Genomic DNA, 72,089 nt, shown 5'->3' on the forward strand with positions numbered 1-72,089 from the left:
CTCAGTGAAAAGCCGTCACATGAGTTTTCCTATGTTTGCATAGAGGGGAACTAAAAGGGGAGGAAACCATCCCACTCTGCCATATCGAGTATTTGTCAGGGGTAAGATCAGGTGACCGACTGTTATCTAGCGCTGTGCACAGTTCTATGTAGTCACGTTGACTGCCATCTTTTATCATCCCTGATCATGTGGTAGAATGTTACCGACAGTGCACGAGTTTTAGTCAAATCCATGGGCAAATTTTATGAAATGGAAAAGACTCATGCGCTGCAATTTAATTCTTTACCTGAACTTAACAAAAACAACAACAACAACAACAACAACAACAACAAAAGTGTTTCAATTGTATGCAACTTTGAAGCTTCATTCCTTGCATTAAATGATGATACTCAAAGACCAGTAAGTAATATTCTCTATTTCGGCTTCGTTGTGCACTGACTGGCTTGGCAAGAACACAAAGTGGCGCTACGTTCACCTGTCAGATCTGCGTGAATCCAACGACCAGTGATTTTATGACACCTTTTTTTTTTTTTTGTTTTTTTTTTTTGGTAGTTTCATCGATCTGCACCTACGTTTAGGTAACTCAGAGTTCATTGTGCTCGCAATCAAAGGGCATTACACATTACACTTGAGAACGTCTTTGTCATTAACTCTTCATTTTTCTTTTCTGATAACCTTGCTCTACATAGCTTTCTTTTGGGTTTCCTCTTCTGCTGGTCTTTATTTTATCGTCATTTTCGTTTGAACCCCTGACCTGTCAGGTCACTCCAGTATTGTTTCGAGATGAAGTTGCTACAGGTCATCGTTTTAGCCATGTGCGTGTTTGGCAGCATGGCCGTCAGCCTCTTCACTCAGGACTTCGACCTCGAGTTCGACCAGTGGAAAGCCCTCTACGGTAAGACCTACGCCAGTGTTGAAGAGGAGACAATGAAGCGGTTGACATGGCAACAGAACGTCAAGATGATCGTCAAACACAATCTCGAGCATCAGAGAGGCCTTCACACGTATCGCCTTGGAATGAACGAGTTCGGAGATATGGTAATTCATTTTGATTAAAAATTGCATGAATGTATAACTATAAAAGTATTGTATGCACATGTAATAATATTTTATACGTGTCTTTAAAACAGAGAGGTGGATATTAATACCTCATAACCGTAATGCACCTGTAAATGATAATTCTCCTTCTTCCATCCCATATTTTGTTTTCACATTTGGACATTTGAGGAAGAGCTGAGTGTCCAGTATCACACAGTATTCTTCTCTTAAAATGTCTGATACAGACTAGTGAAGAGTTTGCAGCATCCTTTGGTAATCTCAAGACCGCCTACAATCGAAGTGGGACTGGACCAACCTCCCGCGCAAGAGGTCAGGCGACTTTGCCCAAGTCTGTCGACTGGCGTAAACGGGGCTACGTAACGGCGGTGAAGAACGAGGTGAATAATGCATTTCAGTGCACAAACGAAGGGTATTTCTACGCCCACCGAGCTCTAGAATCTTAATAGACTTCTTGCAACATCCACCAAGCTCCCATAGACAAAATGTCAAATATGAATGCGATAAGCACCTTGCACATTTCTAAAGCTCGTCTTTTGCTGAGTCAGAATGCGTATTATTCAATGTCTTAAAATAAAAATTAACAACCATTAACTATTCCAAATAAAATGTAGATGTGGTTTTGGCATTTCGGCCTATGAAGTATTTTGCTCACTGATTCGAGAGATGTACAGAAATCATCAGATGATGAATTTGTCAGTGTGTCTAATATAATACTTTACATGTTGGATATTGAGAAATGTGATGCACATATTACAATTAATTTTTTTTTTTTTTTGTTCCTTTCAGTTACAATGTGGTGCCAGTTGGGCTTTCAGCGCCACGGGTTCGCTGGAGGGACAACATTTCGCCAAGACAGGCAAGCTTGTCGGTCTTAGCGCCCAGAACCTACTGGACTGCTCGCAGGCAGAGGGAAATTACGGGTGCAGTGGTGGTTTCATGGACGCCGCCTTCCAGTATGTGATCGATAATCACGGTATCGACACAGAAGCCAGCTATCCGTACGTTGCAAAGGTCAGCAGTCCAATGACACATTTTGAGCCTTTTCAGGCTGATCACGTGCTTATGGTTGGAGGGTGTAACTCCTAATCCTCCTCCTCCTTCTCTATATTCTATACGCTTTTCTTTATATTTTTTCTCCCAGCCAGGTGCCAGCAAACAGTGGTTTTCACCTTCCTCATTATAGCTGTTTTTCTTCATACTGAAGGAATTTATTATCTCTTGTAAGCTCATGCTCTCATATAAGCACTGCTCTTCATCATGACCAGTATGCATTTTGATGAAATGTCATTAAGTCTCTATAACACATCTTTGATCGCGTGCGTTTATATCGATTGCCTTTTATTTTAATGCATACGCTCGTTCAAATAAAACAAGTCCAAAAGTGAGCTTTTCTCTGTAACTGTACGTTAATATCCACTAAAGATAAACATCTAAATTGTCATGAAAACAGCATATTTTTATCGTGCTTTGTTATATAATGATTGCTTTTATAAATGCATATGGTCGTAAGAATAAATCGAGACCAAAATGAACTCTTCTCTTCAAATTGGTTTACATATGAGGTAAATAATAATATATACTCTTTAGTTCAATTCAGTTCAATTCAATGCAATTCAATTCAATTCAATATGTAGTCTTCATATTAAAGAACAACATAGAAATACGCAGCATATCTCAAACAAACATTTTCCAGTCTTTTCTCTCTCTGGCAAAATTGAAACGAAACGTGAAAGTAAGCTTGTTGTAATATTTAATGTAATGATCTATTTCGAGTGGGAAAAAAGATGTGCCGGCTGGCATTATATGAAAAGTGCACTCTCAAACATAAAGACAGTTCCTTTTGTGACGTCACACCCACAGGATGAGAGTTGCAGATTCCAAGCATCATCGGTGGGCGCCACGTGCACCGGTTACGAAGACATCCCGTCTGGGGACGAGGAGGCGCTCACGAAGGCCATCGCTGGCGTTGGCCCTATTTCTGTGGCTATCGACGCCAGCCAGGCTTCTATGCAGTTCTATGAATCTGGTAAGAACGAATGAAACAAGGCAAGAGCCAAAATGTGTCCCGCCCATTTGTGTAGAAGAAAGTAATGTTTTTTTTTTTAACTCCCAGAATTCCATTGACCCCTCCTATGACCTTTGATCTTGTGGTGACCTTCAACTCCCCAAGGACCATTTACAAGCCAAGTTAGATCAAAAGCTATGAGCCATAATCGAAACGCGCTGTAAAGAAATTAACCTTGGGCCCTTAAAGTTCTTTGACTCCTGTCTGTGACCTTTGACATTGCGATGACCTTCAACTCCCAAGGGACATTTACCATCCAAGTTTGATCACAAACGGACATAGGGATCAAAAGTTATGAGCCATAATCGAAATATCCGTGAAAACTTAGCATTGGGCCCCAAAAGTTCGTTGATGCATGTCTGTGACCTTTGACCTTGTAATGACCTTCAAATCTTCAATGGACATCTACCATCCAAGTTTGATCACAAACGGACATATAATGTACAGCAAAAGTTATGAACCATAATTGAAACATGCTGTAAAAACTTATCGTTGGGCCCTAAAAGTTCGTGGACTCATGTCTGTGACCTTTGACCTTGCGATGACCTTCAACTCCCAAGGGCATCTACCATCCAAGTTTGATTACAAACGGACGTATACTGTACATCAAAAGTTATGAGCCATAATCGAAACGTACCATGAAATTTGAACTATAGGCCCTGAAGTTCATTGACCCCTGCCTGTGACCTTTTGCCTTGAGATGACATTTCATGTTTGGTAAAATGTGTAACTTTGTATAACCAAGGAGCTACTACAGACATGGAGTTCCATCCAGCCAACCTTCTTTGAACTAGCTTCGATGCCGCTCCGACGAACGCGCGTATACGCAGCGGGAGCCGAGCGTGATTTACGACATCTGTGTCCACGTCCGTGGCATAATCGCCCGGGTTTGGCGTTTCTATCGCACGCTTTGGTGGTTTCCGCACTGCGTTGTGACAAACATTACGGAGCGATCGCGTTTTCATCAGGGAAAACCCACTTGTAATCCGTAATTCGAAAATGTGTGTTTGAAGGGGGAAGTGCGGAATTGGTTGATATTTGTGCGGTTTCTGGGAGACACTGCATAATGCATGCGATCGATCGCGTTCGAACTGCTTGATTTTGCTTGTTCAATTCGTTGTGTACCGTCCAAACATTTGTTCGATATGGCGGGTTTTGACGATATTGCGGACAGTGAATTGTGTGACCTGAAATCGAACAGTTGGAATTGGTTCCCGATGATTCTGAGATTGATTCAAACAGTATGTCGATTTTCATTGTATTTTTGGCCTCCCCAAATCGGTCTTTATACACCAATTCTACACTACAGTACATCACTACAGGTACCCACCTGCATGTTTTCGTGTCCGTAGTTGTGAAAATATGAGGGAAAGCAAGGAGCTACTACAGTACTATTACTAAAAAAAACTAGCTCCTAGGGGAAAGGAACAGACCATGGCATGGGATGGAAAGGCAAAGGAGAAAGCCGAAACGGCTTAAATTTACTGATTTAAGTTTCAACTCTAAGACTAAGATCTAGATCTAGTTAAGAGATTCATTGGTGACTTGGCTTGGGAAAACATGACAAAATGAGATTCTACTGTATTACCTGAAATGTTCGCGATTTTATTTTCGCGAATTTCGTGAGTTAAGACATGACTGAGTATCACATATTTATTTTATCAAGCTTCTTACTCTAAATTTTGATCTATAGTAAACTAAGTAACAATTTAGTTTTATTCATATTCTTAGACTTAAGTTAAATCTTAAGACTAAAGTTAATTAATCGTGATGAACGGATAATCGTATTCGTAATCAAGTCTGAGTCTGGGCAGAGATCAAAACTTTGTCATGAATTGACGACTAACACAAATATGAACAAATGGGACTGTACGAAGACGTGAGCAGACGACAGTGTCGCCCACCGTCAGCTCACTTCCAATGCATTTTAATATGTGTTGGCATCTGTTGGTACTCTTATGCTCGGTTGCATTCGAAAGGTTGAAGTATCCTCTTTCGAACAAAATTTCTTTAAAAGTTCCCACAAAAGTCATGTTTCATGCCGAGGAATTTAAAAAGCGAAGGTAATATGGATCGTATTCGTAATAAAGTCTGAGTTTGGGCAGAGATCAAAACTTTGTCATGAATTGACGACTAACACAAATATGAACAAATGGGACTGTATGAAGACGTGAGCAGACGACAGTGTCGCCCACCGTCAGCTCACTTCCAATGCATTTTAATATGTGTTGGCACCTGTTGGCACTCTCATGCTCGGTTGCATTCGAAAGGTTGAAGTATCCTCTTTCGAACAAAATTACTTTAAAAGTTCCCACAAAAGTCATGTTTCATGTAGAGGAATTTAAAAAGTGAAGGTAATATGGCATGTTTTTATACATATTTCATCATAACTCACCCATCTCAGGTCCAAATTTCGCGAAATAACTACTACCAGATTCGAAATTTCGTTGTGGATTCGATGATTTCGATTGCGCATACTAAAATGGCTGACTTATGGACTGCGCATGCACAAAAGAGACGTGTGTTTGTTTCGACAATTTCCACTCTCCTCCACTAACGGACAGAGCTGCGGCATCGAACTTGATCTTGAAAGCGCGCTGCAGCTGTCACCGGGGATAAGATTTTGGTGATAACGTCGCTGCGGCACTTTGAAGTTAAGCGCGTTGCGTAAAGAGTTCGGTCGTAAATTACTCTGTTGGGACTCCATGTCTGTAGTAGCTCCTTGGTATAACTACTCTTCCCTCAAAGTTTGATTGAAATTGAAGTCCTCAGCAGAGAGTTATTCAAGTTTTTTGTAGCGTTACGGACGGACGACGAACGGACAGACGCCGCAGGCGAGCCCTTTGTGTTCCCTTTCCCCGGTGGGTTTGACAAAAATCGGTGCTGATCGCATTGATGGAAGAATACCCCTGGGCCACGGGTGACGCCCGGTTCGGACGATTACAGAAATAGATCGATAAAAGCAACAACAACAACAACATCTCAAGAAAAACTTAGTCACACGACAAATTGATGTAATGACAAATTGATATAACGACATTTTAAAGATATATTACATGATTTGTGTCCATACATAATACGCACATAATTATGATGGTTAAAAAAGTATATCATTTTTTCTGTATGAAAATTTATCTACACAAAATTTTTTCCCATAAAATAACAAATCTTCACATACGCACTTGCACCCTAACTCACCGTTGCATTGATGCATTTTGTAGCTATAGTAAACCCTATTCGGTTACACATTTTGATATGCATTAAATGATTTGTAGAGAAATATAAGCCATATGGTTTTCCAGAGGCAGCTATCAAATTCAAGCTTAGCTTAAGATGACAGTCTCCTGCATTTTGCCTGTATTAACTCGATTGATTAATCAATAATTTTCCATTTGTTTTTGTATGATTATAATTCACCTATACAATATTTCATTATTGATACATTATGATTGTATTTCTATTCATCTTGTGTTGGATAAGATGTATAGTATTGGAAAATTGTTTGTTATGCTGTATATACTTTGTGAAAAATGCAGAAATAAATCAAATAACGTCAAATCAAATTATGGAATATATATATATATATATGTAGGTGTTGTGACATTGTAATATTGCCTGGTTAAATTGTTTAAAGCGTATATATAGTGAATTATGTCATATATTCCGAAAAGGAGGAACAGTAAGAGGAATATTGATGTCAAAGCTACGCACCGATTTCCTTTCTCATATGTCATATATACGTAAATATATATATATATATATATATATATATACATATATATGTATGTATGTGTGTGTGTGTGTGTGTGTGCGCGTGCGTGTGTGTATGTATGTAAATAATTATAGTCAATTTTCGTCTTCAGGTGTCTACAACGAGCCTAACTGTAGCTCTACCTCTGTGGATCATGCCGTCCTGGTTGTGGGCTACAATAGCACCGCTCAGGGCGAGGAATACTACATTATCAGGAACTGGTGGGTAACTACTAGGTGCAGAGTAAAATGTCACAGTTTGTAACATTTTCTGTCCTTGGTGTGCAGAACCAATAGCCATCTACGGAGCCCAAGGACTATGCAGGGCACCAATTACTATATGGTTTATTTGCATAATCCCCTTCTAAAGTGTAATGTACTCCCCCCCCCCCCCCACCTTCCCCTTTATTGATTACTGATGTTGCAATAATTAATCAATTTACTTTTTTTTATTTTTTTTTTTATTCAAGTTCCATATTCCACATTCCATATTCAGGCTTCATATTCCATTTGATTTCGGAGTAAAATATGTATAACACAACATTCAATTTTAGACATAATTTCACAAATGTATAAGGACATGTAATAAAATGATGTGTAAATATGAGGAACCTACTAAAAAGCAATGCTTGTAGGATGTAGGTTCCAAAGAAACAATATAAGCGTTTAGTACAATATGCTAAATTACGAAAGATGACGAAACACAAGCGAAAATCGGTATGTCGAGATAATAATAAACTCTACACAATGTACAAAATAGTTTATGATGGTCAAGGTAAAACTCAGGGATTCAATGCTCCATAAAATTGCACTATTGGTCAAAGAAATGTGGTCAAATGAAGTCAAATGAAGACACCCGAGCGAGGCATCATTGAGAATAAGAACAGATATATCAAAATGGTCACAGCAAGTAACTATACATAAGATTTTAAAAAATTGGCTTTTAGATTTTCCTTAAAGGAACTTAGAGAACTTGATTGCAGCCGAACAGAATCTAACTCATTCCAGAAAGAAGGACCGGTAGAAGTAATTGTCTTAAGGGCTAGAACTGTACGAACGGGAGAAAAGTGATATGATCCACTTTGTCTTGTAGGGTAATTATGAATTTCACTGTTTTTAACAAACATTGAGGAAAATAAACTAGGAAGATCGCCAATGCTCAACTTATACATAAAAATTCCAACGTGATACAAATACAAATCAGAAACTTTTAGTAATTTACTGGAAACAAACAATTCATCTGTATGATCCAAAAAATGTGCACGATTTATAATCCGCAAGGCCTTTTTCTGAATAAAAAATAACGAATCGATTTTAGTCTTAGAGCAATTACCCCAGGCCAATATTCCGTAATTTAAGTAAGGTAATAATAGAGTTGAATAGAGGGAATGCAATATTGGCTTGGGGAAGAGGTACTTCAATTTGTGAATAACTCCAACGTTTTCACACAACAACTTACATAAATAATCAACATGAACCTTCCAAGAAAGATTACTATCAATATAAATACCTAAGAATTTTGTTGAATCTATTTGATTTAACTGCAAACCATTCACTAATACTGAACCTGGAAGAAACTTTATTGTATTACTAAAAACCATATAATTAGTCTTGTTTATATTGAGCGATAATTTATTCGCCTGTATCCATTCAAATACCAGTTGTAGTTCGTTATTCACAGAATCAAGCAACACATAAGGATCTGAGTGAGAATAAAAAAGACTTGTGTCATCCGCAAACAGAAGAAAAGACAGCAGAGAGGATGAGTTGCGGAAGTCATTAATATAAAGAATAAATAGGTCCTAAGAGGGAGCCCTGTGGAACGCCACAGCAAATCGAACCTATTTCTGAGTCGTGGTTATTCACAGTAACAAACTGAGTTCTTTCGGTAAGATAACTTCTGAACCACTCCAAGGCCTTTCCACGAATGCCGTAGTGATTTAATTTGAACAAAAGTATTTCGTGGTCTATTGTGTCAAAGGCCTTGGAGTAGTCCAGAAACAAGCCGACTGTATGCGACTTTGAGTCTATAGCTTTCGCAACTTTCTCTACAAATAATAATATAGCATGAGTGGTTGCATGTTTTTTCCGGAATCCGAATTGATTATCAGCTAAAATATCACATTCATTTAAGAATTTAAGTAAACGATTATAAACCACCTTCTCAAGTATTTTAGAAAAAGAAGACAGTAATGATATTGGTCGATAATTTCACAACTCATCCTCTCTACCCTTCTTATAGATTGGTAAAACTTTGGCAATTTTCATTTGAGCGGGCACAATGCCAGTAAGTAAAGACAAATTCAAAATGTGGACTAATGGTGAAAGAGTTTCATTTATAATACATTTTATGAGATGATTAGAAAATCCATCGTGACCTGCACTCTTCTTGGGGGAAAGAGAATTGATAATATCTAAGACCTCTGCTTCAAATACAGGGAGAAAAAATAAAGACTGAGGATTGGAATTTAGTAGGTATGAGTGGAAAGGTCTGTGTGCAGACGAAATGTTGCGTGCCAAATTTGGACCAATGTTAACAAAAAAAGAATTAAATGCTTCCGCAATTTCTCCATCATCTGTTATATTATTGCCTTCATAGACAATCTTATCAATTACACTTTTATTTTCATGTTTATGAATTACATTATTAATTATACACCAAGTAGATTTTACATCTGACTTTCAGGTATACTGTGCATATTATGTTATTGATTATGTTTATGTTGGTGATTATGTGATTATTGAGAAAATCAAAAGAAAAGAAATAACTGAACTGAACGTCATACTCCTTTCCACTCATTTTAGATGACAGATGTTAAAGCCTTTATCTCTTTCTCTCTCTCTCTCAAAAAAAAATGATTGATTGTAATTTATTCAATAATGGAAAACATACGTGTTGTCAGAACATGAAACTTAAAAAGGTCGTGTGTTAAATTACTCGAACGTAATAAGTTGGTATGTTTCACCTTGACAGCGATTCTGTGAAGGCCATGAGTTACTGAATTGGAGCTTTTCATGTGTATTTGACCAATAAATGAATTGAACCGTTGGTCATTTATCATGTTGATTGTGACTTTTGACTTCACAATTTTGAATTGATTAGGAAGAATTGAACTTCAAAAATTAGTGGCATTGAATGTGCTGTGTAAAATATGTGCAAATATTACTTCCAGTTTGTATGAAGATTATATATCCAATAAATACAATACCTCAGCACAAGAATTTGAATATAATTTCGACTCAAATGATCCAGTTCAGAGTCCAGCATGTGTTTATTTGACTGAAAATCAATATAAGAATCGTATTATGAATACAGTCAATGAAACATTGTTGTTAACTCACTTTAACATACGCAGTATCAACAGAAACTTTGACAAGTTGCGTTTACTCCTAGAAAACCCAGATCAAAAATCTTGCTCCATCATATGGCTAACAGAAACATGGTTGAACTCCAATATCAGTCATTTGTTTTCTTTACCCGGATTAGAATTTGTATTTAGAAATAGAAACAACAAAGTCGGTGGTGGAGTTGGTTTGTGCATCTTGAAAAAAATTTAATATATTATACATGAGGAGATCAGTGTTATGAACGATAAACTCCAATCCCTTTTTATTGAATTGATAAATCCACATGGAAAAAAACATTGTGATTGGCGTAATTTACAGACCCCCTCGGTCGAATTTGAATGATTTTCTGACATATATGCAGGATTTAGTACAAAATCCCATTATACTTAACAAAGATACATTTTTAATGGGCGATTTTAATATTGATCTCATGAAATGTAATTCCCGAAACAACCCACAAAAATTTATAGAAACATTAATGTCTGCTTCGTTTTTTACCATTAATTTCCAAGCCTACCCGTGTCGCCAGTCAATCGGCTACCCTCATAGACAACATTTTTTCTAACGTTCTTCCACTTCCTGAGTCTGGTATCGTCCTCTCAGACACCACTGACCATTATCCTATATTTGCCCAGGTTCCAGTTAAACTGACTAAACAAAATAACTATCACAAGCGACGTAAGATTACTGCAGATAAGCTTACAAATCTCCAAAACAGCCTCAAAGAAATCGACTGGTCCTTTGTATACAACACCACCGATGTCAATTTGTCTTATGACTACTTCATATCTACTATTACCTCCGAAATCGATAACTAATTCCGCAGCGTAACATAAAAGATAGATATAAGCAAATTTCAAAACTCCCGTGGATAACCCAGTCCATATTACGATCTATAAATAGAAAAAATTATTTATTTTATAAATACAGATGCAATCCTACTGAAAAAAATAAGAAAAAATATGTTTCATATAAAAACGCACTCACCACATTATTACGTACGCGGAAGAAAAACTTTTATGTAAATCAGATAAATAAATATTAAAATGATATTAAAAACACATGGAAAATATTAAAAGATGCTATGAATACACCTAGCAATTCATCCAATATTACTGAAGTTCGATGGGGCGATGCCTCCAGCAACACTCCCGCTGGCATGGCTGAAATTTTGAATGACTTCTTCTCTTCAATTGGACAAAATCTTTCTCAAAATATTCCTCTTTCTAGTAAAACTTTTACTAATTTTTTAGATACACCTAACTCCAAAACTATATTTTTTGACCCTACATATAAAGAAGAAATAGTAAGGATTGTTGCCAATTTGAAAGAAGGAAAAAGTCCTGGCCACGACGGAATCGATAACCACCTGATAAAAAACATAATTCCTCAAATAGTGGATCCCTTAGTACATATTATCAATTCATCGCTTACAACTGGCCATGTGCCAAATAGCATGAAAATTGCGAAAGTAATTCCTATTTTCAAGAAAGGGGAGAAGGATGATGTCAACAATTATAGACCTATATCTTTATTATCTTCTATCTCCAAGATTCTTTAAAAAATAGTTTACATTCGGACAGTACGTTTTCTTAAAACCTGTGACATATTTTCAAATTTTCAATTTGGATTCAGGGAAAACCACAGCACAACACACGCATTACTCGCCCTCATCGACAAAGTCACACACGCACTTGACACATTTTCACACACGATAGGTATCTTCTTGGACTTCTCCAAGGCCTTTGACACGATTAACCATGGAATACTTCTCGCAAAATTATCCCATTATGGCATACGTGGAAAGGCCTTGGAGTGGTTCACGAGTTACCTATCAAATAGATCCCAATTTGTACATGTCAATGGCTTTGATTCTCAAAATAAAACGGTAACATGTGGTGTCCCACAAGGGAGCTTACTAGGCCCGTTGTTATTCATTATTTATATCAATGATTTTAATAGATCCTCGGAGAAACTATCATTCATATTATTCGCGGATGACTCTAACCTTTTCTTTTCCCATCCCGACCCAAATATCTTAGCAAGAACAGTAAACGAAGAACTGAAAAAGGTTATACAATGGATATACGCAAATAAATTGTCACTTAATATTCAAAAAACAAAATTTATGCTTTTTAGTAACTCTTTAGATAGCCTCCCGGGCAATATATCATTTGATACTACTCCCCTAGAAGAAGTTTCTACTTTTAAATTTCTTGGTGTTTGCGTTGATAACAAGCTTTCATGGAGGAATCATATTGATAGCATATGTAAAACTATTTCACGAAACATTGGCGTAATGAACAGATTAAAATATTATCTTCCTTCATGTGCATTATTAACTCTTTACTCTAGTTTGATACTACCGTATCTAAACTACGGGATTCTTGATTGGGGTAATACATATCAGATATTACTTGATAAACTTTTTTTGTTCCAAAAGAAAGCGCTCAGAACTGTTTTTAACCTAACTACGCGAGAACATACAGATCCTTTGTTTTTTTACCATAAAATACTAAAAGTAAAAGATTTGTTGCGTTGTGTTTCAACTTGGTCAATTCATGTTTAATTATAACAGCAACATTTTACCCAAAATATTTCACGACTCTTTTCATCGAAACAGTCATGTACATAACTATCCTACGCGACGATCCAACGAATTCCATCTTCCATTCATGAGAACCGTACATGCCCAAAATACATTTCTGTATACCGGACCCAGACTTTGGAATAATCTAGATAATAGCTTAAAAGACCTACCCTCATTCCTCACATTTAAATACAAATTCAGAAAACATTTGTTATCTACTTATAATTCTAGATAATCTGAATTAATTGTTTTAATTTATGCTTGAGGTTTCACCTGTCCTGATGTCGCAGCACTTGGCGTGTTCTGTATGAAGACCTCTCTTCTCTCTTTATTCTTCTTTCCTCTTCCTTGCTGTCTTTTGTTCCTCGTAGACTTGTATTGTCACCGTCTTCTCTCTTCTCGGTACTGTCTCGCGTCGTATATGTGTGTGGGTAACTGAATGTCTGTACGAGTGTGTCGTCCTTCTTATATTTTCCCGGTACACCAGTTCAATGAACACCGTCTGGGCATTAGCATTGATACTTATTTCCTATTATTGTCGAAGCCAGCGTATAGCTATATTTTTACAAACGACTTAAGTAATCTATATTCAATATAAATGCTGTAAGAAAATAATAAAACAAACTTGAATAATATATTGCTTACTCATCAATTATCTAGGGATCCACGTCCTACAAGCCTAGCTTTTTTGTGGATCGTTATTTTCCAAAATTGAAGTTATTTTCTGAAAACTCGCGAAGTATACATGTATACGCATCGTTCCTTCTGATTATTGTACATATGTTGATGTATATAATTTATTTCGTATATTACATGAACCTTTTGTAAAAGTGTAGACAATATCATTTTATGATATGTATACTTTGTATTACGTTTTGATTTTCGTTGATTGGAAATAAACCATGATTGAACTTGAACTTGAACTAAAAATCATTTTTGTTTTTACAACAAGAACAGATTCTAATTGTTTTATGATATGATATATGAAATAGATGGATTGATGGCTACAGTCCATGTATTTTACAATGCAATCAGCATCTTCTGATTATTTCGTAGCGTCAGAAGCACGGAGAATCTGCTTATTTTTTCTTCTTTTTTGTGAAAACACAAAAAAAAATCGTGATGTTCACCTCCACTGCTTCGGGTGTTACGTGTCAAATTCATTTCAGTTTATTTAATTTCAGCACCGAACCTGCTTCAGGCAATGTTTTTTTTTTTCTGATAAAAGCATAAACATCATTATGTATTACACGTATGTACATTTACAACAGCCAAATGTGTGATTTTGGGATAATGGTGTCTTTTCATAAGCATCTTTCGTAACTCATATGTCTGTATTATGTCACCATTGTAATGTATTTTCATTTTATGTCAGCAAACTTCTAAAAAGACATTGTCATTTATCAATGAAATCACGATACCATTAACACTCTGATATTTAGAAGTTCTGTTTTTGCTTTTGCTTTTTTATACAGCTGGGGCACAAACTGGGGAATAAATGGCTACGTTTGGATGTCAAGAAACAAGAACAACCAGTGCGGCATTGCTACTATGGCCAGCTATCCCTTGGTGTGAGGACTCGAGGACTCCTGACTGTAGAAGTCCTAAGACGCCATGCATCAACCGGTGGGTGCATCTATTAATCACCATGCATCGCTTTCAATGAAAATAAAATGAACCAACAATTTTGTATATTAGAACCAAAGGTCAACAACCTAATAGAATTATTTCCAAGCGTTTCCATTGAAATTCATGTAGAAGTTTGAAATCGAGTCATTCTCATAAGGTAAAGTGATTTTTAGACTCAATTCAAATTTGTTCTATATCATTTCATATCTTTTCTTCAAATGAATTTGAAAAAAAGTTGCATCAATTCGTCATAAATATTAATCTGTGACAGGCTGTCGTACATTAACACTAGTTTGCCAAAAGTGAAGTTGTGTGCAATATATAGCAATGGAACGGTCAATATTTTCTTTGATGTACACTCGCAGAAAAGACTACGTCAAAACGACTTGTACAAGAATACAATGTACTAATAAAAAAAATAGAAACACTCTAAATTTAGGGGGAATACCCCAACACAACAGTGTACCCTCAGAAAGTATTCGAGAAAGGTAGAAATTATTCAAATCTGATGCAAACAGCAACAGCCATTTTTCGTTCTTTTGCGTCGAACGAAAGAGACCTATACATGATATCTATTAAGAGAGAGACAGAGAGAGGGGGATCATTGTAGAAAAAAAGCAAAAGCAAAAGCAAAAGCCAATAAAAAAGAGAAAAAAGAATCGTTTCTGCTTTGTATACTGTATCAAGTATTTTGGATTATTTGGGACCAAATAAGGAGAAGGGTGACTCACGCGCCATTTTCTAGGTGTCTTGTTGATGACAAGAAATAGGAAAGGATATAGGGTGACTCGTTAAAGCTTGCCAAGGCGGAAAGGCAAGTGTGAACTAGCATGTACACTGTAGTTTATTACCTGTTACTATATACATGATAATGTTACCGTATAGGATATGAGTAAATGGGTTCCGTGATATCCATCTCAAATAAGAGCCGGAACCAGTATAAGAATGTCGTAGCGATCTTAGATTTTGTATTATTTCTTATTTTTTGCTATGATGACATGTGTGCTGATGTTAGAATCTATGATATTGAATCAAGTTATGGCATTGATTAGAGAAAAGTCAGTATCAAGAATTTGGGTAACGACAATACAGTTATAAAAAGTGAGGGCGATCTTCTGTCTTAAAAAAATAACAACAAAACAAAACTTGAATCAATTTACTACATTTCTTTGGAATACACAAAGAATATTTTGCCAGAGACTATTTTCACCTTTTTGGTCATGCTTTTGCTATGGATGAGAACTATCCAATAAATAATGGTTTAAATGAAATGATACTTTGTGTATGCGTGTGTGTGTGTGTCTGTGTCTGTGTCTGTGTGTGTATGTGTGTGTGCGTGTGTGCGTGTGTGTGTTTGTAAAAAAGTCCACCTGCCACCAATAAAGGAAGCACCGTTTGTAAATACTTCTGAGACATCTCCACGGGACGGACGACTTACAGTACCCTCCGATGGACAAGGCCTTGAGAATAAATTGTCTTGCAATCCGCTATCTGTACCTCCACAGCGCACCCGAACCAGAAACCTCGCGTTTAAGAGTCCGTTGTCTTGTCCACTGCACCATCTTGCTTCTTCAAACCTTCTTCAAGCAAACGTGGAAAAGGCTGACGTGTAGAGAGCTTTCTTTCAATATAGTATGTCCCTCTGTGACATAGTTTATCCCATTCAGTACCTAACGAAAGGACATTATTTGTTTAATGAAATCACAATTTACACACGTCTTGAATATCTATATTGTGACTTTCAAAGAGGACTATATAATACAGTTAGGTAATCGTTGTACATGGAATTGATGTGAGAACCATTTCACTTTAACACAAGTAAATGTGGTTAGTCATTGTAAAAATGAACCTCCGAAATCTAAGCATTCTTTCCTCAACTTTGTCAACGGGCTTCTCTCTCAATCCATTCGTGATACTTTTCTTTATATATATACTTTTACAGATTAAACATTTCCTTATACACTTCCTTTCTTTCTATCATTTCTCAATAACCAATGTCGTCTTTCCTATAGAATTTGGTAACCCAATGAAATACTTTTCGTTATGTGCATACACTGCCTTAGAGTGTATAGGTTGCAGTCTATGTGTTTTCACTTTGGTTGTTTGAGGAACCTTTTCAGATGTAAAAAAAAAAAATGCAAGGAAAGAAAAGAGCACACTTGTACCACACCCACATTTCATAATAAAGGAACATTCGGTGTAAACATGGCCTGGTACAAAGGAATAGACATGAGTCATTGAAATTTTTGACCCCCCCCCCCCCCCAAAAAAAAAAAAAAAAAAAGAGCCTTGTAGGAAGAATTGGTCAATATTTACCTATCAAAACCCGTGGTTGCAATTAGTTTTTTTTTTTTTGTTTCTGTAATTCATTACCTGATATAATTATCTTGGCTCCCTGGTATCACAATGTTGCAGGCTGATGTATAGCGTGATTTCAAACAAATGAGTAGGCCTACTTGATCACACTTTATGTGGGTTCTGTGGTGTAGCCAAACAATGCAGTTGCATTGTGACAAATTTCTTTAAAACTGCGTCGGGAACCTCGCCGGTGGCATTTGATACGCAGTCTCCCTTGTCAACACACGAGTCTTGGTAAGTTTACACTTCCTTGATTGTGCATTAGCTGAACTGTGCATTTCCAATAAGCCAAGATGTTATAGTTTCCGTGCTTAGCAGAACTGAGAAAACTGCTTTATACATTTATGATATGTTTGATTGATGATTGTAGTTGCCATAAACTCAATTATCCATCAACGCGACTAAACAGAATCTGCAAACGGCTAGCTATACGTCATTAAACCCCATTAAACAAGCTTCACTGAAAATAGTCAGTTGGTGATTTAGACTGCATGAATCGAGAAAGGTGAAAGCCGACGTGTTTTTTAAGGTTCGTCTGATAGTAAGGATGTTGAAACTGCATCATATCCACCAATTCCAAATTAATAAGGAAGTGTGACGTTTAAATCGAACGATTTCTGCCTGTGTGCATTCTGCTTTAACAGAATTGTAGCAGTTATTACACCCTTTTCTCCGCGTAACTAATACGTCTATAGCATGATACAATGAGTATATAGTCTACTGTGGAAACATGGGGAGGAAATTATGGATGAGCAATAGACATGCACTCCCTCCCCGAAGAGTCGAAAGTACTTCCTGCAGAATACCTGAAAGGAGAGTTCTATGAAAGAGATTTCTATACTATGTATTCTTTGCTACAGCATAAATTTGATTATGTAACAATCATTTCGTTTTGATAGTTATTATCTCCATATCAAAGAATTTCTTTTCTTATGGCATTGTATAATGTATGCACGTGTTTGTATGTATCAGTATCATAAGTGTGTTAGGGTATTTGTATGTGTGTATGTATGCAGGGTTCGACATTAATAGTCAGGGGGCCATTAAAAATGATGTCGGGCTATCAAATTTTCATAAAGTCTATCATTTGGTAGCTCGATCGGGTCAATATCTTTCGTTTTTAGGCCAACAAAATTTCAGATTTTAAGATTTTAGTGTCCCGAACGGGAGACCACATAAAAGAAATTAGTTATCGAGTCCTCATAACAATGTATGTATGATTGAAATAAGTCGGTAAAGATAATTTCTGTTGTCAGATATTAAGGCCCTCACAATGAAAAACCTGAGTGCATTTATCCTGTCCGCCTGTCTCATGGGCGTGTTCGGAGCCTTTGAGGAGGAATGGGCGGCTTGGAAGCTGAAGTATGGCAAGGCCTACGCCGACGACTTCGAGGAGTCGAAGAGATCTTCGATCTGGCAGGATAACCTAGCGTACATCACCAAGCACAACATCCGATACGACCTCGGTGAATTCACCTTCAAGCTTGGCATTAACGAATACGCCGACTTGGTGAGACGACCCATTCAGAATTGATTTCTGTCTCTTTTGACCGAATTTTGATTGGACATTTTGTGTAAAAGCCAGATTATTATAATATGCCTGCATCAAATGCTCGAATGTTATTTCAATGTCAATAATTTTGATTCATTCAAATATGTTTAGAGTCATGGGACAATTAAAACTTCCTAATTTCCTCGACTTCTGGTTTGACAACCAATCTCTATCGGTTTTCATGCCCGCTTTAGTTGAATGTATTTTGCATGGCGGTAGGACAGGGTGGATATTATGATACACACCTCGCTGTTTGCAAGAGCTCTTTAGTCTTTTCAGAGTCGTTTAATACCTTATAGTTTGTATTCCTCATCCCACTCTCATCCTAAATAGGAAAGAAAGAAAAGAAAAGAGGAGGATAACGTGAGGCATTGATTTATTGTTGATGACATCAAGATTTCTTTGTTGTTATTATTATCATTGTTTCTAAAGCAAGTTTTTTTGTTTTTTTAAAGGCTATGGAGCTTAGTTGGTACAGAAAAAAAAATAGAATTCATAATACGAATTTTGATTGATTAAAATCCATGTATTTCCTAGCTGTAGACTTATTTGCATGGGTGTTGTATAGAAGTCAGCATGTGATCGATTTAGGGAGACTTTAAGTCACGAAATAAAAACTATGTTCTATCACTGAACAGCTGTGAGAGTTTCAGGTAAAGAGGAGAGGCAGAATCGCAACGTTTGTTATTTTTATATTTTTACATTTTATATACAGTGTACATCATGCTCTATAGTCGGCGAGTTGAGGTCAGGGATCAGACAGGGAGCTGAAACATGCAGAATTTTGAAATGCTGAAAAATGTATTTGCGAAATGTACGTGTACATGCATGGAATGCAAATGCTTATACAGGGGTCTACTCATAAAAATAACAATATCTCACACCATTAGAAGAAAAAGATACCTTTTCCTCATGAGCTTGCTGTTAAAAGAATTGAGTGTATACGGGTATATTTGATATCCTTCTCAAGATGTGTTTCATATAATCGAGTATCAGTGTGAATAAAGATATTCTGGGTTAACAATGTTCTAAGGAGAGGAAGATGAAGTCCATTGGTTTGTCTAGTAGAATAACGTCGTGAAAGGATTCGATTTTTTGGAAATACGTTTTTATTTCATTGAAAGCACTTTGTAGAGAATTTTGTGATAACTGTATAAGATATTATCAAATATACATCTCTTACTATAACCAGATAGGTTACTACAATACACAAAAATACAAATCTCTTCCTACTGATGTAAGGCATATGGGGTGTCGTGTTTGTACATTAAGTGTGCACAAAGTTCCCTGGCCGCCACAGTCACGAGGTTGAACATGGACGCCGATCTTGACAGTGCAAACAGTGATTTCTTTGGGAGCGATCATGTGACGCCACTTTGTTGTTCCATGATAACCCTTTGACCTTTGTGCACAATTCACATCATATCTCTCGATATGACTGTAAGGCTTATTGTTTAGTTGAAGTTATTTTGGTGTGCTGACGTAAGTGCGCCTTTTGTTGAATAAAGTAATAAAAGGTAGAAATTCTGCGCAGTGAGCTGTGATTGACTTCAATAGATTTTTGCGCCATAAAATAAAATGTATAAGCATGGGATTTTTTACAATGGGAATGTATAGAAGTGAACATTAAAGAAAAAAAATAACCAAGGTTACTGATGCATAAGTAATTAGGGGACATGAGACCCGCCTGGTGAGAAAGGAGGAGGAAGTACGTACGAAGTTGTACAGCAATTCTATGTTGTGCAGATCACTGTGAATTGTAACACGTACATTATCCACGTTAAAAATCTACCAGTATTCCTTCAGTTCGTTGTGTCTTTCTGATAGGTATTGTATTTAGCTCAACAAAAGGAACTAACACAAGGCTATCGTTATCAAAAATTGAGACCTATACGAAGACTATTATTGTGAAAGAATATAGATATATATTTTATTTTGAAACATGTTCTCGAAAAAAAAAACACGACTGAAGTTGATATTTCTATTTTGCATTCTCTTATATGAAGTGAATGATACATGAACACGACAGTGATGTATTCTCCAAATACAGTGTATCATTTTGCTGAAGTGCACTTTACGCCAATATACTGATATTGCTGGAAGGATTCAAAATCAGATTTAACGATTTCAAATAGTAAGATAAAACTCATTATTGATTACACTCTGACACTTGATTGCTTCAATTCAATGTTTTTATTTCATTTTTCGACAAAAACGTATAGACATCACTTTCTTTGATAACAGAAAATAAGGTATGTAAAAGTATGTGAAATGAAAAGAGTGTATAATAATTGTGGAACCTTGTCATGTCATGAAAACTAAAGTGATCGGAGGGAAGTAACCAATAGGCAAATTTCGAAAAATGGACGGACCCACCAAAAAGGAAAACTTGTATAGGCTGTGGGCCCGCTTTACTTGCATGGTTACTCAAACCAAACCAGATATCTTACCGAATGTTTTGGCCAAGATATCCATTTTTGCCGAACCATTTTTTAGTAGTTGATTTACTTGTCCTTACACAATGAATGTAAAATAATATTATATTACATGTTAATGTGGAATAATGTTACATATTATATAACAATTTTGTATTTGCACGCTGTTGACGATAAACTTGCTTCTATTTTGACAGCAAAATCAAGAGTTTGTGGGACTAATGAATGGATACCGACGCAACATTACCAGCAAGGCAAAATCTGCTTCCGTTTTTCTGGCCCCCGAGAATGTTCAAATTCCGGACTCTGTTGATTGGCGCACCAAAGGATACGTCACAAACGTGAAGAACCAGGTAAGTTTTAGACATTATTGTATATATGTGTGGATGTAAATATCTATTTGCGTCTCGGCTGAATTCACATTCAACTTAATCTGTTGGATGCGAACAGTGTGTCTAATACTAGTACTATGTCCCTAGATAAAATGTTTATGCAGCACATTATATCCTTCTTCACCTGCAAGGAGCGTCAAATGACCAAGGAAAAGGCAGTTATGATGGCGTTGCCATGCTTTTTTGAAGAGCATTACTTGCAATGAAAAAGCTATCGTATACCTCTTGTATATGTTCATAGTCAAATAAAATTTGAATAATAATTTTGTTTGACTGAGAATTGTCTCTTGTTGTCTCTGTATGTCTGTCTGCTTCTCTCTCTCTCTCTCTCCCCCTCCCTCTCCCCCGCCCCTTCCCCTCCCCCTTTCTCTCAATTCTTGCAAGTGCTCGCTTAGAATCTCTTCGGTTAGAGGTGAGAGTGTATATCTCACTGCAATCTAATTTGCCCTATCGAGAATCCATAAAATGTTGCTATAATTTATAGCAACAAAAAGGAAAAGAAAAAGATCCACGTGGTAAACAGGGTACCTGGCATGTAAACAAATCTATACTTCCAGCAAGAATGCACAGAACAGCATAATCGCCATAGTTATGTAATCCGTCACAGAGACCCGAATTCACGAAGGTGGTACAATCTTTGTCCATAGTTTAAACCATGGACAAAGACCATAGTTTTGTATGGGGCGCCAAGTGTCGCATGGCCTATTTCGTCGACGACATGTTCATTTCGTTACGAAATAGGCCATGCGACACTTGGCGCCCCATACAAAACTACGGTCTTTGTTCATGTTTTAAACCATGGACAAAGATTGTATCACCTTCGTGAATTTGGGCCAAAAAGTCTAACAGCGGTCTGAAGAACAAAGGGCTGCATTCTGGGAACGGATGCCACTTTTCAGCAGAGGATTTTTTTTCATTCCCATTGATACTGCCAAAGGAAAATGAAAATAATTCTAATGGCTTCTCCTACAAACAAACATCTACAATAATGAGAAGGCGCTTTTTGTAAATTTCCTTCCAGGAAGATTGCGGGTCCTGCTGGGCTTTCAGCGCCACCGGCTCTCTGGAGGGACAACACTTCAAGAAGACCGGTAAGCTGGTCAGTCTCAGTGAGCAGAACCTAGTGGACTGCTCTGGCCCTGAGGGTAACGGTGGATGTATGGGCGGTTTCATGGACAACGCCTTCCAATACGTAATAGATCACAATGGTATCGATACCGAGGAGAGTTATCCGTACAAGGCCAAGGTGAGTACCAATCAGTCGAACCTTTATTTACACTCAATAATAGGGCAGAATGATTAAAAAAAATACTTCCTCACTTTTTGTCTTATTTCATCATCGAAACTGTCTTTTGTCACTTTGCGTATTCTCAGTATTGTCCGTGAAGTGGATATTAGTTAACATTTTTGTTTAATGCCCAAAACAATAAAATCTGCAATTGGATTAAGGGTTTTGCTTTTCCCACGTCTACATTCTCCTTACAATATAGGATGGTCGATGCCACTTCAGAAAGTCGAACGTGGGGGCGACCTGCACTGGCTACACGGACATCGAATCTGGTAACGAAAACGCACTGAAGACAGCTGTCGCTACGGTGGGACCCATTTCAGTGGCCATTGATGCCACTCACAGGTCTTTCCAGCACTACGAGTCAGGTATGGTAGCCTCTGGTGCCACTCCCCCCCCCCCCTTCCGTGACATCAATTGGTCGTAACCTTGTGATTTCAGTTTTTAGTTGTCTCTTCTAACTGAATTGTAAAATTAATTTGTAAAGAGAGAGGTGGCAGTGATGGAAAAAAAGTTACAACTTTGCAAGATAAAGAAACATTATCTTACAGAACAAACCCAATTCAATAAAAATTATAAACATTTGTAAATTGTATTGATAGTTACAAATTAATCCTTATGCTGCTCCATACTGAAGCAAAATACAAATATTTCTTTCTTTTTAGAAAGAATATAGGAACGATATCTGTCTGCAGAGTTTGATATATCCACTGAGAATTCAATGGGCGGACGTCTTCGAACAATTGAATTTACCAAAACTGTGCACATGAAGTATATTGAACCTTTTATTATGAGAAAATGAAATGCCTGATCCTCGTCATACCATAACCGTTGGTGGCGCATAGCCCGACACGAGACCAGTGCCGTACGGCACTGCACTAGACAAAGCCAATTCATAAAACCCCCTCCAGGTGCGAAAAGGGTCTATCGTAGGGAAAATAGGTCGTTACGAAAATGTGAAAGAGAATGACAGTGACGTGGGCAGTGACGATTGCCTGCCCCGTTGCTTGCCTGCCGCCAAATCATTTGAAAAACAAAACAAAAACAAAACACACACACACACACACACAAATAGAATAACAGAGCTGATTTTGTCCTCATGACGACAGGAGTTTACAACGAACCCAACTGCAACTCGAGGATACTCTCTCACGGCGTGCTCGCCGTTGGCTACTCCTCCGACAACGGCGACGACTACTGGATCGTCAAGAACAGGTGACGTCACTTCTTGACATCATACGCATCGATGTCCCCCTTTAAGGATGAATTATTAATGTCCCGATTTCATAGTGTGCAACCAATTTTCTCTGTGAAAAGTAGCACTGTTTTGAAAATTACAAATAAATTTGATGTTAAAGATGCAGTGTATCCTATCAGTCAAAGAGAAAAATTGATAATTTGCTTTCGTCAGGAGCAAGTACTTATCCCTTCTCCTTGCTATTTAATTTGTTTCCTTCCCTGCGGGTTCCATCATATCTCTCTATTTCAAATTGTCATCTTGAAGTTAGTCTCACTCCTTACTGTTTTAAACATAATATATACATTTGTTTGTTTTCCTATATTTATAGCATACTTTAGAATAAATTATGAAATAATAAATTGAATACAAAATGAAATCGAAATTACAGCTGAGCTTCCGTATACGACTACATATCATCTGGGAGCACAGTGGTAAAGTGATTAAAGCTTTTAATCTCCAAACATCAAATCCTAGTTTCGAAACCTCCCGATTAGGTCACTCTTGGACAATATTCTTCTTCTTCTTCTTCTTGTTCTTAATTGCAAGTGTCCTTCTTCAAACAGGCACTTAGATATGTGTATATAGCAATTCTGGAGTAATAATGGGAGTAATTATGATGATTAGGCCCTCTGGTGAATCAGTAGAAACACTGATTTGTTACAGGTGATATAAAGACTGTATCATTATTTTCCATCACAGCTGGGGCAAAAGCTGGGGGATGAATGGCTACGTCTGGATGTCAAGGAACAAGCACAACCAGTGTGGTGTAGCCACCAACGCCAGCTATCCCCTCGTGTGAGAGAAGAGAAGAGATGGAAGACTCTCCGGCTGACATCCGTGATGAATGCCGATAAAGATGGCCTTTCCAACTATTTGATCTGTCTCAGTCTACCATGATTAACTGGAGGGAAGTGCAAGACTTGGAAGATCAGAGATGGAGAGTACTTTAAATGAGCGCGAGAATTTTGAATATTAGTGTTTAAATCACATCACATAGGCAAAAAGAAGAAGGACTATTTAAAACATCCCGACAATATATATATATATATATATGTGTGTGTATATATATATATATATATATATATATATATATGCGATCCACAACTTAGTAAAAAGAAATGTTGCCATGCAAAGTTTTTTATTTTTCTATCATCAATCAAAAAATTATTCCATATGTTTCCAGTATAGTCAGAAGATCGTGAAACTCTGTGACATTAAAAGAACAACTCAATGCTGCAGAGCTAATTTCTGTTTTTTCCTGTATTTTATGCCAGTATGATACTTCATGAAGAAGTTATCTAATGTGCAGTCAAAATTGTATATCATTGTCTTGTTGGATGAATAAACGTGTATAGTTGTGTAAATCCATATGGTTTATTTATGATTACACCATGTATGTTTATTGCTGATCTTTTTGAGCTAATCAGCGATTAATTACTCAAGAAGCCAGTTTTTTTTTTTTTTTTAGTGTAAAGCAATGTGAACGATCACCCATTTCCCCCATTAACTCATCCTAAGCAAGGCGAAAATAACTTGTTCGTTTGTGTGTGTGTGAGCGCGGGCGTATGTGCGTGTGTTTGTGTGTGTGTGACAACAATTACACTTGGAGATTACAACTTTAATAATACCGGAATGATCATTTGAATTTTCGACTCGTTTACATCAAACGTTTCTCATGCACATTAAGATTCAGTTACATAGATCTATAACATACATATTTTTTTTACGAGCACACATTCATTTTAAGCTTAGGACCAATACGCGAAGGAGAAAGTATAGAAGTTTCACCTTCTGAAAGACGGAAAAATTTCGTTCCATCTCGAATTCTGCAAATTAGATTTTTTTTTCAGAGATCTTCGCTTTTGTAGTATCAAGGTTACTAAAACCTATCGCAACCAAGCATGCAAAGCGAAGTGAGAAGCAGAATCGCGTCATAGGAAATGCACAAGAACCAGAAAAGGCGAGAAAACGGGGTCGAGGAGGAGACTGACAAGAGGGGTGCCAGGGAGGAGGAGGAAGAGGAAGAGGAGGAGGAGGAGGAGGGGGAGAGATAGAATGTAGGTGAGGGCGCACACCATATTATGACTTTCGATCGCACGACTGACCGAGTATGGATCTGAAACAAACAGGCTTGTTTATTCTGACGCTTTTCTGATTTATTTCAGATCCAAAGTCGGTCAATCGTGCGACCGAAAGTCGTATAGTGTGCGGTGGCCTAGGAGTGAGTGGGTGGGTGAAAAGACGAGGATGAAGATTAAAAGACTGGAAGACGAGAGGTATTGATAGGTGCATGTTATCGCAAAGGACGTGGACTATTCTCGTCGTTACCCCGGGGGTGTCGACAATAACATTTATTGATTTCTGCTAACAGCGACTTACTGCCATCCACCGCAAACAGTTATGGGGCGGTGTAGGATCAATAGGTGGCAAGTGTTTTGCATGACGTCTTTAAAACTTACTTTACACTAGCGCCTCTTCATCGCTGCTTCCAAAATGGCCGTCATATGGGAGATTAGAAAGGTTTCACTCTTCGCAGTCGTCGTTATCGTCTTGTCTCTACAATTCGTCGATGGCAGCGAGTGCGAATCATCGTATGCCTACATGGAGAGCAGTACGAGCTCGGACCGAGGTAAGATGCTTTCCGGTCATCTCGTAAGAAATGTCACCGGAGTGCGGTCGGTCGGGGAGTGCCTGGCGATTTGTCTTCGTCAGGGTGCTAACTGTCAGTCCTTCAACTTCGCCTCAAGTCTCCGTGTCTGTCATGTCAACGACGGCACTAAATCGGATCATCCCAACGACTTCGTGTCCGACAGCGATTTCAACTACTACGGTCCTTCATCATCGGCTCATTGGCTGGTAATATTTCCAGTATAGCTATGGAAAAATGAAAACTTGTTTTGTGCTGTGCACCTTTAAGTGGCAATTAAATATTGTCGAGAAAGAGTTATGAATAGACCAATAAACGTAATCCCGTTGCACCCATATTACATTAAATTAAAGACTCTGTCTCGATCAGAATAACAACTTTTATTTCTTTTGGGAATACATGATAAAATAAGTCTGATCGATTTCCCTCGTATATTTGTTTGTTTCTTCTTTTATATATTACATTATGGCGCCTTAAATCCTGTGCTTTTGTTGATGTTTTCGTTCTATGTGTATAGGCAAATTGAAAAAAAAAAAAGCTTGCCATCATAATGTCTCCCGAGAAAGTGGAGGGAGGGGGGCATTTTGGTAAGTATCTCCGCCTGTCACGCGGAAGACCTTCTTGCAAAGAAGGTAAAGAAAGTAGAAGTTTAGGTTTACGTATTTGCCAATTCTAATTTGAAGCACAAGACAACAACAGCAATAAATGCAAACTAAAACTAGACTTTTGCAACAATGACATTTCAGAAGTGTAGACCAATGTCATTATTTCTTCCAAATATCATACCACCATTGCTACTCTTTAAACCATGTGAAGCTTAAAATGCAATAGCTGTCTCATCAATATGTCCAATTTTTTTTTCTATACTGTATACAAGGTCACGTATGTTTATGTATATATAAATGAATAAATTTATATATATATATATATATATATATATATATATATATATGCTTGATATGTGGATGCAGATATCTATATGTATATATATATATATATATATATATATATATATATATATATATATATATATATATATATTCATATTTGAATGCATGCAGGATACGGAGGTGACTTGCTCGGACGACTCGTCGTGTTACAACTCTGCTTCCTGCACGGAGTACTGCCACCCGCCGTGGTTCCGCTGCGACTGCCCGAGTGATTTCACGGGCCAACAGTGTACCCTCTGTAAGTACGGAAATACCAAGGAGGTTCAAGAGAATGGAGTCACAACCGTCTTGTTTCCTTTGCTAGATGTTCGATGCCGCAAAAAAATTTTGAAGCATGTACCATGATCTGCCACGTAGATAGGAAGACAACTGACTCGTGTCTCATTGCATAATCACCAGCCACTTTATAAGGAAGATATGTCTTTGTGATGGTAATTACTTTTCGCTATCCTATCCTATAAAAGGTAGGTGGTATACAGACACGAGGATGTGAGAATGGAAATTGCGCAAAAAAAAAAAAAAAATGCTGAAATAAAGATGAAACTTACTCGACGGGCATACCCGGGCACTAATCTGATATATCTATCAATAAAGAATTATACTTGGAGATTATTCCATGTTAGTTTTATTTGTGGAAATTAAATGGAAAAGTGATAAAACCGGCTTTAGGATGGTACAGTTTTAAAACATTTTTACACGATACAGCTCTGATTTACACTTTTCTATAAATGTCTGCACGGGATTGACTTCTGTTTTACATGCTTTATCATTAAGTGAAATTTCATTTCATTTAATGAATAAATAAGCAAAATATGGCCACTATTATGCTAACGTTCAAAATGAATCTTCAGATTGCTCATCAAGACGGCGGCGTCGAACGTCGATCATCAGAGGCACAATTGCATCTGTGAAATTCTTTTGTACATAGATATCTGACAACTGTTTGAATAATTACACCCAGTTGGAACTCAAACTCTTACACCTCCTTGGAAACGCATTGAATTATAAACGTAGCTGTTATTAGGCCACATTATTAAACGCACCTAACAGCGAAAAACACAAACAACAAACTCAAACAAACATATGAACAAAACAAGAGGAAAAAATATGACCTAAATGTGACCTAAATCTCAGTAAAGTTTCATTATATCAATGAAATGTATGTATAAAGTATATATATATATATATATATATATATATATATATATATATATACATATTTATACATATATATACATATATATATATATATGAGTATATGAATATAAGAACGACCCAAGTCCAATTTTTGGCCAAATTCAGTTTGACATGGGAAATTGTAGCTTATGCATGGACTCATCTTGTGTATAAATGATAAATCCTAATTACCCCCGGAAGTGCCTGAAATAAATGAGTTAAATCTTATATGAATGTAAGAATGAAGGACTTGGGTCATTCTTACATTCATATTATAGCGCCCTCTCTCGTCCTTCTCTCATCTCTATAGCAGAATATCATGTATATGAATCAAAGAACGACCCAAGTCCATCACACAAAATGGCCTCTCCACAATTAATGTTAATGTTAATTGTCATGATAATATATGTTCTAATTTGTTTATACCATGTTGCCTTCCCATCACAGTTAAATAGAATATTATTGGACAAACAAAAAAAATATGAAGTTTTTTTTAGTTTACTCGAAATGGTCTTCCATGGACTTGGTCGTTCTTATATTCATATACTCATATACATATATATATATATATATATATATGTATAATTATATTTATATATATACCAGTATGTAATATTATATGTTGGATCTAAAAATAAGATATGTGCATAGTATGATATGTATATGTTAGTGTGTAGTATCATCATCATTTCATTATTCAAGTATATCTTAGTCAAAAGCAGATGCTCTTGGGAAATAATATTAAAGCAAATTTTAATACACTTCCTGTACAGCTGCTGTATTTCAGCTCACTCTATGTGTATGATAATGTTAACACATGTTTATTCATGGTAACTATTCCATTTGGAAAAAATTCAGTATTATTTTTTGATCATTTCATTTATTGGTTTCTGCAACTTTCCATAAACAAAATCAGATAACAAAGAATATAATCCATATTCACGATAATAATGACTCAAACGGTACATTTTAACATCGTGATATTATAACAAAACGCAGAATATTAAAAATCAATGAGCAATACAGATTGTATTTTCTATTGAGGAATTTTTGATGGGGTTGTAGGGGTCGAGACAAGAACCCTAACATGCCTGAGAGAAATCCATCTGTATTTACGTATCAGACTCAGCACGGAAGTCTTGGAAAATTAAGATACTCGCTTTTTTGAAAGTTCCTTGTAATATAACGCCCACAACTCCCTTTATGTCACTCTAAAATATATTATTCTGAAAATGGTTTTAAGATTATAATTATGTTATAAAAATAGACATCATAGTACGAGTATCATTGTCATTGAATTATTTTTTTCCCTACTTTTTCGGAGTTATCAGCATTACATTCATGTGCAGAGATTTACACATTCCTTTGAGTGGTGATAGAAGATTTTTTTTTTTGTGTGTGTGTGTGTGTGTGTGTGTGACACCTGTTTCCCCCTGTCCCATGTGCATTGGATGAATGTTGGGTCCTGCATTCAGGCGCTACAGACTTGATACGAGACAAGACATCGTCTTGTACACGCGGCTCTCTTTTCATTAATATCATCTCATTCCAACTTATATGTACTCCTAATCCTAATCAGAGGACCCGAGTTCGATTCCAGCCCAGTGCTTACGTCCTTGGACCAGATGATTTTACCCACCTTGTCCCTCTCGACATAGGTGTATAAACGGGTACCTGCATCTGGCAATGCTAGGGTAATAATAATGGCAAGGCCCTCTGGTAGAGCAGTGGCAACACTAAAGAGCCAATACCCTGGATGAAGAAGACCTTGTTATTCTGTAATTGTAATGTGATATTCATCCGACCCCATCTAGGAGTACCTTCTTACGATAATGTGACACAAGTAATTATGTATTTTTTTTTCTTTTGTCTGTGCCTGTTTCTCCTGCTTATTCCAGGGGACAGCCCATAGGCGTTACTGCGACATTGTTTGTTGACATGATGAAGAATGTTAAACAACAAGAATGTTTGACAACATAAGCTAGCTCGAGTTCGCGTCCACGTCCCTATTTACCTCTACTCGAGTAATCGATTATTATTTTTATAGTTGATAATACATGTACTGTCATCTATTTTCACTGGCTAACAGCCGTCCATTACGATGGCATCGCCTCAAACTGCAAGGATTACTACAACGCCGGACACACCACCAGCGGAGTGCTGCAGATCAACCCTGGCGGCTCGGGGGCGTTCGACGTCTACTGCGATATGGACACGGACGGGGGCGGCTGGACCATATTTCAGGTCGAGTTCACTGTCAACAACCTTAGCGACATTCCTTGTTCTTGTCTTGTTTGCATCACTGTATTCCTCAGATTTGATGATCAAACATTAACGAGGACGTGATGATATACCTTAAGATGACGAAATATGCCTGTTACACGTGTAATTATGGATGCTACTTTCCTACTCATTTTCGTTTCTCATTCCATGATTCACACAATATGTTGCCTTCTTTAAATCGAAATAATCCCTCTTCTAAAGGAGAATCAATGTCATGTCGAGAGTATGTCTTTGGCGTTTTTTTTTTCAAGTAAAAGAAGAGAGACTTGTGCCTGCTTTTTTTCCTACGCATGCTAAGAGGAACTGAAAGGATAAAAAATCAAAGAAAAGGACCATATTAATGTAAAGCTGTGATGATGCTTAATTATGAAGTAATTCATTTCCTATAGTACTCATGGGAGGAATCAATAATCGTACCGTATCCTCGCCGCATGTGATTATGCAACGTGTGTCAGAGCCTGTCAGAGCAGACCAGTCAACCTCTAACATTCACAAGTTTTGTCATTTCGAGGAGAATGTGGGGAATTAAATCAAATCGTTAAGCAGGTTTCTTAAAATCATTAAAAATCATCATTAAAATCATTGAAATACAGAAACGGCAAGACGGTTCCCAAGATTTCTATTTGGGATGGTCAGATTACGTGAATGGCTTCGGGACTGTAAGCGGCGAATACTGGCTCGGACTCGAAAGGCTCTATCGCCTGGCGTCTAGTACTGTGGTCCTACGGGTAGATCTACAGGACTGGAACTACAACTGGTACTACGCTCAGTACTACTTCTACATACACGCCAGCAATGACCAGTAAGTTACCATCTTCTTATATATTATTCTTGTAACCAACAATCAAAGATGATTAAATCTATTCAAGCCATCTGCCAATGATACCCTTTAGCAGTCCGAGTGTCAGACCTGAATAGGCATAAGGAAACAAAAAGGCGAAAGCAAATCCAAACAACAAGGGAAATCATTTCGGTCTTCGAATGATTATTGAAGTTGTTGGATGTTTGTTTTCTGTCATGGCCCACGCATAAATTTATTCTTAAACTACATTGACGACGAATAATGCATAATTCACTTACGTTCATGAACTCCTAAAAACCTATAAAAATGTAATTAATTTCTCTGTTTTTTTCCCACCCCCCCCCCCCCACACACACACACAAATGTAAATCAATGAAACAGCTACAGGGGCTATTTCTGGAGTTATTCGGGCACCGCTGGCGACTCGCTGTCGTACCATAATGGCTATCAGTTCAGTACTTACGACGCCGACCACGACGGATGGGGTGGCAACTGTGCCTACACTTACCGCGGTGCCTGGTGGCATAATTCCTGTCACCATAGCAACTTGAACGCCGATTACGTTAATGGAGGATACACCAGCGGTTCGGCGAATTCAGCGGTCTGGTACCACTTACACGGGCACAACTACGCCCTCATGCGAACGGAAATGAAAATTCGCGGATAGTTACTGTTGTCAACCAAAAGAGTGTTACAGTTGTAAATATGTATTAGCAAGAAAGTGTAAAATCAATTCAAATGGTTATCTATATATTGATCAGTAAAAACAAAGAGAGCCTTTTCTCTTTCGTAAAATTTCCAATTTTTAGACCACATCATGTCTCTTGTCTGTAAACGTTGGCAAAGTTTTTTTGTTCCGTAATTAGTATGAAATGTCAGGGTAAAAGAGGGACTACATGCATCACTCTTCCTGATATTCGTTATTTCAGTTTTTATTTGTTTTCATTTCTCTTTGTTCCTTGCTCTGTTTGCATATTTGCATTTTGTGTGGACATATTACTTTGTATAAAATCTTATTTTCACGTTGTAAAAATCTGTAAATGTCTATTACCATAGCATTACTTGAATCGCTGAATCACATTATCCTAATTCAATACCACAATGTATGCTAACGCCATGCTAATGCAGTGTAGCTATTTTCACTCATATCTTAAAGTATACAGAGAGTCGTGCCATCCAAAAGGCATAACGAGCTAGTTGAGAACAGTGACATCGTCCTCATTACATGTATTACAAAATGAATGGAATCTCGCATTAAAGGTAGTTGTTCAAATCGGTATTGCGTAATAGCATTACGTTATCGTCCATTAGTCGTAACGTATAGTCTGTCCATAGAGGTGTCGGCAAACTCACTTTAGCTACTGTGGAATGGGTAAATGTTGCGATGTTCGCTGGATGAAAGGACTGCCACCGTTCGTGCATCACTGCAGGAGAAGGATATAAAGAAAATACAAAGAGATTGTCTCAAATGTGGTGTTTTTAATAAAAAGTAGGCCTACATTCCATCAACTTAAAAATGTTCAAAATATCACTTTTGATGCATAGGTGTAGGTCAGTTGTATCACAGAACATCCCACCATATAAATTTTTGCAATAAAGCCTAAAGTATAAGGAGATATATCACCATTTTTCACATTAAACCATGATTGTATATGGTTTAATCTGGAAACATTTTTATTAAATCGTTCACATTTGGTATATTTAACAATACTTAAAGGGGATGGCTAGTAACTGATCAGTAGGAATCAGTGGGAATGCTGGGGGATGATTGTTCCAATCCATGTGGGATTCATTTCAGAGTACATTATATAATATCTATTGTTGTGTGAAAATTATTTACTTCAGAATGGTCTCATATTCAAGTAATGTGCAGTTTAGGGCCCCGTCACTGTACAGGCATGCTAACCTGGAAACATTAAACTGCACATTACTTGAATATGAGACCATTCTTAAACCAATAATTTTCACACAACAATAGATACATAATGTACTCTTAAATGAATCCCACAAGGATTGGAACAATCATCCCCCAGCAGTCCCACTAATTCCTACTGATCATTTACTAGCCATCCCCTTTAACGCTGATTATACTGGTTCAAATTTTTACACTTGCTGTTTCTATCCCTAACTTACATTTAAGAACTATTTTGAAGCACTAAAGCTGGTTTTTTGTCTCATCTGCAAATGGTAAATGATGCCTTTAAGGGTAATATCATTCCTCCTGCGTTCTGAAAGAGATAGGCCTATACGGTGCTCTTTAGCGTTCTCATATTCTAACGAAAGGAAGATGTTTTGAATTTAAAGGACACCACTAAAAGATATCCATCCATCCACAAATCAAACCATTGCAGGGTTTGTGTCAGGGTGATTTGCATAAAATAAGTCTGAAAAATTGTGCACATTAAAATGAACGCTTGTAGTTACAAACTTTTATTATCTAACCCTTGTTCTCGCTTTATGTTCTTCTGTATCGTAACAGCGTGCACACGTAATGCCATATGTCTTTATGTGTGTTTGTGTTTGTACGTTTTAATTTACCTGTTTTATATTGCGTGTGTGTTCTGAGATAGAGATGGTTTATGTGTGAGTGTATGAGTATGTGAAACAAGCTGAGATAGCAAAATGGTTTTCAAGCAATTCAGCAATATTCTCCACACATTCAATTTCATCACATGCTTACATTCGTGGATGAGAGATAGCAAAAATACGTTGTACCGAAAATAAGAAAACTTGTCTGAAACTTTTCCATGTTCCAACATCCCAAACCGACATACTGCAAAGCCTTATCTCCGTCTTTGTGTTCCCATTTTTAATACGTAGGCTTATATAATAGATACCTCCAAGCATGTATTACAACACACGCTATGTATCCATAATGTATATATAGCTGACTGATTGGGGTTTTTTGTTCAGAATGATGTACGCAGTCACATTTATAAAGGTGTGATTTCACGGAGCACGCGAACGATTTGTGAAGGACGCGAATGGCAAAATCCAGCATTCGTATTTTAGTCTGCAAAAGCTCGCCAAACCAACGCGGGGGTTCGGAAGCGTCGTCAATTGTTCGCGAATGTCGTTTTTACTTCGGCGAGAATTTCAAAAAATTTTGACATTTTTTGCGAACCTTTTCCGCACATTTGGTCGTGATTTGCTCGTGATTTGTTCTCGAAAGTGCCTTTAAAGCCTTGCCATATGCGCAGGACTTTCTCAAGACACGCGCGATGTTCGCAAAAATTTCGTGAAACCCCAAACAGACCCCGAAACTTTGGAGAATGTCGCGCGTATGTTTCGCGAAATCTGCGAAGTTTTTCCGATCATTTTACGTTTAACCGCAAACTGTTCGCGTACCTTTGGAGACATTCTCACGAACGTTTAGGGCATGTTTGAGGGATGTATGTGACCTACGTTTTTTACAAATCAAAATCGTAGCATACATCTAAACATCAAACAATTATTAACAGCTATATAGTAACAAAAGAAATTAAAGACTAGCAAAGAAAAAGAAATGTTTGATGTACAAAAAATCGCAGAATACACTTAAAATGAATCTAAAGTATGCCAAAATTACATTTGAAACTAGAGATTATGTGTTGGAGAAACTGCAAAAAAAAAATCAAATGCTTTACTAGTGGAGATAGGTCTTAAGAATAAACCTAGGCATGCGCGCAATAGAGAAATGAGAGAAAAAGAAAGGAGAAATATAGGAAATAAATTTTAAAAAAAATTCAACTCAAGACAGCTCCCACCTATCCTTGGATACATTTTCTCCCGTGATTATTGGAAAATTTACTTTGTTCGCATTTCCGACGCTTGTTCTTCGTGTACGTAACATGCTGTAGTTTAGCAATGATACAGACGACATTCGCACATACGTCGTGAGAACCTCGCACAAATTGCGCAAGAATGGTTTTCGGGTTCATTGTCGGAACACATTCGGAGAAAAACTTTTCCAAATGTTGGATGTTGTCATTCCGCGTCCTTCGCAAATCGTTCGCGTGCTCCGTGAAATCACACCTTAAATGGCCATTTCTGAGCAACTCTTTGTGCCAGTAGACTGAAAGAAGACATCAAGGTGCGTTAAAACTAAGAGTATTCTTCCTTGACGAACCAGAAACAAGTTAGTAAGTAAAATAATTCACCTGCATTCTATTACGTGGAGTGCTGCAACGTTCGTGAAAACTCCTGCATACTTTCGGGATGTAGGGATTAACAGTCCTCGTGAAGAAATGCAAAAACGTCAGTCATACAAACTAGACAGTAAGAAATTTCATTTCCGTCATTCGTACAGAAACCCAGTCTCACGTTAAAAAAGTGATACATCGTCGGCAAATTGCTACATGTGCTGATAATCATTTTGCCACGAGCTTTCTTCAGTTAAGCGACAGAGAGTTGTTCACGGTAACGCAATGAAGGAGCTCATCCTCACACCAACCTAGCTGTACGTGATGACACAAGCTTGCTGAAATAATACGTCAGATATTCATCAGTATTGCTATAAACTGTGAGGGAAAATGCATTAGGAGCACCACATGTTGCTGTATGTATCCTTGTTCAGTGGGATAAAGTTCACAAGATCGCTGTCTTTGGTTATCACTTGTATAGTCCACACTTTATCCACACAATATCATATTCACCTTCTTTCTACCCCAGTTTTTCTACCTTTCTTGTTTTTCTCCCCCCCCCCCCTGTCTTTCACTTTTCCTCTTGTTAAAAAAATTGTAGTTACTATTATCAAAATCTGTATGTATGCAAAACTTGAACGTCGCAACAGTCTTTTTTTTTGTGACAATGGCGCCGGAATGAAGTTAATCTTTCGAATCAGAGGATTATCACTGAGTCAATACCCTGCACATCTTACAGCCCACGGTATCAGATTAGAAGAGATAAGAATGAATTCCGGCGGAATTCCAAACCATCAGCTATCTTATTGATTACGGCCACAGCGATATAACTGGTAATGGCGAACAGGGAGACGCCCACAAAAGAAGCAACATCTTGAGCACAAATACGAATTTTCTTTTGACGTTAAAGAGATGATATAGTTTTAGTTGAGATGAGGATTCAGCTTTTAACTTTTTGCGAGATATTTTGAAGCCATATAAGAAATTTTAAAGAGTATACAATTCTAAGAGGAATTCAGAGTTTGTTTGTTTGGTTGGTTTTTGGTTTTTTTTTGATGAAAATTTGTTTTGAAATGGCTTAGATACCCAAGAAAAAAGTAAAACAAAGGGATCCTAATAAAAAGTGGGTCCACCTTTTATTAGGTTCGCCCTGTTTTGAATATCTCAGCCATTTCAAAACCAATTTTCATCAAATAAAATTTGAACTTCTTTAGGAATTATTTGCTCTTTCATATTCCATTGGAGTGAGGTTTCTCGTTATCTCACATAAAGAGTTGGACACTTAAAGCTCCATCTCAACCAAAAACTATATCATCCCTTTAAGACATCAATGCACAATGGTCAAGTCATAGGTTTCCCATTTGCTAAATGGTTTCCCGCTAACAACCTTTCATCAATGACCTTAATACCTGAACTTTTTACCATTTATCACCTCTTTTAGAATTGGTTTCCATTATTATAGTTTCCATTATAGTTTCCATCATCATAACTTTGCTCTCGTGCCAATTAAAACATTTGTATTCTTATTAAGCAACCATTATAATACATAGATAGCTGCGATTATATTATATATTTGCATGTTATATAACTTTTGTAGCCATTTCATCGTGAGTATTACTACGTGGGTATCATAGTAGTAACTGAAATCAACTTGCCCGAGTCTAGAGCAAATGGCCCTACTTAAGGGGTCTTTAATTGCCATAGGCTCATTTAATTCATTAAAACAAACTTTAAACATGGAGTATACCAACGACAAAATATGTTTCATTTCCATCTTATTCATTTGGCTGGGAAGAATCGCTCTTAACATTTTTTTTTTTTGATTGTTTGTATTGAATTTATTTCCACTGTTTGTTCACAAGAACAAAACACAAACACAATTGATTTACAATGATTATCCAATAGCATTTTGTCTTTTTGAAAAATTCTTTTTGAAATGATGGAAGCACATTTTCTATAAATAACACAAACATTTGCAACAAATGGTAAATAAGTGGAAGTCTCATAAGAACAAAAGTGGGGGAGCCCGAATAAATCAAAAGCACAGCTTGTATTACTTAGTCATCCCCCCCCCCCAAAAAAAAAAAAAAATCACATAATGATAAAACGGTGAATTGAACACATAACAACAATACAGTATTTACCAGAATGGTATAACGAACTACAACAACTATAACTGAAACTGAAGTTCTACATAATGACAAATAGATATGGGATGAGAGGAGTTGAGACAAGCTGAGATGGGGGGGGGGGGGGGATGGAGAGAGGAGGGGATATCGAGCAGGACGATTGCTGACTTTGAATAGAATATCTTTGTAATACTTTATTCCTAAGTTGTCTCTCAAAATCAATCAAAGCATATCATTTCTTTTAAATTTGTATCTAATGAATTCCAGAGTTTAGGCCCGGTGTAGGTAAAAAACTTTGTTAGTAGATATCTGTTCAAAGGTAAATGCAGTGAGTTAGACTGTGTTGGGTACTTATGAACATGACTATTTTTGATAAACATTTCAGATAATATCATCAGAAGATAATTATGACTGAATTTATGCATGGGTTGTCCTGGTTGTAAATCATATAAATCATACATTTTGATAATATTATGTTCGTGAAAGAAATGATTGGTGTGTGGATAAAAGTTGGTGTCACGAATAATACAAAAAAAAAAACCAACTTCTTTTTGTAAAAAAAGAAATTCTATCAACCAAGAGTTTACCCGAGTTGCCCAAAGCTGAAAATCCATAATAGTAATGGAAGAGTAAGAATCACAACAAAATACAGTTTAAATAAAAACGGAAGGAGGAAAAGTACCCTTTAATTTACTTGTGACTCCAGAATTCTATATGCAATTTTACTGATACGACCGATATATTCTTTTTATGATAACTTAGCATTAATTCTAGGAATTTGGGAGAGTTCACATGATGGATGACTTAATAATTGTCAAAGTAAATGTTATCAGAAGCACAAACAAAGGAAATTGATGTGTTTACAACCGAGTCGCTAAATATTTAAATAATTCATCACTCGTTATCTGATCTAACTGACGAGGACCTAAATGAGATGAGAAGAGATTAGAATCATCAGTGAACAAAATAACATTCTATTGCTAGCTCTGTACGGAGAATACGGAACGTATTGAAGATTTCCCAGATTTTCTGTATCTGTGATTAAAGCGATTATGCGAAGTAAACCTGCAATTTTTACTTTACAACAAATTAACATTTTTTGTTACTCCTACTTTACTCAATGTTATTACATGTTCTTTTAACAGCTTACTATTATGGTTTGCATTCGCTGGATACAATACGTATGTATAGATAAGTAAAAAAACAAACAAACAAAAAACAAACAAACAAACAAAACTCCTGGCCCTTAGAAAGAAATGTGAGATAATGTATCTCTTAAACGCTGTGACGGTGTGCTAAAAATGCAAATGTAAATCTACAAATCATATCTATAGAGAAAACTACAAAATCAAACCAATAATTATAATTTCCGTTTCGTACACGATTAACCTTCATTTTGCATGACAACCATTCTAAAAATGGGAAGTTAGAGGATTGAAAACTACCGACATCAAAGCGGTGATGTCATTGCTACCCCAGTTTCTGTGACATTATAATTACTGTCTGCTGCTAGAAGAAGGTGTCCGCCCTCACCTGTTCAATGAATAAATATTTGCCCTTTAGGATGGTTAAAACCGCATTACTGCTGTTTTCATAAAAACAGGAATTGAAAACACGATACCACTAGATAATTATCAAGCCATGCAGAAGCAAAGATGACTGAAGACGAGCTGATAAAAAAAGTTCGAGCCATGGTTAAGGTTTGGTATAAACCAAGTACATGTATGATGTATCCCTCTTTATAGTCTATTGTACGAGGAAATAATGTGAATTGTTAGCAATATCATTTATTTACGCAAACATCCCACAATGCCATTGACATTTGGCATTAAATCGGCGTCTTTTTCGATAATGAGCTAAAATCTGATTGGAGACCTTGAGCAAATATGGACGACAAATCATGGTCCATCGTTTATTCGGGCAAACTCGGGTTCAGTGTCTTGTAAACAGATTTATGCATTGCTTACAACCAGTCGGGGAGGTATTATGTAATGTCGGACCATCACAAGAACAGATGTGATATTGAAAACGACAGGATGAAAACATCAAAATTTGGGAAGGCTACCATGTGATCAATACTTCCAACAAAAAACCTTCATTTTACCTCAGAATATAGTATCGTAAACATATTTTCATCGTGTGCGTGGCGGCTTTATCACCGAGAGAAATTTTCATCATGTTGAACAAAAATCGCTGGATCATCTTTCATGTGTTCATTTTCTTCGTCATAACTACGGTAAGCATTTTTCTACTCTTAGTTTTTCCATCATCTTTTATAACCTTCATCCTTTCACTTTTTTTGTCCTTATCGCCTGGGTGTCTTGTTGTTACAGCGCCATTAGCCCGTTATGTATTGACAGACCTAGTGGGCGATCATAACTTTCCGAAGCACTTATTGACGCACTCTGTACCGGAGCAAAGTTTCAAAAGACAAAACGAGAATCCAGTATACCAACATGGGGATCATGCGTACATAATTCCACGTTGCTACAAGTTCTATCAAATCTATCATCAAGAATTCAATTTTGTTTTGAATTAAATTGTTCACTTAGCCATTGAGATGTACACAATTTCAGTTCAATTTTCAAATCAGTTATACTTTATTTCCATTAAACAGAATGTAATACAGCATCCAGTGCAAGCCATGAAGTGCAAGAAGCAATGTACGTCCTGACAAGTATTCAATGAGATAACAGTGCACACTTTGCAATGGTAACAAAAATATACGGCATTGGTCAAGTGATGTACACAAAATTATTAGATGTACTGGCTGAAAAGTTCTGCAGACTTGTTGCTCTTTTAATGATTATCCCAAAACAAACGAACAAACGTGTGAAGAAATGTTTCATGTCGCACACTTCTACGTCTGTATTTCGTTATTGCGATCGAAAGTTGTTATTCGAAAAATTCGTTAACCCGAAATAAGGTTTGTTATTGTAGTCCGAAGATTGAAAAAAAAAGAAAGGTTCGTTAAACGGAAAATGAAAACATGGTTCGAACTGCGAAAATGAAGCAAACATCATTTGGTCAAAAAATATGATATTGCAATTCCAATTAATAGGATATAACGCACTGAAGATTGGGTGTAGTCTCACTATGACGCTCACACGAGTAAATTACTCCCCATAGAGACGTGTGTTAAATTCAAAATTAAAAAAATTCAGTAAAATAGCTGGGAGAAATGAGGTGTTTCTTCTTCACTAACCGGAAAAAGTGAGATATATCCTTTCATCCATCAGATTGCCAAGGGGGGTTCTTCAGCTCAAACTCTGTCCAAGGGTTCGCAAAGCCAGACTACGAGTCCTTGTCACTCAAAAAATTACCTTTTTTTCTGTATATGCACCCAATCAAATATAGTCCCTTCAAATTCCATGAGAAAAGCTTTCATCTTCTAACCAAAATGCAGTTTGTAGAGAAATTCATACTCAATATCTGCAGCTATTCAGTGTTTTGCCAAACTGCATTTCTAATTTTTAATTAATTTTTCTTCATTTATTTTAGTATCTTTGGTACGATTTTGTGATGCGGTCAGAGACATTCCATTCCATTTACAGGTGTGAGCCCTATAGTATAGAGGTCAAATTTCTTTAAATTATTTTTTTTTAATCATATATGTGTTTTTGAAGACATTTACCCCTACATCATATGAGACATTGCACATTGAAGGGTTGTGAAGCTGCTCAAAGGGACACTTTTGAAAATGATGCACATTGAAGGTTTTCAAAAAATAAATCTTGCAGTGTTGATATAGTTCTATGTAAAAATGAATTTAAATACATACAGTTATCCTTGCATAAGGGGGTATCATCATCACCTTGTTGTCTATACAAAGTACTGTAAAAGACTTTCCTATCAAACAGATTAATTTTTATGTATTTTGAAATGTTTCAGTGGTACCCTAAACAAAGAAATACATTATACCACAATTATTGAAACTTAAGTGATAATGACTACTTTATTATCCATGAATTCAACTACTAAGATCTATACCACAAGAACATAAGAAAACAAAGTGTAGTTACGCAGAATTAGAGAGAGGGGAGGAAAGAGGAAAGGGGGGGGGGACGGATTTACTTGACAGAAATGACCATCATAAACCAGCAGAGCATGTATGGCATGAATACTTTCCATTGACTTGTGTGCATTACATGCATACTCTATTGGGCTCACACGGGTAAATAATTCCCCGAGGGCATAGAGACGTATATTAAAATTCAAAGTTCAAAAAATTCAGTAAAATAGCTGGGAGAAATGAGGTGTTTCTTCTTCACTAACCTGAAAAAGCGAGATATATCCTTTCATCCATCAGATTTCCAAGGGGGTTCTTCAGCTCAAACTCTGTCGAAGGGTTCGCAAAGCCTGACTACGAGTCCTTGTCACTCAAAAAAATACATATTTTCTGTACATGCACCCATCAAATATAGTCCCTTCAAATTTCATGAGAAAAGCTTTCATCTTCCAACCAAAATGCAGTTTGTAGAGAAATTCATACTGAATATCTACAGCTATTCATTTTTTTTTTGCCAAACTGCATTTCTAATTTTTAATTTATTTTTATTTTTTTTATTTTAGTATCTTTGGAACGATTTTGTGATGCGGTCAGGGACATTCCATTTTATTAACAGGTGTAAGCCCTACAGGGTATAGTGATGGGTACAGTTCGTTACTCCAAAATTTTGTTAGAGCTAAGGTTCGTTATTCCGAGGGATCGTTAATCCGAAGACATAAAGTTAGTAAAAAGGTTCACTAATACGCACCTTTTTTTTCGTGTTCGGCTTAATGAACTTTCAGAATAATGATCTTTATTTTGTTTTCGGATAAAGGAATCATCGGTATAATGAACCTTATTTAATTTTCCGACTAATCAGAACCTTCGGAATAACCTTTGCCATACTGCCACGAATGTTCGAATGAACGAGCTCTATTTCATTTTCGGGTTTATGAACATCGAAGTATGTGGAAATTATGTGTTTCGGAATAACGGACCATCAGAACAACGAACATCACCCCTCCTACCTTTCCCCTCCCCAATTCATCCGTTAAAACATGATCTCTTACAAACCCTTGTCTTTTGCAGGTCAATTCTTTACTTCCTTTAAGCAATAATTAATTCAGATATCGTCGAATCGTAAGGAATGACTTATAGAGATAGGATTGCTTTCTCCAGTTTGCCTATTTTTCTTGTGCCACTTCGTCTTTTGACCGTCAGTAATATTGTCTCCGCAGTTAAAACCTTACTTGACAATGCTTGTAATACCAGGGAGGTCACCTCCCTGGTAATACGTGCAACACGATTATACCCCCATTCCACAATGATTTTTCTCATCCGTCACTCGTCGGAAGCAATGTTTGGTGCTTCCGGCCACCAATCGAAGTGTATCGGATCGCATGTCTGATGAATCCGATCTGTGTTGATGGACTATCAGACATGTTGTGCGTGATACTCATCGGACGCTCTTGCCTCATCGGATCACCGCCTGACATGTCTGAGACTGAACAGATAGTCGACAACACAAGTCGGATTCATCGGACTGCGATTCGGTAAAACTACTTCGATTGGTGGCAGGAAGCAGCAAACTTTGCTTCCGACGAGTGACCAATGAGAAAACATCTCTGTACAACGGGAAATGCAATATTGTTGGATGAAGGAAATCTGATGATTTTTTTGAAAGTCAGTACACATAACAAAATGTCCTCTTTTGTGCTGCTTGTTTTTCATCAAAGACAACTTGAATGTAGTGAAGAATTTCACCTCCAATCGTTGTTTACGGAAATAACTTGTTTTTTTTTTCTTATCAGACATCACCAATTTCTACCACATTGGCAACATCGGTCTTTGAACTTCAATTTGTATCGTACAGCGGGGACTCCCAGAAAGAGAACGGAGACTGTTGCGATTTTCGGGTGTCTAGGAATTGTAGGATTCGTGGCTGCGACCCCGGATTCGACATCTGCGTCGACGACGAGTGAGCAGCCACGTGCTTTAGTTGAACGTTGCAATTCTTATTTAAGTCCTTGAAGTAATTTGATTGCTTACAGCTACAGGAAGTTCACTACTTTGCCAATTCTTCTCTGACGGCATTGTATTAATGTAATTCATCGGATTAAAGGGACACTTTTACTCTTTTATGCTAAAATATATAATGGTATAGGATATTTACACTTTAATCAAAATTCACAGCAAATCAATTCATTACACGAATTATTATTTTTGCTTAGTAACATGTCACGCCATGGCGCATTTTTACGTTTTGAGTAATTTCGTCGAAATAAGTGTATGGTCAGCAGCTTGCTTGTTAGTTTATAAACGTTGGTATCACTACTTCTCAATCTTTAACGAGTAAATTTCTTGTCAAGAGCAGATTGCTTGTTCCCGCAAAAGATTCCAGACATGAAATCAAATTTACGCAAGTGACAGTTACAGTTATGATGCTACATGCAGTCTGCTCCGTGCATTTTAGCCAATTTGTGGTACACTGTCAGCTGAACTTCATATTACTAATAGGATGTTGATAATAGTTTTCAAACATGAGGTGCCGCCGTTATCTGTTTATTTAGGGAGTCGTTGTTGTTGTAAGGAGAATCAAATTAGACAATTATACTGATAATTGTATAGCAATTATTGGAAGAAGAGGGCAAGTGTTTGCCTTTGACGACCCATCCTCTTAGACGGGTTTATTGTACGTGTCACTGAAAAACGATTTATACCCACTTGCCTTCTGTTTTGCAGCGCTTCATCTTGTAAATATTTTAACAACTATACTGGAGAAGTACAGCAAGACACAGATGAGATAGTATTTGGAGAGACAATCGGTTCATTACGAAACCCAATGCTCATAATCTTGGATCAATGGCCTGTAAGTACAGTTTAATTTTGATTTGATTTGATTTGATTTATTTCTGCTTAATTCCGTTACATCACATATGATTATGTACATGTCATTTATGACAAACAGTATATCGACACATAATAGTTTTTAGTACAATTATACAAGACAAATACAAACAGCTTATGGAACTTAAACAGAACGGTCTCCAAAATAAGCCGAGGCTTGACGGTATGGAGTCTATATGCTTACCTACTCTGGATAGAATAGGGAATAGGGAATAGGGAATTTTTTCTCCAATACTTTTAGCAAAGTTTTGATGCTAACTTCTATAGCGTCATCTCTACACTATCTATCTGCATCATTTATATTATTCTCTTTTTCATAATAATGGTCGTGAGATGGAGAGATGGTGATATTAGTTGTGGTCAGATTGATTAAATATAAGGTATGACGGTTCAATAAGCTCTTCTCAGATGCAGTTGATGAGAGTGATTTTCTTTCCAAAACGAACTTCATTTGTTGGCTGGAAGCGTTCGTTTCACGCTGTTGAATAATGACCATGAGACAAACCCTGGCTAAACGATATTATTCACAAAACATAATTTTTGGCTCAGTCTGCATGCCTTAGCACATGTCAAAGTGGAGATTTAGCTGCTTTTTACATTTCTTGGTGAACGTTCAGATTCATCCTCCAATGGCAACATCCGCAATCACCGACAACAAATTGCACAAGAACAACAAGTAACAGCAAAAAAAAAACAAACAAACAAACAAACAAAAACAAACAAACAAACAAACAAAGTAACTGAAAACCACCTACTGCAATTGACTGACAAATTCCCTACATCGACTTAAATAAGCACAGAAATAATCAATGTTGATAGTAGTATATAGGAGGTCGTAGGTTTGAAACAATGTTGGTGTTCCTCAGGGATCTGTTTTAGGCCCTTTGCTTTTTATATTGTACATTAATGATTTGCAATATGCTAGTAACATTTTAGAAGCCATTTTATATGCTGATGATAGCAATTTATTTATTTCTGGGAAAGATTTCAGGGACACATGTGCAATATTAAACACTGAATTGAATAAAGTAAACGAATGGTTTTTAGCTAACAAGCTGAAATTGAATGTTGATAAGACTGTATGTATGATTTTTAGAACCAAAAATAGAATAATTGATACGGAACATGTAAATATATGTATTGCAGGCACTACTATTCCCATTGTACATTCAGCTAGATTCTTAGGAGTAATACTAGATGATCATTTGACTTGGAAGAATCACGTAGATGAAGTTTGCTGTAAGATATCTAGAGCTGTTGGTGCAATCAATAGAATAAGTGGAATAGTACCTTCAAATGTTCTTTTAAATTTGTATTATACTATGATTTTACCTCATATTTTGTATTGTAACATTATTTGGGGAAATTGTGCCAATTATCTACTTAAACGTATTTATGTTCTTCAAAAACGTGCAATCAGAATTATTACAAAATCTCAACCCTTAACTCATACACAGCCCATTTTTAAAAAGTTTAGGTTATTAACAGTGTATGATATTAATAAATTTGCTGTTTGTATTTTTATGTACTCTTATCTTAATAATATTTTCCCCAAATTTCTCGGTAATTATTTTACTTTTACTCAGGCTAGAAATACATACAATACTCGGCAATTTTATCATTTGTATATCCCAAATTATAGATATAATCACTCCAGACGAACAATATGTTATGCTGGTCCTTCTTTATGGAATGCTTTGCCAAATGACTTAAAGTGTATCCACAGTTTGAATTTATTTAAGAAAAGATATAAAATACATTTATTAAGTCAATAATTTTTCTGCTTTTGTATGATTTTTAATCAAATTATTATGTATAAGGATTAACATATTATGCTAACTTGCCTTGTTGTTTTGTTTCTTGTCAGTTTTGTACTTTGTAATGTCTTCTGTTTAAGTTTTTATGATGTGTGTTTTTTCTTGTCAATGTATCATTGAATGTATATTTCTTGGGGATTGACCTTGAAAGGCTGGTTTAAGCCTATGTTGATTCCTCCACTTCTCTTGATATAACGCCTATGTTTTTTATGTTTTTGTTGTTGTTTTTTTTTTGCCTTTATGATGTCCTTTGTATGCTGTCATGTACAATGTAATTGCCTCTTTTATCAGATTTGTGGAAATAAATTGAATTGAATTGAAAAAAAACCTGCCCAAGTATGTGTGTCCATGATTTCTTTATCATGGCTACTACTAAACACTGATTAATTCCGCACTCATTTACGTCAATGTAGGGCAAATTGTTAATCAGTTGCATAGAATATCATCTCGACGCAAGAATTTCATTAATTTGAAACCAACTGTTTGATTCATATTACTTTTCCCTTATCGTTTTCGTTATCATTATGTGCACTATGCACACAACATACTCAGTGCTATCTTTTCAAAAATATCTTAAATAGTTGCGGATGTATTCTTACTGAAGCAGATGAAAGGTGTTGTTTTGAACGAAATGATAGGTTGATGGGACGTTTGGAAATCTTTAGTCATTCACAAGAAGATTTTTGTATTGATAATTCTTCCATTGATGTAGACATCCGGTATTAGACTTGACATCCAGGTTGTTGACAGTGACGACGCCCTGATCGACTCGGAATTGATAGATACATATGATCACTTAATATCTGAGAAGCCAAGTGTCCCGACCGCTGAAATCCTGCAAGGCTTGAGGACTGGTGGTCAATTCTTGTCTCCCACCACGTGAGTTCCACGCAATCTATTACACCAAGCCTAGCTCTTTATGGAGATACAGATAGAAGTTTGAAGGAAAAAAAAAAGAACAGCTACAGGAGGTTTGCTAAGTTGTGAATGAGGGTGCTTCGTGTCCATGTTTGTACATCTGATGCTGCGTTCACACGATGTTCCCGGCGGCCACGGCAGTCACGTTTCAGGCCACCGTGGACAAAACGGGATGGACGTGAGACAACGCGGTGAGACGGGATAGGCAAACGTAACAGGCCGTGATCGCCGTTGGTATCGTGTCAGATTCTTAAACTGTCAAAAAATGCCCCAATGCTAATGAGGAACCTTGTATACCGTAATAAAACGGGGTGAGCGCAACAATACACGACGGCACGACGGCATGAAAATATTGATACTGACCAGACGCCATGAGAACAGCGCCTGATAGCTTTATGTTCACCGGGGAGAGAACTGGAACGAGTAAGACTATAATACGAAAAGGGGAAAACAGGAGAATGCCTCATCTATACCCACGGCGCACTACGTTTCGGGTAAACGTATAGGGCTGCCGTTGCCGCCGGGAACACGCTGTAAACGCAGCTTTTATCCTTTAGTTTTTGCTCAGTTTTTAATGTAACCTCGTCATGCGCCACATGTGCTTTGAACACCGTCGAAACTAAGGCGCGCATTTCGGGTTAAGATCGAGTCAATACGATCATTCCTCCTCTTAGCATGAGTCATCTTCAATACCTATACTACGTTAATTAGTCCAGAAGATAGAAAGTGTCCTAAAAAATGGAACCAAACGCCCGCGTAGTATACAGCAGATCATGTAAAAAAGATTGATCGTCACTGTGCTAAGAACGGTGCTCTATAATAGTCAAGATGAATTTGAGAGCGATGTCACGAAAATTATCTGATTACACGTAATTTGATGCATAAACAATACATATCGCTTTCTCTTTCCTTTTCGCGTCATGTCGAAACAATTAAGCCTGAACATTTTGTACACCGTGTACTGCAGCCAACATTTTTATGGTGAGGAATGTCTAGTCTTCTGTCAATCAAGGAACGATGAATCAGGACATTACTACTGCAACGAGACTACGGGCGGAAAGATCTGCTATCCAGAATACGAAGGGAATGACTGTAACATTCTAATAGATAACTGTGATGGCGTGGTGTGTCAAAATGGCGGTGCCTGTCAGGACCTCTTCGACGATTTTCTATGCAATTGCAGTAACGGCTACAATGGAACTTACTGCGAAGTAGAGATTGATGAATGTTTGAGTTCACCCTGTCGAAATGGGGCTACTTGCACTGACCTGATTAACTCATATTCTTGTGTGTGTTTGCCAGGTTACGAAGGAGTAAACTGTGAAAATGAGACTTTGGAATGCAGTAGTAATCCTTGTCAAAATGGGGCTACTTGCATTGATCTTGTCGACTCATATTCTTGTGTCTGTTCACCAGGGTATGAAGGAGTAAATTGTGAAAATGAGACTTTGGAATGCAGTAGTAATCCTTGTCAAAATGGGGCTACTTGCATTGATCTTGTCTATTCATATTCTTGTGTCTGTTCGGGCGGGTATGGAGGAGTAAACTGTGAAAATGATACTTTGGAATGCAGTAGTAATCCTTGTCAAAATGGGGCCACCTGTATTGACCTGATTAACTCATATTCCTGTGTCTGTTCAGCTGGGTATGAAGGAGTAAATTGTGAAAACGAGACTTTGGAATGCAGTAGTAATCCTTGTCAAAATGGTGCTACTTGCATTGATCTTGTCGACTCATATTCTTGTGTCTGTTCACCAGGATTTGACGGAGTTAATTGTGAAAATGAGACTTTGGAATGCAGTAGTAATCCTTGTCAAAATGGGGCTACTTGCATTGATCTTGTCGATTCATATTCTTGTGTCTGTCCGGCAGGGTACGAAGGAGTAAATTGTGAAAATGAGACTTTGGAATGCAGTAGCAATCCTTGTCAAAATGGGGCTACTTGCATCGATCTTGTCGACTCCTATTTTTGTGTCTGCTCACCAGGATTTGAAGGAGTTAATTGTCAAAATGAGACTTTGGAATGCAGTAGTAATCCTTGTCAAAATGGGGCTACTTGCATTGATCTTGTCGATTCATATTCTTGTGTCTGTTCGGCAGGGTACGAAGGAGTAAATTGTGACAATGAGACTTTGGAATGCAGTAGTAATCCTTGTCAAAATGGGGCTACTTGCATCGATCTTATCGACTCCTATTCTTGTGTCTGTTCACCAGGATTTGACGGAGTTAATTGTCAAAATGAGACTTTGGAATGCAGTAGTAATCCTTGTCAAAATGGGGCTACTTGCATCGATCTTGTCGACTCCTATTTTTGTGTCTGTTCACCAGGATTTGAAGGAGTTGATTGTCAAAATGAGACTTTAGAATGCAGTAGTAATCCTTGTCAAAATGGGGCTACTTGCATCGATCTTGTCGACTCCTATTTTTGTGTCTGTTCACCAGGATTTGAAGGAGTTAATTGTCAAAATGAGACTTTGGAATGCAGTAGTAATCCTTGTCAAAATGGGGCTACTTGCATCGATCTTGTCGACTCCTATTTTTGTGTCTGTTCACCAGGATTTGAAGGAGTTAATTGTCAAAATGAGACTTTGGAATGCAGTAGTAATCCTTGTCAAAATGGGGCTACTTGCATTGATCTTGTCGATTCATATTCTTGTGTCTGTCCGGCAGGGTACGAAGGAGTAAATTGTGACAATGAGACTTTGGAATGCAGTAGTAATCCTTGTCAAAATGGGGCTACTTGCATCGATCTTATCGACTCCTATTCTTGTGTCTGTTCACCAGGATTTGACGGACTTAATTGTCAAAATGAGACTTTGGAATGCAAGAGTAATCCTTGTCAAAATGGGGCTAGTTGCATTGATCTTGTCGATTCATATTCTTGTGTCTGTCCGGCAGGATACGAAGGAGTAAATTGTGAAAACGAGACATTGGAATGCAGTAGTAATCCTTGTCAAAATGGGGCTACTTGCATGGATCTTGTGGATTCTTTTTCTTGTGTCTGTTCACCAGGATATGAAGGGGTAAACTGTGAAAATGAGACGTTGGAATGCAGTAGTAATCCTTGTCAAAATGGGGCTACCTGCGATGACCTGATTAACTCATATTCTTGTGTCTGTTCACCAGGGTATGAAGGAGTAAATTGTGAAAATGAGACTTTGGAATGCAGTAGTAATCCTTGTCAAAATGGGGCTACTTGCATTGATCTTGTCGACTCATATTCTTGTGTCTGTTCACCGGGGTATGAAGGAGTAAATTGTGAAAATGAGACTTTGGAATGCAGTAGTAATCCTTGTCAAAATGGTGCTACTTGCATCGATCTTGTGGATTCTTTTTCTTGTGTGTGTTTGCCAGGGTATGAAGGAGTCAATTGTGAAAATGTGACTTTGGAATGCAGTAGTAATCCGTGTCAAAATGGGGCTACATGCATCGATCTTGTCGACTCCTATTCTTGTGACTGTCCGGCAGGATATGAAGGGGTTAACTGTGAAAATGAGACTTTGGAATGCAATAGTGATCCTTGTCAAAATGGGGCTACTTGCATCGATCTTTTCGACTCATATTCTTGTGTCTGTTCACCAGGGTATGAAGGAGTAAACTGTGAAAATGAGACTTTGGAATGCAGTAGTAATCCTTGCCAAAATGGAGCTACTTGCATCGATCTTGTGGATTCTTTTTCTTGTGTCTGTTTGCCAGGGTATGAAGGAGTAAACTGTGAAAACGAGACTTTGAAATGCAGTAGTAATCCTTGTCAAAATGGGGCTACTTGCATCGATCTTGTGGATTCTTTTTCTTGTGTGTGTTTGCCAGGGTATGAAGGAGTAAACTGTGAAAACGAGACTTTGGAATGCAGTAGTAATCCTTGTCAAAATGGGGCTACATGCATCGATCTTGTCAACTCATATTCTTGTGTCTGTTCATCAGGTTACGAAGGAGTAAACTGTGAAAATGAGACTTTGCAATGCAATAGTAATCCTTGTCAAAATGGGGCCACTTGCACTGACCTGATTAACTCATATTCTTGTGTGTGTTTGGCAGGGTATGAAGGGGTAAACTGTGAAAATGAGACGTTGGAATGCAATAGTAACCCTTGTCAAAATGGGGCTACTTGCATGGATCTCGTGGATTCTTTTTCTTGTGTCTGTTCACCAGGATATGAAGGAGTAAACTGTGAAAATGAGACTTTGCAATGCAATAGTAATCCTTGTCAAAATGGGGCCACTTGCACTGACCTGATTAACTCATATTCTTGTGTGTGTTTGGCAGGGTATGAAGGGGTAAACTGTGAAAATGAGACGTTGGAATGCAATAGTAACCCTTGTCAAAATGGGGCCACTTGCATGGATCTTGTGGATTCTTTTTCTTGTGTCTGTTCACCAGGGTATGAAGGGGTAAATTGTGAAAACGAGACTTTTGAATGCAGTAGTGATCCTTGTCAAAATGGGGCTAATTGCATTGATCTTGTCGACTCATATTCTTGTGTCTGTTCCCCAGGATATGAAGGAGTAAATTGTGAAAATGAGACTTTGGAATGCAGTAGTGATCCTTGTCAAAATGGGGCTACTTGCATTGATCTGATTAACTCATATTATTGTGTCTGTTCGGCAGGGTATGAAGGAGTAAACTGTGAAAATGAGACTTTGGAATGCAGTAGTAATCCTCGTCAAAATGGGGCTACTTGCGTGGATCTTGTGGATTCTTATTCTTGTGTCTGTTTACCTGGGTATGAAGGAGCAAATTGTGAAAATGAGACTTTGGAATGCAGTAGTAATCCTTGTCAAAATGGGGCTACCTGCAATGACTTGATTAACTCTTATTCTTGTGTCTGTTCACCAGGGTATGAAGGAGTAAACTGTGAAAATGAAACTTTCGAATGCAGTAGTAATCCTTGCCAAAATGGAGCTACTTGCGTGGATCTTGTGGATTCTTATTCTTGTGTCTGTTTACCTGGGTATGAAGGAGTAAATTGTGAAAATGAGACTTTGGAATGCAGTAGTAATCCTTGTCAAAATAGGGCTACCTGCAATGACCTGATTAACTCTTATTCTTGTGTCTGTCCAGCTGGGTATGAAGGAGTAAATTGTGAAAATGAGACTTTCGAATGCAGTAGTAATCCTTGTCAAAATGGGGCTACCTGCATGGATCATGTGGATTCTTATTCTTGTGTCTGTTCACCAGGATATGAAGGGGTAAACTGTGAAAATGAGATGTTGGAATGCATCAGTGATCCTTGTCAAAATGGGGCTACTTGCATTGACCTGATTAACTCATATTCTTGTGTCTGCTCGACCGGGTATGAAGGGGGAAACTGTGAAAACGAGACTTTGGAATGCAGTAGTAATCCTTGTCAAAATGGGGCTACTTGCATCGATCTTGTCGACTTTTATTCTTGTGTTTGTTCGCCTGGGTATGAAGGAGTAAACTGTGAAAATGAGATTTTCGAATGCATTAGTAATCCTTGTCAAAATGGGGCTACCTGTATTGACTTGATTGGATACTATATTTGCAACTGCTCGATCGGGTTCGAAGGAAGTACTTGTGAACTTGAAATCTTAGAATGTGCAAGTGTGCCTTGCTTGAACGGTGCTACCTGTGTCGATTCTATAGGCTTGTTCTCTTGTGTTTGTGCTGATGGTTTCGAGGGTACCGTTTGCGAAAACAAAGTTTCGTATTGTTTGAGCAATCCCTGTTTTAATGGAGCAACGTGTCTTGATGCAACTGATGGGTATTTTTGCGAATGTCCTGTGGGATTTGAAGGAGAACGCTGCAAGGTCGACATCGACGAGTGTTTGAGCAGTCCCTGTACCAATGGCGGAACTTGCATCGATTTGCCGGATGAGTACAGGTGCAGTTGTCCCCCTGGGCGCTCTGGAATTGACTGTTCGAATGACATCGACGAGTGCGAACTGGAAGAGTCCTGTCCAGCTAATGCAGTCTGCTCAAACACCGACGGGTCGTACGAATGTACCTGTCTTGATGGGTTTGCTGGGACTAACTGCGAGGTCGTTACAAATCCCTGCATTTCGTCACCATGTGAAAACGGGGATTGTGATACCATCGGAACAGATGCATTCAGGTGTGTTGAATGAAGTCAATCAATATAAACATGTAATCAGTAGACGTAATCTCACAAACGTTTGTATGACACACTGTGCAACTTTTTTTTTTCTTGGATGGTTCATTTTTAGGGCCTTCCTCATTGAATAGAATGACATCCTTAATTCTTATACAGCAAGTCATTAATCATGGACGAAGGTAATGAAAAATATAACAATTAGAGTAAGGATGCAATTGAATGGTTAAGTAAAAATCGATGATATCGAAAGTAGAAGGTAATAGCATTTAACGGTTGTAATTGTTTCATGTCACCTCATAGTTTCCATAGTGTGTGACTAATGCACATTGTTGCACGAGTAAATAGGTATGACCTCCAGGTTATGTAAACTCTTTTGTTGTTGTTGTTGTTGTTGAAAAGACGGAATTCTACTTGATTCTGTGCTATGTGTCAGTTACACGGCTATTACATTTTTTTTTTTAATAAGACATCAAGATGAGACGTACACATCACATTGTAGCAAGTTGCCAAGCAGTTTAAAAGGATTGTGTGTGGGTTGGTACAAAATACACTCTTGTGGTACCCATGACATGCGTAGCTAGAGGGTATTATTGTGTACTTCCATTTATGCTATTCCCTCTGTTTCTATTGTAAACTTGTATATACACATACAGATATGTATTATTATATCATATTGGTGTATGCATGTGTGAGTTTGTGTGTATTGTGTGTGAGTTCATAGACATTTTCACAACTTTTTACACCTTTGAACAATCTTAGATGCCAATGCATCGCCGGATATATTGGAGAGACTTGCGCAGTAGCCGATCCCTGCTTGTCTAACCCATGCCAGAATGGCGGGGAGTGCGAAAGCGACCTCTCCGGAACTTGGCAGTGCCGCTGCATCGACAACTATGGCGGTTTTCTGTGTGAACTGGGTAAGCACGTTGCTGGCATGAATATATTATACCGTATGTCAAAAAAAAAAATACATTGGCAACCTTTGCAATGATAACTTTAAGAATAGAAAATCAATCCAAATACAATTTCAGGGTATGAAACAATAACTCATTACACACATCTTACAGAAAACCCGATTTGATTTGCTTCAGTGGTAAAAAAAAAAAAAAAAAAAAAAAATGAGGAATTTTGTAGAGCATGTCAGGAATCCCTTCCCTCCAAGTTCCGTTAATTGTCTTCACACATTATGCAGTCCCAAGAGCATCCAAGTGTAAACTTGGAAGAATCTGACCCATGACATGCTTTACAACAATCCTCATTTCTCTGTAACCACTTAACCAAATTGAATTGAGTTTTCTGTAATATATAGCTAAAATGTTATATTTCAAGACCCTGAAGTGGCATTTAGACAGTTTGATCATATTGATAGTTATCAATGCAAAAATCTGATTGTAATTTTTTATCTATTTTTTTTTTTGGGGGGGGGGGAAGGGACATACTGTAGAGTGCCGGAAGACAGTTTGAACATATAGTTATAGAAACAATAATGTGGTTTTAACTTATGACGGATTTTCCCATCGTTGTGCATACGTCGAAAAGGATCACTGCGTCCTCCCCCCTTCCCCCATTGTCGTTAGCATCACTTTGCAATATTACAATGAATATCGACCACGTCGAATATACTATTGTGAAAGAAAATAAATTGAATGTATATTGGCACTGTCCATCAGTCGTGATCTATTTCTTGTTGTTACATTGTCAATGTTTATTTTCAGAATACAGCATGAAACTCTGAGCTTATGCTCATCTACCTTGATATCAATAGGGCTCACATCTCCTAAATAAGGTCATGGTAAACAAAAATCCAGGTAAATAACGAATGCTGGACGGACAGTATTGGAGTAATTTTCTCAAAGTGAATCAAACCACACTTCTGACTTGTCATCATATCTGAATCCAATCACAGATCTTGAAGGAAATTCCGTAAGTATGTTTGTGTTTGGCTCCGACATCGATCACGACAAATTTGAGGAGGAAATGGAAGATGCTTTAGCTGAGGTGTATGGGGAGGACGTCGAAGTTATGGTTGCTCAGACATCGGATTATTTCACGCCAGATACAGGGTAAGCTATTATTGACTTACCCCCCCCCCCCATTTCTAATTTCAGGTGAAATCTATAGACATATACATAACACTATAGAGAAATAATATTACATACGAATTAAAGTGAATATTCCCTTCATTGCACTTAGAAAAAAAAATAGTGATATTACATTAACAATCTAACTTTATTTACAACGCGATATTGCCAATTTAGATACGAGAACTACATATCTTATGTATGACAGAAAATTGTTGTCTTGTCTTTGCAATTCTGCAAATTGCAAGTGGTTACAAAACATGATAGAATCTGAAGCAATTGTTTTCAGAATGTGCAGTAGAAGTGATGTTTTAGACTAAAACAGTTATACCAACAGGACATTGCTCTTCAAACCAGCTAGTATCTATTTTAGGTATTGACTGTAATAACTTTGATTTGTTAGAGTAAAGAAATTATGAAAGAACTAGTAGTGTCCCAGCGGGCAAGAACACAGTGTGAAACACGGGGTAAATTGGAACGTTTTAGCAGAGTGAACACAGTGGCTCACTTCTTTCTCATATATCAGAGCTTGCTTCTAAAACTCGCTAAATCCATCATTTTTCAATGGATTTAGCGCCTTTTGGAAGTATATATATGTATATATATATATATATATATATATATATATATACATATACATATACTGGTGACGAAGAAATGGCTGCTGGCAGACGTTGCAGTATGTTCACTTTGCCTTTTAATTTACATTAAATTGTAATTAAAGTGAACATAACACTACAACGTCTACCAGCAGCCATTCTTCCTCAGTCACAACTACCTAAAATGCAGCACCAATCACGTACGAGGCCGAGCCCACTTTATCTTATTAATATATATATAGGGGTCCCCCCCCCCCCCTCCCCCAACAAGATCTCGGCCATGGAAAGTCCGATTGTCGCCTAATTCGGCATGCACCTAGTTTATGACGTACATGTACATTACAAGAACGGATAGTTATTTTTTTTTTAATATCATAATTTTCTAATTAAGGCTTATTAATATTCATCATTATGTGTGGACAAATCCAAAACAGCATAAAATTATCTTAAAAAAAACACCAAAATAGATTGCTTATACTGACCACAGATATTCCGTATTATCATACACACTACAATCGTGCCAAGATCCATCCGGTATAACACTAACAAAAAAAACAAACAAACAAACAAACAAACAACAACAACAACAAACATGATAATACTGGCAGTAAACATTTCCGCCGATGATACAAATAAAAGGGCATACCTCAATACAAAGCCGTTGACAGAGATCTAATTTACTTTGCAATTATATTATTGTCATTATTAGTGAAGAAGTAAGTGGCGTCACCTTCGTCGTCTACGTCAATGGAACAGCCCTGTCGTCGGAGGATCTTAACGAAGTGCCCAGCGCCATACAGGACGATTTGGCGGACGAGACCACGTTTGAGTTTTACTATGGAGAGGTCGTTGAGCAAAACCCAGCTGGGGCCGAGGTATTTCAGGGTTCATGTCCTGTCCCTGCATAAGTTATGAAACTGACATAACTGGCGAACGGAATATTTGGTGCATATCATAATTTAACGCACTCAATATTTTAACAACTAGAAAGTTTGCCTTGTATTTGCCTGAGCTTTGCCTGACATAGCACCAACCAACATGCATTTAATGCATACCACCTGGATGAAACATGTCCGTAAATGTGAGTTCACCAGTGTTAGACAGGTTGTAAGACTCAACGGACTGATCTATCTAAATGGAATCAATTATGAATTTAAGGGGAACAATGCATCATTGAATAGTTTGTGCAGTGTCCTCTCTACTCGACATTTTTGTCCTTTCACAGTACATGTAGGTAGGCCTACTATGGATGTAATGAATGTAATAAGGAGGGCCTAGATCGTGCCATGTTGTATCGACAAAAATCAATGTGTGAATAAATGACAGAGTTATTAATCTGCTTACTGTGTTTAGAATGCCTGAAGAATGAAGAATGTTACGTTTTCGATCTGCTGTATTTCATATTGCTTTCTCTCGTATTTACATTATTCCATTGAACAGATAAGAATTACATCTAGACAGAAACTCAGACGAGATTGTACATGGCATGATCGTTCAGCATTATGAGAATGTAATGATATGCGTTCGTGTTATTTTCTTTTTCTTCTGTACCTCCAGACATGGTTAGAGCAGTACTGGTACGTGGCCGTCATCGCCGGACTGGTCAGCATCTGCCTTCTGATGGCGCTCACACTGGCTGTGGCCCAGGCCTGCGCTAATCACAGGTAGGTGGTCCCTTGTCAACCGAGGTGTGTGTGTTTTACGCTGAACACTTTATAGCATGCCATTACAAGAGGCAAACAGCTCTCGAGGCATATCTTCGACCACTAGAAGGTAAATTGGAAATTGAAATAATAATAGAGAGACTCTTATAGAGCGCTCATTCTACCTTTCAAAGATAGTCATGGCGCTGTGGAACAGATTTCGTTACAACTGCAGAATATCATAGAAGGTACAAGAATAATTAGCAATCAAACAATATACGTACATAATATAGATACGTGAAAACAATAACATTGTCAATTTAAATAAAAGATACGTTTTGAGGTTCTTTTTGAAAGCATTAATAGAGGATATACTTGTCGTAGAGATATTGGAAGGTCGTTCCAAAGTTTTGGGTCCATGACACCGAGAAAGCATAACCCTCAACTATGCCTAATTCGAGGTATCTGTAATTTTTGGGGAGTTCGATGAGATTTCGTGGTGGTTCGTGAAGATGAAGAGTATCTTGAAGGCAGGCAGGGGCAAATTTGTGCAATGTACGGTAGACAAGAAGAAGAATCTTGAAGTTAATGCGTTTTTCTTACAGGGAGCCAGTGTAGGGACCGACGTATTGGCGTAATATGTGTTGTTTTCTCCGTGAAGGTAAAGTATTCTCGTGGCACAGCTCTGAAGACGTTGCAGTTTACTGAGTTCTTGTTGTGGAAGACTGCAAAACAAAATGACTATAATCCAACGGCTCCTGTAATGGGTACACCCCCATGCTTACCACAAAGCATGGTGCATACACACCTGGAGATTTCATGAAGCATTTTGTCAGATTTTTTCCTGGAAAACCGTTATTAGCTACCGAAATCCTTGCATCTGATTGGGTGACAGCAAGTTTGTCAGACAAATTTGTCGGACAAAATCCTTCATGAAAATGTCCCCCAGGACTCCCGTTGTCAATGGTTGTGTTGCACTCTTCGAGATAGCAGAATTTTCCAATGACGTGACAAAGCGTTCACAGCCTATGTTTTGCAGCAAAATCTCAGCGATATAAAAAATGGACCCATCCATTTCTGGATATATTCATGGAGGATGATAAAAGCATGCTGAATTATGCAGAAACTACCACAAAATCTAATACAACCACAGTTTTATAGTTCTACCCAACATTTCCAATAAGTACACTGCTCAGTAAACACGCATCTGCCGGGTCACTGCAATGATGACGGAGATTCCAACTTAGGGGGCGCTGTGATCAATTATTGTGATCAATTATTGATTTTTGCTATGTCAGATACTGTTCAAGCTCTTTGCCCCATCATTTTAATTGGGTCACGGCTACCAATAACGCGTACAAGCGTGCCAAAGCACTATAGCAGAGTAAAGTCGTTATAGAGTTGGCTATGTTAAAAGAAAATGGTAGAAGGTACCAATGTTAAAATTGACAAATGGTTATGATAATTACGATAGTCAAACGAAAACGAACAAAAGTCTTTCTCTTTTCTATATTTCCTTCATTTACAGAACGTTTCTGTAGTTGAATCGTCTGAATCTTACACACTCCGTCTCAAGAAGTTTATCTTGTTACACTTGCTTCATTACAACATTTTGTCTTCACTGTCCTACATTGACCTAGATCCACGAAGGGAGACTGATAATCTGTACTTTTGTGAGTTATCAATCTGTCTTTATATTCTCACCATGATTAGCCTCGAGAAGAGCAAGACGGAAGCATCGCAGCGGCGTCTGAAGGGCCCCCAGCCAGAAGAACTCGTAGGAGACTCATTCCAAAGGACACTGAAGCTAGCTTGGTACGCCCAGGAAGACGACTTAAATCAGGCATACGTCATCAATGGGTCGAAACGAAACCCTGTCTTCATGTTAGAAGATGACGAAAGTGACTATGTCAGAGATTCATATACTGATCGCTATGTCTGACATAATTTCACAAGTCCCCCCCCCCCCCCAACATAGTTCTAACGCTTGGAAAAGCAGAATTTATGTAACTCCCATTGTACCAAATTTCGGTATCTTTGAACCTAAAGATGTATAAAACGTCAATAGATCACACTGCTTTCATACTGTACTGTAACACTTATCCTTACTGTCCACTGATGTTATTCAAAATGTCGTGCCCTAATCCATTGCTGCGGGCTTAAAAATCTTTATCATCATTATGCGTGTAATGTTGGATCCTATATTGCATTTTGCAGAGAAAATAGTTTCTAACATTAAGATTTCGTAATGGATGCAGTAACTATTTAACATGACCCTGTACCAGAAAACGACAAGGGAGGAAATCTAAATTTCCGAACATCACTGTTATAGAGCAAATACACACAATCTATTCACGTGAAATAGTTTTACTATTACTTGTATTTCAACGAAGGACACATCGATGATAACAGATTTGAAAAGAACTTGAAGACGAGCCCAAAATGACGTTATAAACTATCATGTTTACAAAGATTATGGTGCTCATTCTTCGGCCTCCCTGTTGAAGCCGTTATTCGATATCTTTACTGCTGACATAGATGTACTTAGCGGGCATTATTGACAGGATCAAATCAATTTATATGTTTGTTTTTTTTTTTTGTTTGTTGTTTGTCACTTTAAACTCATTATCGAAGATAAGGGAAAAAAGAAATAAGGCTGAGAAAGAGACGACAAAGAGAGATATGGTCAGAAGGTGTTTTGAAAACGTGAAATTATAATTGAAATTGAATCATATTGAAACGAGCTTAAATTTGCGGCTGGTCATTTCACATGATAATATCGGTGTATCATTGTTTTGTTGTAATATCGTGCATCCTTTATTAAATCATGAACTGTGAATACTAGTTTAATGTTGTGAAAGAATACACTTGAGCGATGATGAACAACTTTCTTGGACACTAATGAGATTACGTTACTAGATTATATACTGAATAAAGGTCAACGGTAATTATGATAATAACCATGATGATAATTATATCGATAAGGTGATACAAAATGTAGTATAGGTAAGTAAGTAAATAAGTAAGTAGTAGTATACACTTGTAGTAGTAGTAGTAGTGGTAGTAGTAGTAGTTGTAGTGTTACTATGGCCATAATGACGACAATTATAGGAAACAGCAGAAGAATAGAGAGAGAGAGAGAGAGAGAGAGAGAGAGAGTAAGAAGCGAGAAGATAAGAAAGAAGAGGGTTGATTATATATCAAGACTGTTTACAAAATTTCAATTTCAGTTTCTTTTGTTCAGTTTGTTTTATTTCTTCACCAATATAAAATCATTGTGACAAAAACAATATGAAATGCCAAAGAATGAAATAATGTGAAAGAGTGCCAGAGTGATCCGAGTTTTGAGTTTTAATGATATAATAAGTCGTTTTTCCACACCGTACAACAGAGATACTCGAGTGACATTTCTTATTTCGACTGTTGGTGTTGATGTTGCTTCTTGCGATATGCTCCACTTTTTTTCGATGGATTTTGATTATGAAATTCCAACCCCAAATGTTTCATATCCCTATTTTTTTTACCAGTCACGTTATTAGTATCCTTACGGTTAAATCAAATCATAATGGTGTAAGATACGTTAGACAAGAACCCTTCTATTAACAAATAGAGGTTCAGAAGTAACAATGCAAATAAGGGGTAGCTTTAATAGCATAATTCTTATGTACTATCAAGTTAATGTGCATGTATGTAGATGCAATAGCATAGCGGTAACTAATTCTCACACGCTACGCATGGTAAGGAATGGAAGAAATCTTACCAGAAGTTAAATGTGATTATATAGATGCCAATTGTTTCAAGAGCTTTAGGGCAATTTCACACTTTTTTGTTCATTGGCGTTCAGGAACCCAAAATAAAATGTTTGCATGTATAAACTGTTTGCGTGTATAAGCGTGCATGTGTGCGCATCTCTGTACAAACATTGACAAAGATCAATATATTTTGAATCAATCCTACTCTTTACACCAAATAACGTCATTGTTTGCCTTATACCTCGTCCTACTTACATGACTTAGTTGAGGAAAAGAAATATACAAAACTAAATTTGAGCAACCTTCTTACCTTGCGATTTTTCAGCCTTGCCGTTTCAGTAATATATTTATTTAATTTTATCCTCTCTTACTACCCCACAATACAAAAATGTTTCCTTGCCAAATTTCTGATGACATTTTCCTTTAAACTTGGCTTATGACGTCAAAAACAGGTAAATGAAAACTGACGTAAGATTAATTGAAGTACAATCATTAATCATGATATCCCATGATAGAAAAAAAAAACATTTCTAAAGCATGAAATCAACGATGAAAGTAATGATATAATATGTCCCGGCAAAATCCTTCCCATCATCTCCTTCAGCTAATGGACATAGATCAGCTTTAATCAATTTTCAATTCGATCTCATTCAACACAATTTGCAATGAAATAAATCATAAGCCTTGACCTAATTGTATATAAGGCAGGCAAATGAAAGCTTTGAGCACAACCACCGATCGTTCTAAAACAAATTTACATACCTCCTCATACAAGAATTATTCGTAAAGAATGAAATTAATATTCAAGATAAAGTCTGTCCTTCACCGTCAAATTCCATCCCATCATCCACCCATCCACACACACGTGAACGCGAGCGCTCACATTTACCAGAGAGATTTGTACAGGTGCCTGTAGATCTCTTTGATATAAAAATACAAAGACACACGCACGCAATAACATCCTTGCCCTTGCCCCTGCTCATGTGAAGTATGGCATGTGTGTATCTCTTAGTCTGTTTGTATGCGTAAGGCCTACGTGGCTTTGCATCATATTGTGTGTTAAGAGATAGAAGATATACAGTAGCTGAAGCATTATAATTATAATTTCGCAAGTTGGTACAAATTTATTCAATCACATGAAATCACATCTCTGAATTCGTTATATTCGGATGACATCAGTCTAAACACGACTTTTAACGTACAACGTCACTGGTGTAATTCTGCGATGAAAAACAAGATGCATGTTTACTCTGAATTTTCTGGGCTAAAACGTTCATAAATTTATTTCATATACCAGTCTCTTGGATGAATTTTTCAATTAATGTGAAAATACAGTACTAACCTCCTTTGTCTTACAAATCCAAGTGTATCTAAGAACTACCTTTTCGCACTTAAAGCATCGGTATGCATGTACCTCACTTTGATCACTTCTGTTTCTTTTTTACTATACAATGTATGATTACTTTAGGTCCTCAGTTGTTATTGTCTTTTCATTTCACTATGTTCTACTTAAGTTATTCTCTGTTATTAAATGAAGTGAAACATATGTTTTGTCGAAAAATGAAATAAACTTTGAATTGAATTGAATTGAATTGAGTATTAAATGGGTTAACATGCTGTGCCCAACGATGGGAACTGTCCTTTATCAGTAGCATGGTTTATACGGACGCTTTCGAATTCAGGAATATTTCCCCATGACTATCTGGAAACGAGTCATCCAAGTCACATTATTCCCACTAAATCAATACATTTTACATACTAAATGAATCAGCTTTCATGCATCAGTTGTCACTGTGTTGGACTAGTTGCGGGCGGACCTGGTGAGGATGCTTGGAGCAACGGTTTTTCTACAAGATTGTATTCAAGAATGAATGTTTGAAAACATAAATATATTGATCCAGTCAGTCACAGTACCAAAAGCTCGAAACTCAACTCTCTCTTTTCTCTCTTTTTTGAAGGGGGGAGGGGATGTTTTTTTAGTGGTCTCACACACCTGCGTTCTATTTTTGTTCCCGGTTTTCAAACATTTGCCGCAAATGCATAAATGCATATTTGCTAAATCAATCGTTGAAAGGGCTATTTGGAATTTTGACTCTGAGTCTTGCGTTTGGCTGCAACTTCTTTTTTTTTTCTCCATTTCATTTATTGATTCCGCACCAGGTCATAAAAAAAGAACCACACAATACCTATGGATTACTGGCATTTGCTGGACAACATACTCTCATTCTTTTTTTCGTGAGAATTTGTCTATTATTGATATTTCGCCTCGAGACTGTTGACAGATTACATATGAGCAGCAGTGCAGTTTCTGCAGTCTTAAAGATTTATCATACATCCCGACTATGTCAACGTTAAATCTTAAACAACGGCAATTTATGAGGTGCATACTAGTGCACTTAAAACATAACTTCGTTTTCGTCTGGATGATTTCATAACAAACTTTATGCTTTATAATGATTTTACCTTCTATCAACAATACAATGAAATAGAGAGGTACTTATGCCGCTTTTACAACGAGTAAAATGTATCACAGCGCTTCACAAAATAAGGGTGCTAAATCAAATTTGAATTAAGGAGGAGGAGAAATTACAAATGGAAAGGAACAAAATTGTATATCAAATATGATTGATAGATTAATGATTAAAGAGAGAAGTCTCCAAGGACCTTTGGAAAACTGCCAGAGATTGGTGATTCCCAGATACTCTAGGGGAGCTGATTCTAAAGGCGTGAGGCAGCAGTTGAGTAGGATTTTGTCTCCTATACGAGTATGAGTCCTTGGGACAGATAGCAGGGTTGTTTCTTGGTCAGACTGCATTTCTTGTCTTTCAGGCTGATGGCGTGAGATAAGTTTCTGAAGGTAAGTTGGTGCACAATTCTGGAGACATCGGTGACTGATATAATTTTGTAATTGATTCGCTTTTGCACTGGGAGAGTGTAATTGACGAAGGCGAGGAAAGAAAAAAAAATGAAACAACTTTACTGGACGGTCTTCAGCACGTTGAAGGCTCTGGGCATTATTTGTGACAGGGAGTGTCACATAGCATGGGGGTTGCATGCTAATGCTCGACACCATTATGTTACATTCATAGGGCTGAGAGATATACACCATCCAGGTATCTGGCTGTGAGTCTAACATGACACCCTCATTGGCAGAATGTGGTCTTTTCACATTATGGATTTAAATTTCTGCTGATCATTATGCTGACAACTGAAACCTGGACAACAAGATAAGACACAATCACTGGTTCTATACCAGTTTTGAGGTTGTTTTTTGTGTGTATGTGTGTAAATGGGGGGGGGGGGATACACCGCATAAAGATCACACTTTGATAATTTCTGTAAAGTGTTTATAACGATGGGTGAAGAATGGATATATTGTCGTTCTGGTAACTATAACATGGCTTATCACAGTCCACTGATATATGGCTTAAAAAAGTGAAAAATGTTGCCAACCCCTTCCTGTCCGCTCAATCCTTCAATTCCCATGCAGGGTAAGGCATATCTTTCTTTTTTTTTTAATACGACGATTATATCCGTATCAATAGCCGATTAATCTTTAGAAACTCTTAACGTTTAACTTAACTAAAAATTGCCTAATGCAAACACTTCTGTTTATTATGCGTACGCAGTATCAGAATAGTGCTGTGTACATTGTTGTATTTCATCGTAATTCCATAACTTGACGTCAAAAATGATGCCATGGTGCGTGGCTGTGGATATGCAAGCGGATTATGCTACTTAGTGTACAGAAGACGGTTGACAGTTTTCTTAATGGAAATTTCCAAGGCAACGATTTGTCGTAATCTCGATTTCAACCAGGTTTGATATAGTTGTTATTATTGTTATTGAATTCGTCGTTGTTATTACGATAGATCTTAACGTTTTTGTCGAGCACTTAGAATCGTTTTGCTTTTGTTCAACTTATCGTGTGTTGCGTTTGTCGTGACTTGAAAGCTGCTCAGAAGAAGTGTATTTTATTGGTGCTGTGCTATCTCTAGCACCCCCCCCCCCCATGTCATGCTGGTGCCTACTGAATTTGAAGTGCTTATATGCACTTTAGTAAAACATTTGTGAGTTTGTATGAAGCCAAACAGTTATCAAAAGTCAAAGTCTTGTGTTGAGCAGTAGAGGATGAAGAGGAAGACGGAAAGGACCATTTGTGGTTGTTTACATAATCCATCTTCTCCAGTGAGTGCATTGGCAGAATATATATATATATGTTGAGTTACTCATAGTTGTTTGATGATTACAAAATTTGGAAAATATTTGCACAACAAGAAATTGGAAATTACATATCACGTAACTTGGTTGGAAAGTGTCGTAGCGCCTTCCGTCGAGACCTTCCCGCGCAGTCTAGTGCCAGCCATGCAACGTACACTCTACATCTATACTAGAACGATTTTCCTCGTGAACTCCGCACACAATGCCTCCAAGAATCCCAAGTGCATGCTAGGAGCTCAACAACCTGTAGTCATAGAGCCCACGAGCTAGTGAACAAGGCTCACGAACTCGACATCAACTAAATTAGGCCCACGAGCTGTACGGTCTACGAGTTAGATATTAGGTTAATAAGGTCCATGTGCTCGACACCAGGCAAATAAGGCCAACGAGCTCAACACTAAGCTAATAAGACCCACGAGATTGGCAGTACACTACGAGGCATAATATACTTGGTGTCAAGCTCGTGGATCTTTCTTCTTTTTTTTTGCCTAATGTCGATTTCGTGGGCCTTATTTGCCTCGTGTTTAGCTCGTAGGTCAATTTCACTTGGTGTCTAGTTCATACGCTCGTGGGCTGTATGACTCATGGACATTTTTCTCAATGTATAGCTCGGCCGTGTAATGAGTCTTGGGTGTATAGAGCTCGTGGGATGACCATGAATCCCTAGGAGCAAAGGAGGGAGATTATTCTGAAGTTGAAAGTACCAACCTGATCAGTCGTGGCCGAGAAATCATATTTCACACCATGATCACATTGAGTTAAACAAATAGAGTTCTGTCAGAAGAACAATACTGGTATAAGTTTGGGTTATAATCACATCTAAAAAGTAGTGGAATTTGAATATACTTTATGTTTTCACACTTCGGTAATAATTTATTAGTCACAATTATATCATGTGTAAATACTTCCTAAAAGTAGTAGAGGTAACTATGTTATTGTCTCGCAAACTCCCACTGAATTGTCCACAATACTATATTTTTTGTTTTAAGATGAAAACAATAGGAATGAGATATATCCTTCCTTTCAAATTATCGTATGAAAGTATTAGCAGTAAGCTATAAAATACTGCGTTTCAGTCGGAAAGGATGCAGTCTTTAAATCACTAAAACATTATTTCAGCAATGATGACGGTTATACTAATGATGATCACAATAATGATAATGATAATAATAACAATGATTATGATATAACACATATTCAATACATATATATATATATATATATATATAGAGAGAGAGAGAGAGAGAGAGAAGAAGAAGAAGAAGAAGAAGAAAAATGCACAGGTTTGGGAAGAGCTGTGAGGTAATGATATTAGTTTGCAAGTATATCAAGTGACAAAAATATGAAATTTGATATTCCCTAACACCATGACAGACTTTGAAGAAACATATCATTCTGTGCGACTGCTTTTACTCATTGTATAACTTTAATATGGAATGGAATTGCACTATAAATCATGCCGCATATAGTGTGAAGGACTCACTAAATGAATAAAAATGAAAATAATGAGCAAAGGAAATAAACAGGATTATGTGTGTGTATTATGTACATGTATACTGTATATATATATATATATATATATATATATATATATATATATATACATAAGTACGGGAGAGATAGAGAGAGAATGAGAGAGATAGATAGAGAGAGAGGGTTATCATACATAGGACGTTAAGGAGGAAATCCGACCACAGGAAACTGTGAGTATACACAGCGAGCTGAACGATAAACAACAGTAACAGCCAACAGATTGGATATTTCATGACTAGACACAAACGTCCTTGGAGAGTTAACTTTTTATTTACAAATGTATTTCTTTCAATATATTTTGGCAGGGAAACAAGATTAACAGATGAATGCTGTTTTACATCAAGGCCCTTTACAATCTAACTTTATAAAATAACATTTCATAAATATTACAGAAAAAAAAAAGATGAAGAAGCAACTTCGTTTCCGGTGGTTTGTCATTGTTTGAGAGGAACATGATATGAGATAGAGCCGATGTGGACAGCTTATGGTTGCACACATGTTTGCGGAACGATCTGCACGGGGTTTACATCCACAACAGCGGAGTGTAAATATGACTGCTATCACGAGTGTCAATACCTTTACCAATGAGAATACGCCATATGTTTCCAAAGATTATCATTCGGAAAAGCGCATCTTTATCTACCATCGCTGGCCTATGCTGGGTCAGAAAAGAATCTTTCTACTGCCGGGTTTGGACGTACTCTGAGGCATCCTGTTCCAGTCCTGACTGCTTCAGAGACCAACATTGTCTACAAAAATGGCAAGGATCCTTCTGGTTATGGTCCTCCTGGGGACGGTGTGCTGGTCAACGGCATCTACCTTGAAGATTTCTGCCTTCAACGTCAAAACCATGGGAAAGGCTAAGATGGACAAACCTGCAGTGGTCACTATCCTGACGGACGTAATTCACCTTCAGCTACTTTCGTAAAAATATATCTGTTCATGCTCCATTTAATTGGAATCACTACAAAGGCCCTGAAGATATACTTTTTAAAATCTCGTAGGAAACTTTTTTTTTTCATGGTTTTTAACTTATTGTTCTAAAAATTAGATTAGGTTTAAGTCTAAACACCTTTAACGACTTTCGTGACACAAATTATCATAATGACGTCTTCTCATATGAAGTAGGGCTACGGGTCAAAAACAGTGAGGCTTCCGCTCCATCACATAAATTACATAGGCGATATTACTGTTTTGATTTGATATAGACGATATAGGAGGAAAGCTTTATACTTCTTGTAGACGCATGTCGAAGATTTTCTTTCCCTGGCACTCCCTGCATGGGGCTGATCCATTGTGACATTTCCAACACAAGTCTGCGTCACATTTACGAGTTCCTTACAATCATTTGATATGCCATTTCTTTGCCACCGTTTCTCGTGACTTCATTATGATGCAGATAATCCTCAAATACGACATGGTTCTCATCCAAGAGATACGAGATAGTTCCCAAGAAGCTATCTACGAACTGCTGGACGAGGTTAACAGGTAAAATGCAATGTCATCAAACTATGTCAAACATGTTTTGTTGTTGTTATTCTTGATGTCATCCTTGTTGCTCCTCTTACAAGCATTTCTAGTATTGCTGTCACGTCGGTGTTCTTCAGCACATGATAAAATAATACTGTTATTGCTGGAATCATGCAAAGTGAACACATTGAAGAATTTGTTGTGAATACAAGTCTTTCTTATTGCTATAGTTCATGATTCCGCGTCACCAGCAAACTTGCTATCTTTTCAAGTAAATGCGTTGTGCTTTTAAGATACAAATTATTAATTATTTATATTGGATCAAACTTTGAATGTATTTTTTGGTATATTTTGGAAAGGTCCCTTGCTCAAACATACATCCTTGTTTCTTTTTTTTTTCTTTATCTTCATTTATCTTATCTAAACACGGGCCCTATCAATGACTTGTGATGATAATGATATCATATGCATGTCATTTTACCGCCTTCCAAGACATCTGTTTGTAGTAATACCTCGCATTGTTCTTTTCATTTCTCTATCTTTGTTTCCTGTAATTCGTGAATACATAGGCCCAGTATTTAGAAGTAGTAAATAATTGAATGAACATTTTGTTCTTTGCACATGTTTATCAAGAATAGATCACCTTCAGCAACTCAAATACTAGAAGGTATCATACACTTATTTATAATTGGTCTGTCTCTTACATATTGACTTCATGAAATTATTTCAAAGAATATACCTTCCATGATTGAAGTGACACAACATGAATGTCGCCCTTTATATCAGTTTACTCAGTGGTCGGGATAAGTTCGGTCTTCTCCATGCACGATATTGAAGATTTGCCGAGCTTTGCGTTCAATGCAACTTCGCAGGAGAACATCAAGTTCTTGGTTCTATAAAGTCGATCTCTAACTCTACTATTGGAAGACAGACCTCTAGTGATATGTGATGAGCATTTCTGAATTCATATACAAATTATGTCATTAAGATGTCTCTGTCAGTGCTATAATATAGACTGTAAAATTATCCACCATTCTATGATCTCAGAAATGTTCATTTAACTATTGCTCTTGTTGATGTGAATATCTTTAAAATTGCTGCGTAATATCTCATCGACTTTGCTTAATACACAGTGTTTCATCCCAGCAATATGACATAAGGCTGTCCACGCGAGCCGGTCGAAGCTCTTACAAGGAGCAATATGCATTTTTCTTCAAGTAAGTACCGCAGTCCTTTACTTTGCAAGAAAACCACCTCTTTTATGAGAAACTCATATGACCACTAGGCACATTTTTAACTGATAATAATTCCATTACCGATTTAATTAATCACAAGACGCGATGTAAACACAGCAATTGACATTGATGGAAAGGTACAATTTCAAACGACGAGGATATTTCCCTGAAAAATACATCTGAAATGCGAAGTTTTTGTCCAACAGTTTGGTACCATCACTCTCCTTTTCTCTTGAATTTGATATATTCATATGGTAAATGGGGAAGATATCATGAAAAATGTGTCCTGACAGTTCATTATGTCACCAAGATCTAGGCGATGTTTGTGCTGTCGGTGAAAAATTGCAAGGAAACATTATTACTCTGTCTGTCGCTCTCGCAGAATAGACAAGATGACTGTCGTAAACTCGTTCGAATACCCAGACGACGGGGATAAGTTTGAGCGGGAACCATTCGTGGTGTTGTTCGATGCGCCTTCCACAGGTAAGCACGTTTCATGTTTTTCTTTCTGATTACTGACTACATAGGCAAGCTATATTATTTTCCACCCACAATCACACCCCAATATGATGCCATGAGCACCTGCGAAATTTCTCGCTCTGTCCCAGGCTCTCTATTCTTATTATGAAATGACATTTAGTAGCAACACGACCGCGTGAAGCGAAATTAAGTACACAAATAAACTGATCTTTCATATCCGTACAGCTTGTTTGCCATTGACGTTTTATGATTCTGATTCTGATTTTTATTTTCCATGAGTAACTATACAGATTGCAAACCATAATTGAATAGGAGGCGACAAATCTTAACTCGGATATAGAAAAACAAAATTGTTTCCCAGCTCTCGTTTGTTACAAAGAAATAATGAACGGTTCTAACAACACCATGGCGAAGAATAACATCCTCGCAAGCGACCCTACATCCATAATCCAGTGGTTGATACCCTTTTATCATTGTTTCTCTTTCAATACCAATTGTTATACGCAGCTGATATCAATATAATTTGGAATTGGTGATTGTACCACTGCAATAGCAACAAAGAATATCCAATGAAATAGTAATGAAACAGAGTAACACTGATTAGATAATATTGAATAAATTCATAAAATAACCTTGATTGTATTGATAAATATGAAAACACGATGTTCTTACCAATCACTTTGGTGTTCTACTAATATAATGATAATAGTAAGTACTGTAAGAACAATAGAGTAAATACAATAGAGTAAAAACTATTATATGCGCCTAACAGGCAGCAGCAGCAGTGTCTCCAGAGCTCCTGAAATTTCGGATATTTCGTCGTTACTATATATTGTATCTGTGATATCTGATTTTGTTTTGTATTATAGGTTAATCTAACTGTGCAATGGTTCTGATGAATAAGATTGACCCTTTGTTATTTTTATGCTTTTTTTTTCATCGCTACATTGTATTATGTGAGTATTTTTAATGTATACATGGCCATTTGTTAACAATGTCTGTAATTCAGCCTCCGGGCTGCGAAAGATACTGATTAATAAAACACCCCTTTCAATTCAATTCAATTCAATTCAATTCAATTCAATTTCAATTCAAATATGAATATCAGTAACAATAGAAACAAATATGAGTTCATTGTTTAGTGTCACACCTGTGAGACGAATGTGTGACAAAATGCTTTTTCAAGACACACATGAAACTCACCATGCACAATTCTAGAGTACGCAATGCATTCCGCACCCGTCTCTTTGCACACAGTTTATCGTATACACATGATTTTTTTAATTTGAAATGACATATCAATATACACTGTAATGTCAACAACCATGGCTTGGATGACAGTTACACACCTTTCTCAACAACTTTTTGCACTCGGTTATTATCGCCAGTATACAAAAATCCATGTATACTGCAAGCAATAATAAGCATTTTATAACAGACAGTTATACCAGAATTATTGTGCCTCTTTTTCAATATATGACTACAATAAACAAAAAACAAACAAAACAAAATAAAAACGAAGAACAAAACAAAACAAATGCAACCCGCCTTCTTT

General features: G+C 37.2%; 5 protein-coding genes across 5 annotated transcripts in view; all 5 read left to right on the forward strand.

Moving 5' to 3' along the window:
* The first annotated feature begins 783 nt into the window (after nt 1–783).
* Nucleotides 784–14,387, forward strand: LOC140238294 (cathepsin L2-like). Its single transcript, XM_072318230.1, has 6 exons — nt 784–1,038; nt 1,284–1,436; nt 1,846–2,070; nt 2,920–3,085; nt 6,988–7,096; nt 14,288–14,387. Exons 1-6 carry the CDS (start codon nt 784–786, stop codon nt 14,385–14,387), a joined length of 1,008 nt encoding a protein of 335 aa, XP_072174331.1.
* Nucleotides 14,388–17,006: 2,619 nt separating this feature from the next.
* On the forward strand, nt 17,007–24,587 carry LOC140237713 (cathepsin L-like peptidase). The gene is made up of 7 exons (XM_072317634.1): nt 17,007–17,033; nt 18,056–18,309; nt 20,984–21,139; nt 22,200–22,424; nt 22,669–22,834; nt 23,576–23,681; nt 24,406–24,587. The coding sequence occupies exons 2-7, from the start codon at nt 18,073–18,075 to the stop codon at nt 24,503–24,505; spliced, it is 990 nt and encodes a 329-aa protein (XP_072173735.1). The 5' UTR covers nt 17,007–17,033; nt 18,056–18,072; the 3' UTR covers nt 24,506–24,587.
* A 1,612-nt stretch (nt 24,588–26,199) lies between these two features.
* On the forward strand, nt 26,200–32,231 carry LOC140238295 (microfibril-associated glycoprotein 4-like). Its single transcript, XM_072318231.1, has 5 exons — nt 26,200–26,562; nt 27,415–27,541; nt 30,569–30,723; nt 31,356–31,564; nt 31,946–32,231. Exons 1-5 carry the CDS (start codon nt 26,200–26,202, stop codon nt 32,229–32,231), a joined length of 1,140 nt encoding a protein of 379 aa, XP_072174332.1.
* A 15,584-nt stretch (nt 32,232–47,815) lies between these two features.
* On the forward strand, nt 47,816–59,785 carry LOC140238296 (uncharacterized). The gene is made up of 10 exons (XM_072318232.1): nt 47,816–47,867; nt 50,001–50,132; nt 50,799–52,063; nt 52,506–52,509; nt 53,202–53,520; nt 54,280–54,437; nt 55,427–55,583; nt 56,910–57,075; nt 57,758–57,864; nt 59,557–59,785. The coding sequence occupies exons 1-10, from the start codon at nt 47,816–47,818 to the stop codon at nt 59,783–59,785; spliced, it is 2,589 nt and encodes an 862-aa protein (XP_072174333.1).
* Nucleotides 59,786–68,106: 8,321 nt separating this feature from the next.
* Nucleotides 68,107–72,089, forward strand: part of LOC140238007 (deoxyribonuclease-1-like) — a 7,474-nt gene continuing 3,491 nt past the window's right edge. Inside the window, exons 1-4 of the mRNA XM_072317935.1 lie at nt 68,107–68,250; nt 68,749–68,837; nt 69,953–70,036; nt 70,437–70,537. Of these exons, the coding sequence (XP_072174036.1) occupies nt 68,107–68,250; nt 68,749–68,837; nt 69,953–70,036; nt 70,437–70,537 (418 nt within the window). The remainder of the gene's footprint in view (nt 68,251–68,748; nt 68,838–69,952; nt 70,037–70,436; nt 70,538–72,089) is intronic.

This window comes from Diadema setosum, chromosome 14 (assembly GCF_964275005.1).
Source record: "Diadema setosum chromosome 14, eeDiaSeto1, whole genome shotgun sequence".
NCBI classification, from domain to species: domain Eukaryota; kingdom Metazoa; phylum Echinodermata; class Echinoidea; order Diadematoida; family Diadematidae; genus Diadema; species Diadema setosum.

Excerpts from the sequence above, each read along its gene's own strand:
- LOC140238294 (XM_072318230.1), top strand. The coding sequence starts at position 784 with ATGAAGTTGCTACAGGTCATCGTTTTAGCCATGTGCGTGTTTGGCAGC. Across the intron at positions 1,437-1,845 it reads TAACGGCGGTGAAGAACGAG|TTACAATGTGGTGCCAGTTG; the intron begins GTGAATAATGCA and ends TGTTCCTTTCAG. Across the intron at positions 7,097-14,287 it reads TACTACATTATCAGGAACTG|CTGGGGCACAAACTGGGGAA; the intron begins GTGGGTAACTAC and ends TTTTTTATACAG.
- LOC140237713 (XM_072317634.1), top strand. The coding sequence starts at position 18,073 with ATGAAAAACCTGAGTGCATTTATCCTGTCCGCCTGTCTCATGGGCGTG. Across the intron at positions 18,310-20,983 it reads TTAACGAATACGCCGACTTG|CAAAATCAAGAGTTTGTGGG; the intron begins GTGAGACGACCC and ends CTATTTTGACAG. Across the intron at positions 23,682-24,405 it reads TACTGGATCGTCAAGAACAG|CTGGGGCAAAAGCTGGGGGA; the intron begins GTGACGTCACTT and ends TTTCCATCACAG.
- LOC140238295 (XM_072318231.1), top strand. The coding sequence starts at position 26,200 with ATGGCCGTCATATGGGAGATTAGAAAGGTTTCACTCTTCGCAGTCGTC. Across the intron at positions 27,542-30,568 it reads GGGCCAACAGTGTACCCTCT|CCGTCCATTACGATGGCATC; the intron begins GTAAGTACGGAA and ends ACTGGCTAACAG. Across the intron at positions 30,724-31,355 it reads GCGGCTGGACCATATTTCAG|AAACGGCAAGACGGTTCCCA; the intron begins GTCGAGTTCACT and ends ATTGAAATACAG.
- LOC140238296 (XM_072318232.1), top strand. The coding sequence starts at position 47,816 with ATGAGAACAGCGCCTGATAGCTTTATGTTCACCGGGGAGAGAACTGGA. Across the intron at positions 53,521-54,279 it reads ATCGGAACAGATGCATTCAG|ATGCCAATGCATCGCCGGAT; the intron begins GTGTGTTGAATG and ends GAACAATCTTAG. Across the intron at positions 54,438-55,426 it reads CGGTTTTCTGTGTGAACTGG|ATCTTGAAGGAAATTCCGTA; the intron begins GTAAGCACGTTG and ends ATCCAATCACAG.